General features: G+C 46.7%; 2 protein-coding genes across 5 annotated transcripts; one reads left to right on the forward strand and one right to left on the reverse strand.

The window, feature by feature from the left end:
* Positions 1-7,211: 7,211 nt before the first annotated feature.
* Positions 7,212-32,997, reverse strand: LOC140714156 (semaphorin-7A-like). 4 transcript variants are annotated; one of them, XM_073024998.1, is made up of 14 exons: positions 32,826-32,997; positions 29,371-29,507; positions 25,869-25,913; positions 24,973-25,071; positions 24,386-24,488; positions 24,193-24,300; positions 21,610-21,731; positions 20,737-20,915; positions 19,785-19,896; positions 16,459-16,654; positions 15,592-15,707; positions 15,124-15,284; positions 9,511-9,560; positions 7,212-8,957 (listed from the first exon to the last, which is right to left on the reverse strand). In XM_073024998.1, exons 1-14 carry the CDS (start codon positions 32,902-32,904, stop codon positions 8,593-8,595), a joined length of 1,872 nt encoding a protein of 623 aa, XP_072881099.1. In that variant the 5' UTR covers positions 32,905-32,997; the 3' UTR covers positions 7,212-8,592. The 4 variants fall into 4 exon arrangements, with proteins under 4 accessions (XP_072881099.1, XP_072881100.1, XP_072881101.1 ...); XM_073024999.1 differs by having other exon boundaries at positions 32,767-32,870; XM_073025000.1 differs by lacking the exon at positions 29,371-29,507 and having other exon boundaries at positions 32,826-32,929.
* A 3,349-nt stretch (positions 32,998-36,346) lies between these two features.
* On the forward strand, positions 36,347-57,695 carry LOC140714517 (NACHT, LRR and PYD domains-containing protein 12-like). Its single transcript, XM_073025809.1, has 11 exons — positions 36,347-36,503; positions 37,743-37,864; positions 38,000-38,151; positions 38,434-38,605; positions 38,812-38,877; positions 39,425-41,105; positions 42,161-42,247; positions 50,037-50,198; positions 54,795-54,959; positions 55,176-55,343; positions 57,605-57,695. The coding sequence occupies exons 2-11, from the start codon at positions 37,759-37,761 to the stop codon at positions 57,693-57,695; spliced, it is 2,850 nt and encodes a 949-aa protein (XP_072881910.1). The 5' UTR covers positions 36,347-36,503; positions 37,743-37,758.
* The last annotated feature ends 13,480 nt before the right edge of the window (positions 57,696-71,175 follow it).

A 71,175-nucleotide genomic window follows, 5' to 3' on the forward strand; every position in this document is an offset into this window, starting at 1 on the left:
TTCGCTGCAAGGACATTATGTTGCTCATTAACATTCCTCAGTGGACTGCAGAAGTGGCTTGATTTGATGGACACAGTCATCCAGAATTGATGGATAGCTGAGACCCCGTTAATAGGGATAAAAGACAGGTCTGGAGAGACACCCTTCAGACACACCAGTGGATACTGATTGAGTGTTGGAACCCACAAGAAAGGTGGGGGTTTTGGAGACCGAACCAGGAGATCGGTCAGTAATGCTCACAGTGATACAGTAGGGCCGGTGGGGACTTGTGTGTGTGTCCACTCATGCCAGAGTGACAAGTCCACCACAGAAGAACGGTCTGGCTGAAGACCAGCGGGGTCATAACTGAATGACTACAATGATACGATGGATTAAGAAAACAAAGGAAGGTTTGGCTGCTGTAGCTGTTACCTCTTGCTCGCTCTCTCTCTCTCCAACGATTACAACACAACAAGCATAACTACCTCAGCACTCATGAACTGAACTGAACTTTATACTTTTCTATGACAATTCATTTACCCCTAGACATCGATAGAGCTTGTTTATTATTGCTTATTATTATTCCTACACTTTTAGGTTTATTACTGCTAACTTGTGTTATATGTATATTTACATTATTGGTATTGTTTTGCTTATTTTACTAATAAACACTTTTGAATATAGTACCACCAGACTCCAACGGATACTTCTATCTTTGCTGGTCAGACACCCAGTTACGGGGTACGTAACACAGTAAAGTTAGGAAGCATTTCTATACAGAGAGGTGAGAAGCAGATTTGAAATTTCTACCACATAGGGTCTGAAGTCAATAGGCTTTTGTTAAGCAGTTAGTAAGTGATGAAGAGATATCATAGACTCATGAGCTATGGTACAGATTGACCATATTAAATGGCGGAATAGGCTCCTTGTCCTTCTTCACTCATCCTCCTACACTTCACCCTGTATACCAAAGATACTGGTGTTGCAAGGTGTAAAGTTCACCTGTAATGCTGATAACCCAGCATAGGCAGTGGCCGGTCTGGTATGGAACCCACCTGATTTGTGTTCTTCTGTGATCGCTGGCCAACTCCCTCTCCATGTGAATTCTCCATTAGTGAAATTTGAAGGGTCATATTATTGAATTCCTGGTATATTTCCATTGGCACCGGGTGCCAGCAGCACATCCACCTCAGTTAGTGCCCTGGCATAATAACCAGGTGGTCACTTGCAGGTGACCCTTCAAGCCTGCTATTGTCAGCATTCACTAATATTTGGTACTACTGACACATAGGAGTAGAATTAGGCCATTTGGCCCATCAAGTCTGCTCCATCATTCTATCGTAGCTGATCCTGTCTTTTTCCTCCTCAGCCCCACTCCTCGGCTTTCTCCTCATAACTTTTGATGGTGTGTCTAATCAAGGGCCTATCAAATTGTGCCTCAAATATACCCAATGACCTGGCTTCCACAGCTGCCTATGGTAACAAATTCCATAAATTCAACACCTTCTAGCTAAAGGAATTTTTCCGCATCTTTGTTTTAAATGGACTCCCCTCTATCCTGAGGCTATGCCCTTTTGTCCTAGACTTCCCCCCACCATAGGAAACATACTTTCTACATCTATTCTGTCTAGGCCTTTCAACATTCGAGAAGTTTCAATGAGATACCCCCTCAACCTTCTGAATTCCAGTGAGTACAGACCCAGAGCTATCAAATGTTCCTTGTATGATAAGCCTTTCCTTCCCAGAATCATCCTTCTGAACCTCCTCTGAACCCTCTCCAATGCCAGCACATCTTTTCTTAGATGAGGAGCCTAAAACTGTTCACAATACTGAAGGTGAGACATCAGCAGTGCTTCATAAAGCCTCAGCATCACATCCCTGCTCTTATATTCTGGACCTCTTGAAATGAATGCTAACATTGCATTTGGCTTCTTCATCACTGACTCAATCTGCAAGTTAACCTTTAGGGTGATCTGCACAAAGGCCCTGATTCCCTTCGCATCTCAGATTTTTGGATTTTCTCTCCATTAGAAAATAGTCTGCATATTTATTTCTTCTACCAAACTGCATGACCATACATTTTCCAACACTGTATTTCATTTGCCATTTTCTTACCCATTCTCTTAATCTGTCTAAGTCCTTTCCTCAACACTACCTGCCCTTCTTCCAATCTTCACATCATCTGCAAACTTGGCAACAAATCCATCTATTGCAACATCTAAATCATTGACATACAGCATAAAAAGAAGTTCCAACACTGACCCCTGCTGGACACTACTAGTCACAGGTGGCCAACCAGAAAAGGATTTTTTTATTCCCACTTGCTGCCTCCTACCAATCAGCAAATGCTCTAACCATGCCCGTAACTTTCCTGTAATACCATGGCTTCTTAATTTGGGAAGCAGCCTCATGTGTGGCACATTGTCAAAGGCCTTCTGAAAGTCCAAATATACAACATCTACTGCATATTCTCTATCTATTTATCTATCCTACCTGTAATCTCAAATTATTCCAACAGGTTTGACATGCAAGATTTTCCTTTAAGGATGGATGGTTTGGAGTTTGTAAAATGTGTGCAGGTTAGTTTTTTGCAGCAATACATAGAGGTACCAACTAGAGAAGGGGCGGTGTTGGATCTCCTGTTAGGGAATGAAATAGGTCGGGTGACGGAAGTATGTGTTGGGGAGCACTTCGGGTCCAGTGATAACAAATCCATTAGTTTCAATGTAATTATGGAGAAGAATAGGACTGGAACCCAGGGTTGAGACTTTTGATTGGAGAAAGACTAACTTTGAGGAGATGCGAAAGAATTTAGGAGTGGATTGGGACAATTGGTTTTATGGTAAGGATGTAATAGAGAAATGGAGGTCATTTAAAAGTGAAATTTTGAGGGTACAGAATCTTTATATTCCTGTTACTTTGAAAGAAAAGGTTAAAAGTTTGAGAGAGCCATGGCTTTTAAGGGATATTGGACACGGTTAGGAAAAAAAGAGAGATATCTACAATAAATATAGGCAGCATGGAGTAAATGAGGTGCTTGAGGAATATAAAGAATGTAATTAGAATCTTAAGAAATTAGAAAAGCTAAAAGAAGATATGAGGTTGCTTTGGCAAGTAAGGTGAAAATAAATCTGAAGGTTTTCTACAGTTATATTAATAGCAAAAGGATAGTAAGGGATAAAATTGGTCCCTTAGAGAATCAAGAGTGGACAGCTATGTGTGGAGCCGAAAGAGATGGGGGAGATTTTGAACAATTTCTTTTCTTCGGTATTCACTAAGGAGAAAGATATTGAATTGTGTAAGGAAAGGGAAACAAGTAGGGAAGTTATGGAAACTATGACAATTAAAGAGGAGGAAGTACTGGCGCTTTTAAGGAATATAAAAGTGGATAAATCTCCAGATCCTGACAGGATTTTCCCTAGGACCTTGAGGGAAGTTAGTGTAGAAATAGCAGGGGCTCTGACAAAAATATTTCAAATGTCATTAGAAATGGGGATGGTGCCAGAAGAATTGGTGTATTGCTCATGTGGTTCCATTGTTTAAAAAGGGTTCTAAGAGTAAACCTAGCAATTATAGGCCTGTCAGTTTGATGTCAGTGGTGGGTAAATTAATGGAAAGTATTCTTAGAGATGGTATATATAATTATCTGGATAGACAGGGTTTGATTAGTAAAAGTCAACATGGATTTGTGTGTGGAAGGTCATGTTTGACAAATCTTATTGAATTTTTTTTAAAGAGGTTACGATGAAGGTTGACAAGGGTAAAGCAGTGGATGTTGTCTATATGGACTTCAGTAAGGCCTTTGACAAGGTTCCGTACGGAAGGTTAGTTAGGAAGGTTCAATCGTTAGGTATTAATATTGAAGTAGTAAACTGGATTCAACAGTGGCTGGATGGGAGATGCCAGAGAGTAATGGTGGATAACTGTTTGTCAGGTTGGAGGCCGGTGACTAGTGGTGTGCCTCAGGGATCTGTACTGGGTCCAATGTTGTTTGTCATATACATTAATGATCTGGATGATGGGGTGGTAAATTGGATTAATAAGTATGCAGATGATACTAAGGTAGGTGGTGTTGTGGATAATGAAGTACGTAGGTTTTCAAAGCTTGCAGAGAGATTTAGGCCAGTTAGCAGAGTGGGCTGAACAATGGCAGATGGAGTTTAATGCTGATAAATGTGAGGTGCTACATTTTGGTAGGAATAATCCAAATAGGTCAATCATGGTAAATGGCAGGGCTTTGAAGAATGCAGTAGAACAGAATGATCTAGGAATAATGGTGCATAGTTCCCTAAAGGTGGAATCTCATGTGGATAGGTTGGTGAAGAAAGCTTTTGGTATGTTGGCCTTTATAAATCAGAGCATTGAGTATAGGAGTTGGGATGTAATGTTAAAATTGTACAACGCATTGGTAAGGCCGAATTTGGAGTATTGTGTACAGTTCTGGTCACCGAATTATAGGGAAGATGTCAACAAAATAGAGAGAGTACAGAGAAGATTTACTAGAATGTTACCTGGGTTTCAGCACCTAAGTTACAGGGAAAGGTTAAACAAGTTAGGTCTTTATTCTTTGGAGCGTAGAAGGTTGAGGGGGGGTACTTGATAGAGGTATTTAAAATTATGAGGGGGATAGATAGAGTTGACGTGGATAGGCTTTTTCCATTGAGAGTAGGGGAGATTCAAACAAGAGGACAGTTGAGAGTTAGGGGGCAAAAGTTTAAGGGTAACACAAGGGGGAATTTCTTTACTCAGAGAGTGGTAGCTGTGTGGAATGAGCTTCCAGTAGAAGTGGTAGAGGCAGGTTCGGTATTGTCATTTAAAGTAAAATTGGATAGGTATATGGACAGGAAAGGAATGGCGGGTTATGGGCTGAGTGCGGTTCAGTGGGACTAGGTGAGAGTAAACATTCGGCACGGACTAGAAGGGACATCTCGGGATGGCCTGTTTCCGTGCTGTAATTGTTATATGGTTATATGGAAGCCATGCTGACTTTGTCCTATCTGGTCCTGTGTCACCAAGTACTCCATAGCCTCATCCTTAGCAATTGACTCCAATAACTTCCCTACCACTGAGGTCAGACTAACAGGTCTATAATTTCCTTTCTGCTGCCTTCCTCCTTTTTACAGCATTGTGTTGTTTCATTTTCTCTATTTTTACAATGTACAATATCACCACTTTATTACGTACAATATTCATACTATCCTGTTTACTGAGCTTCATACAAGCAAGACAGATCATTGCACCCTGGTGTATGTGACAATAAACTAATCTGAACCTGAATCTTCAATCACAAATAGTCCCCATTCCACACACACACACACACACACACACACACACACACACACACACACACACACACACACACACACACACACACACACACACACACACACACACACACACACACACACACACACACACACACACACACACACACACTCACTCACTCACTCACTCACTCACTCACTCACTCACTCACTCACTCACTCACTCACTCACTCACTCACTCACTCACTCACTCACTCCTTATAGCAAAATGATTTATATTATAGTCCACCCATGGAACTCTTTGTTTAGTGTTGGCATTTCATACAACAGTCTTTTGTTGAATAATCTCACTGTTGGATTTCCATCTTATTGTGAGGTTGGAATTCCACAGAAGCCTTTCTCACAAGTTCCTTTACACTGATTGTATCAGCTTGAGTGCATCATGGAATCCTACACTTGGTTATGGACAGTACATACATGTATCTACACACCACCACACACACGTTAGATAGTTGACTATAATATTTTGAAATCAGCTATCACTTTCATTCTGTGAGCTCAGTATTTAACCTGTGGCTGCGATGTCCCTGATTTTCATTCCAATTGTAGCAGAATTTGACTTGGGTTTAGGGCTCTAATACGCAGTGGTTCATTTACTGGGTTACTGACCCAAGTGTGGAACTGCTGATGCAAGAGGCACACATTTGAATCCCACTATGATGGCTGGGGAATTTAAAATCAAGGCACGAAACAAAAACCAGTGTCAGTCATGCTGATGCTGAATCCATTAACATTTTGTAAAATCCCATCTGGTTCTCTAAAGCTCCTTTGGGAAAGGACGTCCATAAATGATTCGGTACTTACCAATATGGTGACTCTCAACTTGCTCCTCAGTTCAAGGAAAGCAGGGATGGGCAATAAATGCAGATATTGCCTATGATGCCCATCTTTTCCAAACAAAACTCAAGTGTAAACTGTTGATATACAATATCAATGGTTGTGGTTCTTGGTGTTCCTTTGGGAACAATAGCATTTTGTGTGTTTTTCAGGATTAATACAACTACAAATAGGTGAAGTACCACTGAATAGTTACGACATCAACTCGCTCAGCCAGCACTTGTGATGAGCTCTTGCTTCCTGAAGCATCTTATGGAGCTCTGATCATCTGGACATCAGAAACAATAAGAAACAGGAAGCTACAAGAACATCCCCACCATCGTTGGTTGAGTTCAGTATTTGACTAAGCAAACATTTGCGAACCATGTTCAGCTAGAAATGATGAATAGTTGAACAATTTTGCATCTGGTTGAGATCCTCATTGGCAAGTCTCCAGCCAATTCCCTTCATTCCACGTGAGGTCATAACCCAGAGTACAGGACTGGGTTATGATCTCACAAAGGCTGTGGGGTCAGATAAATCTGTGACTCTGGTGCTAAAGAACTGTGCTGGTGAACTTGGTTGAGCTCTGTCTAAATGGTTCTGGCATCGACCCAACAAATTGGGAAGTTGACCAGGCATATCCTATTCACTGAAACAGTATGAAGCCAATCCAACAAACTACCGACCATTCAGATTACACTCAGTCACCAGCCATGATGAAAGCCGTCAGTGGTGTCACTGAGTGTCACTAATCTACTCACTGATTTCCAGTCAGGACCCAGGACCATCCAACTCCAGATATCACAATGTTGATCTAAATATGGACCCAAGAACTAAATTTCAATGGTGAGATGAGTCACAGCAGTGGATATTAATTTAAATTTTGACCAATTGTGGCATCGATGGGTCCTGATAAAACTGAAGTCAGTGAGAATAGAGTGAAAACATAGCAATCAGAGTGGAAGTAACATTCAGAATGATAGGTCTCACTATCTGACTGACACCCATGCTGGTGATCACTGGAAGCTGTGACTTCTGCAAGGCACCCATTGTGCTTGAAGTGTAAACAACTGAAGCTTATTTCACAGTGGGAACAAATTGACTTTATTGGATAACTTTGCAAAGTGCAAATAACATGCATCCCTTCAATTCAGATGAATCAGTGTTGTACATAGGCTTTTTTGAGTCAAAATAAAGCTATTGCCAGCTGTCAGTCAGGACACAACATCCCCAATTGCAGTAAGGTCACTGTAGCCTTCATAGATTCGGCTTTACCCCTACACAATCTGGACAGCAGGGGTCAGAATGCACCCATGGGTGAAATTCTCTCAACAATACAACATGCCTTCACCCCAACCTCACAAGATCTTGCCTGGCTTCGATGTTACTATAGCAGGGCCACAGTAAACAAGAGGGGTGTTGCTATCTCCTGTTTCAGGCTGTTCATTGTCATGAGCCAAGCTTCTCCTCTCAGCTCCTACAAGCATCTGCTGAACAACACAGTAATGCAGCCCTGGGCAGGTAGAACAGAACTCAGTTCAGAGTGCAGGGAGTACAACACAAAGGTGAAAACATGAAAATCACAAATTTTTATATCAGTAGTAACAATTAGAAAAAAGTTTATCCTAGAAAAAACTTACCAATTACAATTTCTAATAAAGCATGGTAAAGACACAATTCCTGAGCTATAAAACTGCCCTAGAAATACAAATATCCAGAGCGTACTGGGTGTACATTTTTGTTTAATATTCCTGTGATGCACGTATATAATTAGCACAGATCTGACTGGGACTCACTGTACAACGTAGCATGAGCTGTTGCCGCCTTGACAGACGAAGCAACTAGGACATGAACCAGAGCCTTCCACAAGAGTGCACGGCTGTTAAAATACCAAGTGGCGACTGCTGCCTGATGGCTGTCTTAAACTGACAAGTCATTGTTGTGAAACATTAACTCTGGTTGTCTGTCCATTGGCACTGCGTGGCCTGCATTTCGATCACCATTTAGTTGGGTGTTTCAGTGATTAGGGATTTAGAGGACTAATCCTGATTCCCATGACAATAACGTGTTGTGCTATTCCGCAACCTTTCCAGTCTCCCACATAAAGAGCCAAGGTTCTTGGAATTCTATGAAGGACACCCAAACAAGCTGAATATTAAAATCCTAGATGTTCGGGTGTTAGCAGGCCAATTGAACCTGAAGCCTGAGGGAAGGAAGGAAGTTGTTGACCCATCAGTTTGTTGTCAGGAAATTTCACGAAGAAAAATTGGTCTTTATTGTCAGGCTGCGTGGAAATGGGCCCTTTCCCCTGACTTGTCCATGCCAACCAAAGTGCCTTCCTTAACCACTCCTGATTGTGTGCATTTGCCTCAAACCCCTCTGAAATTTTTCTCTCCATGTACCTGTTCAAATGTCTTTCAAACATTGCAAAATGATTTCCCAGTATTTTTTTGCCAGGGGAAACACAACTCAAAAATATTGCCAGATGACTACCACTGTCATAGAATACAACGCAGCACTGGACAGATATATTGAAGAGTCACCGGTGTTCTTAATCACGAAAGCAGCATGATGATGTTTCACTCCTCTTTCATTTGAAATACATGTGTAAGAGCCAACGTCACTCTTAGAAAGTTCACTTATGGACAACAGACAATTATTGTCACTTGAAGAACAGGGCAGCTCCTTGGAGCCATCTTTGAAACTCCAGTAGTAATCAGCATGATAGGAATGCTTTGGGCAGGACAGATACACAGGAACACGTTTCTTAAGGGGAAAAGTGAGCGCCAGCCATCCAGGGTGAGTTGTTTGCCACGAGGAGCAGGAAGATACAGCTAGGAGGAGGAAAACAGCATTCATTACTTTGCTGGTTTGTTACAGCTCTCTTCAGCTCACTTTGCTGCTAGACTTTCTGAGATTTTACATCTTTTAAGGGTCAACTGCTTTAACAATTATTTTAGTTCAGGCACCTGACCTCTGGGGTTTCTAAATCTTGTCAGCACAGAAGACCATTTGGCCAATTAAATCCATGCAAACTCTTTGCAAAAATTATTCCTGCCTTTCTGTGTTCTCCTCAAAGCTGTGCCTCTACTGTGACCACAGTGATCTTTGCTTAAACTGCTCTTTCACAGACCTACTATTGTTCCTGTTTTGCATGGTCTAAACAGAAAGAGGAAGAGAGTCATCATTTCCTAACTCAAAAAATCAGAAAGCCAAGCGATTTGCCTCTATTAAAGGGCATGCATTTTGTTTAGAAATGGTTCAGACCATGTTGTTCCAGTGGCCACAAATGGGCCTCATAAGAAACATTCCCTGAAATGAGAACTGAACCTGTGACCAGAGGTATGAAACAGTGCAACTTTGGATTTTTTGTCAAAACAATATCACCTTTAGTTGGAGGACAGCTGTCACCTCTTTTGAGATCTTGAAGGATATTCCTGCAAAAGGAAATGGAAAATGGACTTCAGCATCTGGTTATGGTTTATTATTGTCAAATGTCCCGAGATACAGTGAAAAGCTTCATTTCTGATGCCATCCATACAGATAATTTTTAAACAGAAGTATACTGAGGTAATTTGAAAGGAAAAAACAATTACAGAATGCAAAATATCGTGTTACAATTGCAGAGAAAGTAGTTCAGGTGGACAACTAAAGTGCAAGGGACATGTTGAAATAGAATGCGAAATCTCGAGTTCATATTTATCAAATGAGAGTGGATGCATGTGCTTTCAAGTTTTTGTATCTTGTGCCAGATGGGAGAGGAGAGAAAAGACAATGACTGGGGTATGATTGGTCCTTGGTTATACTGGCTGCATTCCTGAGCCAGAAGAATAGTCACTGGAGGGGAGATTAGTTTTCCTAATAGACAGGGCCATGTTCAAAACTCTCTGCAATCTCTTCCAGTCTTGGACAGAGCAATTGTTGCACCTAGCTGTGATGTCTCTGGATAGGATGCATTCAAATGTGCATCTGTACAAATTGGTCAGTCAATGGGACCATGATGAAGTAGAGGCATTGGTGTGCTTTCTTCATCGCAGTGTCTATGTGGCTGGACCAAGACAATCTATTAGTGTTGAAAGTGGTGAAGTTATTGCTGACCAGTTAGTGTTCGCAAAATAACGCTTCCTTATTAATGCTTTTTGAGACGGTGATTTAGATGCATATCATATTTTTTTACTGAGTTAAGTATTGTATGTAATTAGTTTTGCTACAACAAGTGTATGGGACATTGGAAAAAAAGTTGAATTTCCCCATGGGGATGAATAAAGTATCTATCTATCTATCTATCTATCTTGTACACCTCTCTTTCACAATATCATTACTTGGTCAGCAGTAGTGAACATAAATAATTGTTTCCTTTAGTTCATGCTCACCAGATCCTCTTTAGTGAACCAATTTGGCACAGGCTCTTGCCCCTCCATAACTCTGCAATGTTCTCAAGCCCTACAACCCTTCAAGGTCCCTGGCCACTTGGATTTGCCATGGGCTGCTGTACCTTCAGCTGCACCATTTCCACCCTTCTGGAGATGGGTGTCAAACACAGTGGCACATCTTGTTTGGTTACATTAGAAGTGCTAATTTAAGGAAATTTGTTCAAATGGTTTAGTATAATATCAGAGAATGTATCGAGCATACAACCTGGAATTCTTACTCTTTGCAGAGACATCCACAAAACAAACCCAGAAGAATAGTGGTAGTAATATCAGAACCCAAAGCCCCCTCTCATGCAGAAGCACAAGGCCCCACCACCACCACGCAAGGAATAGCAAAAGCCTTCAAAAGAGACCTTGATCTGACAGACAGATAAACAGATAGACAGACAAACTTTATTGATCCCAAGGGAAATTGGGTTTCGTTACAGCCGCACCAACCAAGATCTAGTCCATAACCTAGCACTACAGAATCTCAGAAAAGACAGAGACAGAGACATCCTACAACAACAAGTGCGTGAGACCAGTAGCTCACAGTTACAATGTTACAATCTTCTGTGTTGCTTCTGCAAGCTCCCCGACTCAGGCACTAACAGGCTCACAAGAGAGGGAGAACTGTAAGTGGAAATGGATTGGTCAATACTTTAATTTCCATTGGATGTGGGATACTGCACTGATAATGGGAGTTGAATTTGAATTGGGCTCTGAGCTGATAGTAGACATTGGTGAGGGTATTGTGAGCTGTACTAATTATAGAGCCATCATAAAAGCGTCTCCAGACAAATGAAGCATGTATTGCACATCTAATCCGCGGCTGCTTGTACACACGCACACACAAATTAATTACTTACAATCAAAATCAAGTAATTAATAGAAAGGCATGTTGTGTAATATATTATATATAAATAATTCATTACAGTTTATATGTAAAAGTATGTGTTTAGCACCGAATATCACACCGCCTGGTCGTAAGTGCATGCTTCAATTAAAGACATAATGAAGACCCACTCTCCTGAGCTCCAGCCTTTCTCTTGCATTGGAGTTATAAACAAAAGAGGTGACAAGGTATTTTTAAAACAAACCCAAGAAGACTGCCTACCTGTTGAAGCACAGTGAGTTGTCACGAGTTAAAGCAAAACAGTACAGCATGTGACTCTTCGGAAGGGAGAAAGATAACATGGTCAAGTTTAAAAGAAAACGGACAAATTCTTGGGTTCATAAACTGTGAGTATCGGAGATCAATCACAAATGGAAAAAAGGAGCAGAAATGGCTCATTACATTGGAATGACTTGGGCAGAAGTTTGAAACAAATGAAATGGCCAATGAGAAGCGAGTGCCAGCTTTGCTGTGTGGCAGAGCATGCAGTTTGCTTCAAAGTTTGACTGCTCCAACCACACCAGCCGAAACCAACTTTGCTGATATTGTAAAAGTAATGCAGGAACACTGAGAATTGAAATCATTGTTGATTGCACAATGCATTAGGTTTCATAAGCGGAATGAAAAGGAAGGGGAGTCCATTTCAGTGTACATGGCTGAATTGAAGAGATAGTCTGATCATTTAGTTCAGTGATAGGCTTAATGATGCATAGAGAGATTATTTAGTTTGTGTAATTTTAACAAGAAAGCACACAAGAACAGCTCCTAGCTGAAGCACAACTTACATTCAAAAGACCATTTGAAATAGCTGTATCAATGGAAAAACCAGACAGATGCAATCGTGTGAAACTCAGGAATGACAGTGAGCGTGAACAAAATTGCAGCATCTAGATAGAAACTTGCCTGGCTAAACAAATTGTATTAAGGTTGTGGCAGGGTCTCACATACACCAGTCCAAGGCAGGTTTGAAGGCAAAACTTGCAGAAAATGCATCAAAGTAGGACACATACAAAGACTTTGGACAGACAAAATTAAATGGACTGCACAGGGAACAGAAAAAAAAGTCAATTTTCAGTTTCAAAAAGAACACTAATCTGCATGCTGTCGATGAAAAATCTAATAATGATGAAAGTGATACAGGACTGGGTAGTCATGAGATTTACAATGTGAAAACAAGAGACATGCAAAATAGCTTATAGCAAGTTAATTAAAATATAATTGGACAATCGCTTGGCTGTTTCAGTCATTCCATGAAGTGAGTTTGAACAGCATTTCAAAGCTACTGAACTGAAGCTTGCAGATATCCAACCAAGAAATGTATTGCAGAAAAGATAACTCCTGTGAGAATGACGTTTGTAACAGTGAAATACAACAACCAATAAGCCACATTTGGGCTTGTTTGTGGTAAAAATATCTACCATTTGCATGTCACATCCCCTGAATAGAGTCAACTGCAACTGAATTAAGATAGATACTGGATGATGCCACAGCAGTGTTCAAGGATGGCATTGGAAAACTCAAACATATTAAGTGTGAAATAGTGTTAATGAAAATGCCACACTGAAGTTTTGCAAAGCCTTTGTGGTTCCTTATACCATCCACGATAAAGCAGCTGTGAGCTAGATCGCATGGAGACTAAAGGAATTCTTTCCAAGTTTGAGTAGAGCTCATGGGCATTGCCGATGATTCCAGTAGCCAAGAGGAATGGATCTGTCAGGATCCGTGGTGATTTTAAGGTCACCATCAACCCAGTACTAAAAGTAGATCAATACCATCTGCCCAGGATAGAGGATATCTTTGCAAATCTTGCTGGAGGAAAATACTTCAGCAAAATGAACTTAGTTGAGACTTTCCTGCTGATGGCATTGAAAGAAGAGTCCAAAGTGCTTCTCACCATAAACACTCACAAAGGGCTTTATCTCCATAATAGGCATATATTTGGAGTAGCATCCACACCTACACTCAGGCAGAAAGCTATGGACGATGTACCTCAAGGCTGTTCAGGTACACAGTGTTAGCTGGATGACATCATTGTTACTGATAAGGGTGACAAGGAACACCTCCAAAATCTCAAGACAGTGTTAAAAAGATTAGAAGATTATGGGCTCAGAGCAGCACACAACAAGTGTGAGTTCTTTCAATCAAGCATTGCTTACTGTGGTCACATTATCTATATATAACGATTACACAAGTGCACAGAGAAAATTCAAGCATCGACAGATGTCCCAAGGCCAAAGGACATGACACCCCTTGAACTCATTACTACAGAGCAGGAAGAAATGGTAATGGACAAAGCAGTGTGAGGTGGCTTTCCGAAAAGTAAAGGACATGGTGATGGCAGACACTGTGATCTACATTGCCCAGTGAAGCTTGTCTGTGATGCCCTGCCTTATACTGAAGGTGCAGCCATGTCACATTATGAGTGATGGAAGTGAATAACTTTGCATCACGTTCTCTTACCACTGCAGTGGTAAGCACAGATTGACAGAGAGGCCTCAAGGCTGGTTTGGGGTGTAAGATGTTTTCAACCAGTCCCTGTATGGGAGAAAGCTTACCCTCATTACTGAGCATCAACCACTAATGTCCATTTTCAATACACAGAAGAGTGTTCCACTAACAAATGCAGGGATGGGCTCTGTTTTTGGAGATCAGTATTACAAGATTGAATTCAAGAAGACAACTAATCATTTCAGGAGGAAGTAATGATTGAGCATCCAGAAAAAAGGTGTCCAGAGCTGTCAGAACCACTTCCTGCATCCCAGAGTCAACTCCTACAACCACCATGGAGGAGGCCCCAGAACCTGAGATTGTTACACAGCTGCAAGTCTCACCTGCCAAGCAGAGTGACCTCCCTTGTCAGGAAAGAATAAGAAATCCTCCACAGTGATTAAATCTTTAGGCCTGAATGGGACAATTTAAAAATTACTATGCTGTGGATGTCTATATAAATAGTTGTATTATATAGTATACTGAACACGTATACAAGTTGAGATGCATTCTATATTGAGTTAGAGTTTATTGCCAAGTAGGGAGAAGTGTTGAATTTTTAATATTCGGTAATATTTAAGTAATATTGTAAATATATTGTTCAATTAAGTATTTGTTGCTTAAATAATTCATTACAGGTTATATGCAAAAGTATGTGATGGACTTACATCATCGTGCCTCTGCGTCATAAGTGCGTGCTTTACATAAAGTAAAAACAAAATGAAGACTTGTTTTCCTGGGCTCCCGTAAGTGCCCCTTTACTGCCCATGAACTACTGTGCAAGGCCAGAAAATATTGAGGCTAGGGAACTCTATGGAGCTCAGGAATCATAATTTTCCTCCCACAAATCTGGCTTGACCAGAGTTCCTCTAGCAGACTGTTGCATTAGAATCCAGGTTCTGCAATCTCTTGCATCTCTAATACTAAAAATAATGTATACACAACAATCCTGGCTGTGTGTTTACTAGCTAATGTATTTTATGTTCAATGGATGACGGACAGTGACTGGATAACTTGGGGGATTCCCTTGTTACATGGACATGCTTAGTGAGATGGTTCCTGTCTAACTGACAGAACAGGTGGTGCCCTGGTTTAATGGGTCACTGGAGAGTTGATCCCTCTGAAGGTGTTGCTCTCTCTCAGTACTGCATAGACTTTCAGTCTGAATTTCATACAAAGGAAAAAAAAAACAATTAAAAGACTTACTTAGAATTGGGTGTGACATGAACACATTTCTTTTTCCAATGATTCCATCCACAGTAAGGATCTCTGGCCTGAACACATCCTTCACACGATCTACAGTATTCCTCACACTGCACCAGTGGGAATCGAAGCAGCTCCTTGGCGGATGTGACGTACAGGAATTTCTACAAAGTACATATTCAATAACTATTTTAATAATTATTTACAATGCTTGTATATGAATATTAAGTACTGGAAAATAACTCTGGTCATTTCCACCAGGGGTGATCATTGACACACTTTTTTAAAAGTTCCTTTTCCGGAAGAGATTTATTTAATGATTACAGAGCCACACATTACAATACTATAGTATCCCACAATTTATACTATTTCAGTTAATAAAGAGATCTCTATCCAGAATGTACTTAAACCCATGGTGCCCACCAGTCCCATTTTACCTATAGATATGCATACTCCTCCAGGGACACTTACCCTCACAGAGTCAAGGGACATTGATAAGATTAACGCAGGTTCCTTTAAAAGGGTTAGCTCTGTTATGATGAAGGCTGAGTGACCAGTCTCAAGAATCTTCTGGACTTTACCATCTCCTGTATAAACAAAAATCATTCCCACATTTCAGAAACTGGAGAACAACAGGAATTTGTGATGTGAGTGAGTGAGAGAGAGTGAGAGAAAGAAAATTAAAAAAAACAGGCCACTAAGTCACCAGAGTTTCAACCATCCCCATTTGCTGATAAGGCATATTGTCACTTGCCCATAGGGTCACTCAAAGACCCGACACACTAACCAATTCTCCCACACCACCACTGAAAAACAGCCAGAAGCAGGTTCAGTTGTAACAATGAGATTTAGATAAGAAATGAGGCGAGGAAGCTGGAGTGTAGCTTAAGTGCTGGCATGGACAGGTTGGGCCAAGTGGCCTGTTTCTATATTGCATACCTCATGTGAGTAGGATCTCATGCAAGTCATCTCAAGTGGGAGCCATTAACCCTTGTGTACCTTTCATTTATTGTAATCATATCATGAATTGCCATGTGAATATTTACAAAGGTAACTCTATGGAAACATGTTGCACTGTAACAAAACCCACCTACTGTGGGTGGAACTGTATCCCTACTGTTGGAGAGAAAAATAATGCCAATTCAATAAGGGAAAAAAAAAACTTCAAATAGTTAATTTGACTGCTCCAAAAAGCCAGGATTAGAATTATGAACAAAATGAATGTATATTATACAGTTTCATTGTACAATACGATTGACAGTCAATACATTGGACTACAACAGTCAGCAACAACAAAATTGGGCACCTTCCAAACCATTGCTGGTTATCAGCCCTTACCCATCGCCACATACAGGATACGGGACTCATTTCCATCGGGGTCAACAACAGAATCCACAACTATTTTCTTGAAGCGATTTTGATGATTGATAATAAGGGGTTTTTTTCCAATAGGATATATCCAAGAGTTCATCTCTGGGTTGTTCTCCACAACAGTAAGTACTTGATCCGGTAGTTCTTTTGTGTTAGTGACACACTGAAATAATGAGCAAACAATAATAGAAATCATGTTATTTACCAATTCAATGTGCATCAGTGTGAAAGGTGAGTAACAAAAGAGTCCTTCACCAATCTAAGATATTAAGTGAAGAGGTGGTGAGAAAAAAGATTTGAGACTGAGTCAAATGGTTTTAGTTGGAATGTGTTTTTTTTAAATGCACGATAAGTTACCAATCAAAAAATGCAATAGGAAGATAAGTGACCATGAAGAAGTTGACAGATGAACACCTGGTAAAGCAGAGAGAAACAAACATTAGGAAGATTGTTCTCTGGTCAGTGTTACGTACCCCGTAACTGGGTTTCTTACCAGCAAAGATAGGAGTATCCGTTGAAGTCTGGTGATACTATTTTTAACAGTATTTATTAGTAAAAATACACAAAAATAGTATCAATGCAAATATACAGATAATATACGTCATCAATACTAAACCTAAAAGTGCGGGTATAATAATAATCAATAAGAAATAAGCTCTATTGTTGTCTAGGGGATAATGAATTGTCTGATGGAAATATAAAGTTCAGTTCAGGTCATGCAGGCTGCAGTAGTTGCTAATCACTGTGTTGCAATTGTTGGAGAGAGAGAGGGAGAGAGAGAGAGAGTAACAGCTATTGACTTGCTGACTTTCCTTTTATGATCTTGATCCGTCGATGCGTTGTTGTTGTGGCCATTCACGTATGACCCCTCCGTCCTTGAGCTAGACCGTTCCGTGGAGGACTCGTCACCCAGGCAAGGGTGGACACACACACAAGCCCCCACCGGTCTTGTAGCATCTCTCCTGGTGCGTCTGAGGGGTGTTCCCCAGACCCTACTTTTATCCCCACTCATGGGGTCTCAGGTATCAATCAGGTTGGGATGATGCAATACATCAACCAGACCACTCTGGATGCCCCGAGGGATTTCATTGAATAGAACAGTACTCAATACACAATTCTTTCTCCAAGAGACAATTGCAGTAATCAGTGGTTCCGTTCCGCTTTTGTTAGGAGGAGACATTCCACCTTTGTGTATCCCTGCGTTGTCTCTCTCTCATTACTGACATGAGCTGTTTATCTCTCTCATTTCCTGGGTATCAGACCCGAAATAATAACGATTTTGCGATTCTCAAAAAGGGGGGGGGGGCGACTTTGCACCCTTCTGCCCATCAGAGTTGCTCCTCATTCGTAACAGGTCAGTTTGATTGCATGGAGACTGGATAACATTGCGATGATACACACTTTAACCTTTGAAATTTGGCATTTGCCAGAATGAATGAATTGAACATTTTGCCTGTAATATTTGGATATTTATCATAGATAACTTTACAGATTGGTCTTGATATCTACCTACATATTTGAATATTTAAGAGAGATCAGTCAGGCTTAAGAATTCAAATTTGCAGATATAGAAAGTATTATGGTTCATTGTCTTAACCTGTGAATCAGCTAATTTGGTTTGAGCTGCAAGTTTAATCAGTGACTGATATTCTGTGTAATGGACGAGTCTGATGTGTGAAAGGGAAGTGTGGAAGTCGTGAATAGCGCTTGATTTTAGATTAAAATAGATCTAAAATGAACAAAGTATTTTTTCCTCCAGGAAATGAAAGCCAAGGGTGGGGGGGGGGAAGAAGATCTGGTTTGAAGTCCTTTAATTGATTGCAGATTTCAACAGAGTGAGCAGAAAGAGCAGAGCCCATTTGTGGGGAAGAGTGCGACCATGACCAGACGCCTTCAAGCGAGACACCAGGAAACTTGAGGAGAATTCAGAAGAATCCCCTTTACCCAAAGGGCAGTAGGAAAGTGGAACTCACTCCCATAGAGGGACTGAGCTGGCACTGTCGATGCATTAAGTTCATAGTCAAACAGGATGGAAACAGGCCCTTTGGCCCAACTCATTCGTGCTGACCAAGATGCCAAGCTAAGCTAGTCCCATTTGGCTGCATTTGACCTGCATCTCTCTACTTCTTTCCTATTCATCTACCTAGCCAGACGTTTTCTTTAACTGCTTGAACTGGACCCACCTCCAGCAATTCCTCTGGCAGAACATTCCATATATCCACCACCCCGTGTGAAAAACCTGACCCTCAGGTTTGCTTTAGAACTTCCACTTTTCATCTTGAGCTTATGCCTTCTAGTTTCACACTTCCCTATCTGGGGAAAAAAAAGACTGATCATCTACCCTACAATGCCTGTTGTAATTTTATTAATCTCTGAATGGTCACTCTCAGCCTTCTTAACTCCAGAGAAAAAGTCCTGGCAAATTCAATCCCACCTCATAACTCAATGTATGGGGGAGAAAGAAATACAGAGTACCACTGGTAGATTTGCATGGGAAACTAGATGAGAAAATTGAGTAGGGCTTAAATGCTGGGATGGACTGGCTGTGCCAAATGGTCTGTTTCTGTACTGTACATCCATGTAATTCTGTGCAAGGAGGGATCCAGTCATCTCAAGGTGAAACCATTAAACCTTCTGTATCCTTCACTTACTTTAAATTGCCATCTAAACATGTATAATGATGATTCAATGCAGACATACTGCTCTGTCATTTCCCCCACCTACCATGAATAGAACTGTGTCCCTGCTGTTGTACCAGCTCCTCCCACTGTACTGTAGCCTTTCCCAGACACCATCCACCTCTAAATCCCTACTACGCAAACTTCTGCCAGTTTTCAGAAAGACAGACAGACATACTTTATTGATCCCGAGGGAAACTGGGTTTCGTTACAGCCGTGCCAACCAAGAATAGTGAAGAAATATAGCAATATAAAACCATAAATAATTAAATAATAATAAGTTAATCATGCCAAGTGGAAATAAGTCCAGGACCAGCCTATTGGCTCAGGGTGTCTGACACTCCAAGGGAGGAGTTGTAAAGTTTGATGGCCACAGGCAGGAATGACTTCCTATGATGCTCAATGTAACATCTCGGTGGAATGATTCATCCTGAATCACAAATGCTGACATTAAATCAGTGGCCCACATCCACATGCACTGGTCCAATTTTTCCCCTCACTATACTCCTCACGTGTAACACCACAAGACTGTAATAAAGATTGTTCAAGTCCTGCTCTCATGAGATAATTACCCTGCATTCATAAAAGTCAAACATCCAATTGGCAGTTCCTCACCTGGCCCGGTCTGGGGTTGGAGGGAATACTGCCCCCGTAACCCTTAAAGCCAGATTGTCCAAACACGTCACTGATCTCCTTCGTGGAGTACACACACACGGCTGTTCCGTTCCTGAAAGAGGCACGATATTAGAAAAGTGTCCAGTGAAGGACAGAAATAGAACAAACTGAGTCATTTTTCATGCACAGCAGTGAAATCCAAAAGCAGCTCTCCTATTGGCCTTGGGTGAATTGTCTTCTGCCCTAAATGAACAATTTAACTTACTTTTTACCTTTTATCTCCTCAACGGATTAATTTTACAGCACAAATTTCAATATTACAGTGTTGGATCAGATCTGATGAATGTTACACTACAGGATATTGATCTTACTGATATTACAGTATACTGTATAGAAATAATTAGATTGATAATAGTGAATCAGAGATCCTTACATATTGTGAGCCCTTCTAGCCTGTTATTCAGACTTTTCTCAGTGTAAGGATGCCTCTGCACACCCTGTCCTGTCCTCTCTCCATGTCCAAAAGAACACATTAGTACAAAGGTATTTAACGACAAGGTACTGAGCAGTACCCTCCCATCCTGGGACAGTTTGTTCCTTTGTTTCCAGGGATGAAGTGCCCCATGATCCTTGGATGGCTTCAAAGTGAGTCTCTGCAGAGTGAACTTCAGGTCAGGGATTTTAACATCGGCTGGCTTACCTTTCACAAATGCCTTCTGCTCAAGGGCTTCTGAAGACAATTGGCCAAAGAGGGCTTTTTGTAACACAAAAATTTTTCCTAACCCTCAATGTTGAGAAAAGTGAAGCAATTCCAAGTTTGTTTAGGAAAAAAAAAATGACTGGCTGGAAGAATGTGGGGATAGTGGTGCCTTTTATCAGGGTAGCTCAGGCTCACATGGAACAGCATTAAATTTGATAAGTTTGATTTGTTCAGCTATTCTTATAAACTCACCAATTGCTGCTAAAAACTCCATACACTCTCTGTTCACCATCATAAGGTGACTCATAAATAAAAGCATCTTCAATTCTGTTGAAATGGACGTTCTCAGCAGGGTTGCTACAGAGCAGACGGGCTTTGAGAAAGGTTGCCCACTTACTCAGCAGTCGTTGTCTGGATCCACCTCGGTCATTCTGTGAACAAAACAGATCCGAACCTGTGACAACCCATCACATCGGCAGCTGACCCAGGAAAGGTGGAGTGGGAAGACGCCTCCCGTCAGGTGATCAGAACATGCGGTCAAAATGACTGCATGCTTTGAAGCACCTTAAATCCTGGTGTAATCTCACTGAGTGGCACAAGGTATTGCTAGAAGCTGTGGGCAAGTTTTATGATGAGGCACAGTGTCCAGAATAACGTGTGGAGAGAAGATCACAGATGACTAACTTACAGCAGAAATGACCAGTTCACAGCAGATAGTACACTTTAGACTTCTAACATGTGCAGTGATCAGCAACAATGATTTAGTTCCAACCATACCTTTTAATGGCATAAAGTTTCATAACAAAATCATCAAGGTTCTCATTGAGGACAAAGAGGTGGCAGCAACAGATTTAAATAGACTCAACCTTTATATAAATTATCTGCGTGGACTGTCAGTGATTTCAGCAGTGTCCCATGGCAGGGCTAGACCCTTTCCAACATTGGGCTTTGACCTGGAGCTCGCACTAACGGGGGGGAGGGGATAGAACTTTGGTTACCGACTGCACTGTCCGATTTCCTTGAGGGAAATATGGCAAGAGGCCAGAGGGAAGCTTTTCAGTGATGGAGTAACGATCCAACTCAAGGTGACAGAAAATCCAGTCACAGCCCATGGGGCACACTCACCTTACACACTCGGCCAATCCGTGAAATCCATGGGTCAACATCTGGGTTTTCCTGTGCAATCCTTTCTCTGAAGAACACATAAACCAAATTGCCCAGTGGTGACATTCCCACAAACTTGGGATCTGAAGGGAAGGAAGTGAGATTACAGTTTATTTGATGAAGTGAAGGCTGTGGAAGGATGAGAGAGCTCATGGTAACCAGGAAATTGAAGGGTTGGGAAATGGAGAATCCCAAAATTCTTCATAACTGGGTGTCTTTGCTGTGGTAACATAGGAAACATGACAACCAGTTTGTACACAACAAGCTCCCACAAACAGTAACTTGGTTAATAAGTGGATGACTCATTTTGGAGATTTCAAAGCAATCTTACCTCATTCAAAATGGAAAATTGGACTTTGTCTCTACATAAGGTATTAGACTGAAGATGAGACTGCTCATACTACAGCGTCACCAGTTTCCCACTGACATCACACCACTGATAGAGGGCTGAAGACATCCCACACATTATAAATGTTTCAAGCTCCAGATGCTCTGATGTTCTGTTGTCACACATCCCATTTAAACACAGGAAGATCTTCACCCTTCCCCCAAGTGAGATGGCACTCTCTCCAGTGGTGAAAATCTCCCGTGACCTTTTACCAAACCACAAACGAAGAATTGATTTTGCAATGGTCTCCCATGTGGAAGTTAAGTTCGGTGCCAAACCCCATGGCTCACAGGTCCCTACAAAGACACTGACACACAGCACTGAACCATCTGAAGCCTTCTGATATTGAGTCTTTATTGGCTCTGGTTTGGTACCACAACCCAGGCAGGCTGGGAAAATAAAATTCCGTTGTCCATAAATGTGGATTAACAGAAAGTCAGCTTTTTCTTAGTGGGAGAAACTGAAGCAAAACAATTTGTTGTCAGAGCATCAGCCATGGCAGACAAAGTGCTTCAATTCCTGCCGAAGAGACAGGGAACATCCCAGGTACGCAGTCATAGTCACCATTTCCAGCAGGCAGCTGCAGTTGATCTGACTCCGGCAAAGGGGTGGAATCACTCAAATTCCCTCCATTCCTCCCCCACACCATCATGCAAAATTCAGCAATACTTACAAGATCTCAATATAGTATCTAATGGTGCAGTGATAATAGATAGATACTTATTGATCCTAAAGGAAAGTACAGTGTCATAGTAGCATTACAATTGCACAGAATAAAAAAATTTTTAAAGTTACTACAAATAGTCTAATAGGAGGGGGCCATTACTTCCCTGGCTATAGGTTGACTCAATATAGACCCTAATGGTCGAGGGTAAGAACGACCTCATACTTGAGCAGCGCAGTTGCCTTTGTCTGTAACTAAAAGTGCTCCTCTGGTCAGCCAAGGTGGTATAGGGAGGGTGAGAAACATTGTCCAGAATTCCCAGGAATTTCCGTAGGGTCCTTTGTTCTACCACAGCCACCAGTGTGTCCAGTTTGACTCCGATAACAGAGCCAGCCTTTCGAATCAGTTTATTAAGTCTGTTGGCATCACCCGTGTTGATACCAGGAAGTGGAGGAGACTCCGGCCCTTCTGGCACACAGCCTCTGTATTGGTGCTCCACTCAAGTCTGTCATCAAGATGCAACCCCCAGATACTTGTAGGTACTATTGGAGTATAAAAGTATAAACTTTAACTATGAAGTCAGTTATTTGCATATATTGGAGTATAAAAGTATAAACTTTAACTATGAAGTCAGTTATTTGCTATGCATGTACTCAATTTAGTAGAATGAAATCTTGGGAATGTTGAGGTAGCTAAAGGGCTAAAGAAATGTAGATTAGAACATTGCTCAGTTCTGAGTTTCCTATTTGCTATGCATGTACCCAATTTGGTAGGAGACTGCAGTCTTAAGATGACAATGGTGTGTTAATGAGAGGTAGCTAAAGAACTAAAGAAATGTAGATTAGAACATTGCTCAGTTCTGAGTTTATTATTTGCTATGCACAATGTACGTGCAGCACGTGTAAAATGCAACTAGAGATTGCTATAAAAGCTGCTGTGTCCAAGGATCGGTGGACAATCAGCGACTAGCTCAATGACTGTGTCAGCTTTGATTTGCAAATTAAAGTTTAACCCTTCTTGAAGAATCTTCTGCGTCTCCTGGTCACTTGTAAGGCACGAAAAACCACGACAGTACTCACCATTAATAGTAACAGGGAGCAGTGCAGGCTTAGTCTATCACCATCTCCTTTGTCTGAATGAACTTGAGCTGCAGATGACTCAGCTTGCACCACTTGACAAAGTCCTCCAGCAGGGCCCTGTATTCATCCTCCTTTCTTCCCTTTATATACCCAACTATTGCTGAATCATCAGAGTATTTCTGCAGATGACATGACTCAGTGTTGTATCTAAAGTTTGATGTATACAGTGTTTCAGACCCATTCACTGGACCAAAGCTGGTGACACTTGTGGAAATGGTCATGGTCCTTTCTGAGAGAAGGGGACATGGAAGAACTATAGAGACAGAAAAATAAATACTTCCACTCACAGGGTGAGGAATTTGAAGGAAAGAAATCTATGCAGGAGAAGCGAGAGAATGGAATGTCACACTTACCTTTAATCCATTCATCATGAGACTTTAATCGTAAGGGTTTATCACCTTTCTTGTAAACAGTAAGGACCTCTTTGTGTCCATCAGATGCTGAAGAATAGATTCTTTCCTCTGTAAAAGTACACACACACACACTCTGAGTGTACTAGTTCTGGATCTCCAAATTAATGTGAATTGAAACTGCAAGAGGACCTACCAACAACCAGTGAAGCAAAACCTCGTTGTGCAATTTCAGGGCAGATACCTGGTCCCACAGTAAAGTTCCTTTCATTGAGAAATTCCTTTAATTCATTATTGAACTGTTAAAAAAAGAAAAAAAAATTGGTAAGAGATATACCTTTTAAAATTAATGCTTTTTTCTCTTGTAGTGAAGATAAGGAGGAAAAGATTATTCCTGACATGCACAGGGAAGCGTTAGACTCATGAGCCTAATGGCCTCTTTCCATGATGCAACCTCGAATAAGAGGTTATGCTGATAAGATTAGGGAATGGCCACATTATCCTGAGGAGAGTAGGAATTACTTCTTGCAGACGGTGGTAAGTCTCTGGAATTATTGACTCCGGAGGGTTTGTCACTAGGCAGGTTCATTCTGACTCCAGGAGACTGCGCACAATGAACTATATTTGGGTGGTGGCCAAGGAGATGCAGACAGCAGGCAGGAGGTCTAGCCACTTCACACCATCACATAGGTTAAAATTGCTCCAAATCTGTTTTTCTAAACTTTTAAGGTGAAAGGCACAATTCAAATGAATATGTTAAAATATTAATCACCAGTTACTTACAAGCAGCCAACACTTTGGTGTCATCCAATTAGTTCCACACAAAATGAAGTTAGCTTCATTGAATTTGTGAAAGATCATGATATAATTTCCACAGGTACCCTATAAAATAAAGGGATTCAATATTTAAACAGCCAATCAGTCAAAGAAACCAGGTTCCTGATACCCAGTTGAAGAGACATTGTTCACAACGTATTCTGATACATGAAATGGCTAAATATTACTAACGTCAAGAAGTGCAAGGGCTGGAATGGACTGAGGCTCGAGGAGAGTTTGTTTGATCTGGAGACAAGGTCCCTGTTAAATGCTGACACCATTTCCATAGCCATCAAATCTCAGAGGCATCGGGCTGAAAGGAAAGAGTTGGAGGACCACCCATTAAGGGTTTGAGAGGGTTGATGAAGATGATCTCAGGAATTTCAGAGGGACTTGGGTGGGAACAGATGAGACATCCTTTACAAACCAATGTTGGAGAGTCCCTGGGCAATCAGAAAGCTCTACAGACACATATGGCCACCAGTCCGACACAAAGGAAGGGTCTTCAACCAAGATCAGAATCTACAGAGGCAGGAAGTCTTGCCCTCAGCACTCAGATTGCAGCTCACATAACTCAATGCACATGGATCTCTGGATTAGAGTTATAATTAAAACAGACTATCAGTAACTGACTTGCAACATGACATCACTGGAAGAGCAGATTCTAGGAGTCACGTCACAGTTCATCAACATTTAAAAACCATTGACTCCTTTTGGAAGCTGGGTCAGTGCTAAAAAGATTTAACAACAAATGAACACTCAAAACAGTTCTACAAGAGCTGTGTAAACAAATCAGGAGATTGCATTCCTGAAGAACTTAAGATAAGTGAATGGACTGGAAACAATTCTGAAGCAGAACTCACCGATTTGTCCCCTGAGCATTCTTTAGAATCACCAGGCACTTTGATCTGTAAGGTGAAGAGACAGGATCCGTGACCACTGCTGGACAATTCCCATCAATATAGCTGGTGACAGAGCTTATTTTACCTCGTTCTTCTATAATTGCAAATTGTTCTGTGCTGTACGGGTCTATTATTGAGACAGAGAACTATCCTGCACTTGTTACTACATCAGTCAGGATTTGAAACACGTTAAAGCATCTTGCAAAAAAATAACTGTCGCAGCGCCTCACTCCGCTGGACCTCACGGTTAATTGTTTTATATTGACACATGCACCAAGTTAGTGAAAAAACTAGTTTTGCAAATTATCCACACTGACCATTTCAAAACATAAGTACTTTGAGAAAAACTGGAAAAGCAGTACAGAATGCAAAATCTAGCATTAGAGTTACAGTAACTGCCTCAACCACTTCCTCTGGCAGCTCATTCCACTTGAGAACCAGCTGCAGTTGAAAATGTTTCCCTCATGTTCTTATTAAATCTCACCTCCAACCCTAATCCTGCAATTCCACAGGATTCTTGATTCTTGATTCCACAATCCTGGGAAAAAGACTATTTACTTTAGCTATGTTTTTGATCATTTGTACCTCTATGAGATTACTACTCATTCTCCTACACTCCAAAGAAAAATGTCAGAACTTGCTAAACCTCTCCATAACTCAGTCCCTCAAGTGCTGACAGCATTGTCTGTGCTCTTTCAAGCTTATTGACATCTTTCTTATAGCAGGGTGAACACAGTATTCCAGCCTTACCAACATCTTGAACAACTGCAGCATATAAAGGGGATTATCTGTAGGAGGCAAGCATTTGTTTTCTATCTACATTGTATTCTGTATTACACGTTTATTAGGGTAGCTAGTCACATAGGGTGGGGTGGGTGGTGAAAGTGAAGGGAATAAGTTATGTATTTGTGCTTTGTTCTGGGCAGCATGGAGCTGGGACCAATGCATGTCATATCTTTTGTTAACCACTTAGTTACGCTTAACTTTGAAATCGCTTAATCCTACTTAACTTCGATTAAGTCTGCTTAAGTACATTTAATTACATTAGTCTAATTTCATTGTTTTAATACTGTATGTTTTGCTAGATGCTAATAAAGGATCAAATACAGTCCTTTGATTTTTGGAACATTATTACTGATCTGATTGATCGGAGGCATGTCATACAAGGATAACAATCTGTGGGAATCACCAGTAGTGGCATTCATTTGTTAGAATTGGCCAGTATATTCTGTCAGGAAAAGATTTTGACAGTTATACCAAACGAATGTCAACACTTGGATGTGACTGTGAAATCAGAAACACTGTAGCCTGTGTGCTTGGGTGTTAAACAGTTTGGAATGGTCACAACTGACTGTAAGCTCCATAGGATGGTGTTTGGCAAGGAGCTCAGCACTTGGTTCTATTGAAACGCTAAAATATTTTGATTGCCAATATCTGAGTAGAATGTCGTTGTTTTGTCCAGTTTGCACACTTAGAAAACAACATGAGTCAAGCTGGACACAGTAACCTTCAAGTCAGGACTAAAAGGAAATTAAACTTACTGGGAAAGCTTTGGAGACCAGAATTGACAATGTTCAGGACTACAATAAAATTGTTAAGAGGACTGATGGTTTAATACCATTCATTATAAGTGTCCTGGTATCAGAAGGGCAACAAGATGTTTCAAGAGTGCATTCCCATTTATGTGAAGATGTGACAGACAAACTGAAAGCTATGCAAGTATTAATACGCTTATTAATACAGTCACAGTGGAGGCTGAACAATGGTTGGAACAACATTGCAATGTTGAAGGTCAAATTGCTGGAGGAAATGAAAATTTATAAAGCCACAGAGCATACTATGACTACACCCTCCTAAGCTCATCAATTTCACTGGCTTTGCCTCCCTGTTTTTAAATTCACTTGGTCTATTTCTGATACCTCCCTCCCGTTTCTCACTCTCTGGAGACAAATTGTCAACCTAAGAGATTCCAATGGTTATCTTGAATATATCTCTTCCCGCCGTCTCCTGTAAAAATGCTATTCCCATTTCTCACTTCCTTCATCTCTACCAGATCTGTCCTGATCGAAAAGCTACAGAACTTAGGGTCTGTACCTCCCTCTGCAACTAGATCCTCAACTTCCTAACCAGAAGGCAACCACCTGTGCAGATCGGAAATAACATCTACACCTCACTGGCAATTAATGCTTGCACTCCATGTGGGTGTGTGCTTAGCCCACTGCTTTACTCTCTCTACACCCATGACTATGTAGCTAGGCATAGCTCAAACAGTATCTCTAAATTTGTTGATGATAAACCATTGTTGACAGAATTTCATGGTGATGAAAGGGCGTACAGGAGCAAAATATATCTGCTAGTTAAGTGGTGGTCGCAGCAACAGCCTTGCGATCCACATCAGCAAGACCAAAGAGCTTCAGGAAGGGCAAGGCGAGGGAACACAAACCAATCCTCAGAGGGATCAGAAGTACAGACAGTGAGCAATTTCAAGTTCCTGGGTGTGAATATCTCTGAGGACCTAACCTGGACTCAACATATCAATGCAGCTATAAAGACAAGACAGCAGATATATTTCGTTAGGAGTTTGAGGAGATTTGGTTTATCATTTAAGACACTCAAAAACTTCTACAAATGAACCTTGGAGAGCATTCTGACTGGTTACATCACCATCTGCTATGGGGCAATTTGCAAAAATTAGTCAGCTCCATTATGGGTACTAGCCTTCGTAGTATCCAAGTCACCTTCAAGGAGCGGTGTCTTCGGAAGGCAGTGTCCATCATTAAGGATCTTCACCACACAGGACATTCCCCTCTTCACACTGTTACCATCGGGAAGAAGGTACAGAAGTCTAAAAGCACACACTCAGCGATTCAGGAACAGCTTCCTCCCCTCCGTCATTTGATTGAACCCATGAACACTACCTCACTACTCTTTTTTAAACTGTTATTTTTGCACTACTTATTTTAACTTAACTAATGTATACTTAATGTAACTCAGCTTTTTTCGATACATTTATCATGTATATCATTGTACTGCTGTCGTAAAGTTAACAAATTTCACAAGATATGTCGATGATATTAAATCAGATTCTGGTGTGTTCCCAGGATGCGGTTTTCCTTTCCAGGACTTCATAGATGTCTTCCATTTCAAAGAAAGGGGTTTATCTTCCTCCACCATTGATGCTGCCCTCACATGCATCTCCTCCACTTCCCAAATATCTGCACTCAGCCCATCTTCCTGCCACCTTAACAGTGATAGCGTTCCTCTTGTCCTTACCTACCACCCCATGAGCTTTCGCCTCCAATACATCATTCTTCGAACACATTCTCTGCAACTTCCTCCTGCATCTTCAAAGGAGACCTATGACCAAACGTTATCTTTACTTTCCCCCCACCCCTCCCTTAGGTATCACTCCTTTGTGATTCCCTTGTCCATATATTCCAGAAACAAGTTGATTCTACTGTACCATTACAGGTGTTGGTGATTTATCAAAGTTTATTTGATAAAGTACTCCATTTCCACCAACATAAACAGTTTTTCCGACACGAAGAGTGGTGGCAAATTCTTCAGCTCGCTCAAACACAGTCCGATTTCCAGCTTCACCTGTCAGGAATCAGAGAACCATTTTTATGACCAACTAACATGGAAGAAGTCTGCCCTAACATAGAAGAGTACAACACAGGAATGGGACATTCAGTCTACGCCTGCTCTCAGCATGATTCCAATCCGTATCTCTCTATTCCCTGTCTGCTTATGTACCTGATGAAATACTCCTTACATGTCGCCATCGTATCTGCATCCATCCCCTTTCCTGGCAGGATATTTCAGACACCTACAACATTCCATGCCCCGCATATCTCCTTTAAAGTTTACCCCTCTCAATTTAATTGTATGCCTCTAGTATTTTCCATTTCGACACTGGGGGAAAAAAAGGATCATACACTCCATCTATGCCTCTCACAATTTTATATACCATCAGATTGACCCTCAGTCTCCAATGCTTCAGAGTAAACAATTCAAATTTGTCCAACAGTTCCTTATAGCTGATACTCTCAAATTCAAGCAACATCCTGGTGATGCTCTTCTGCACCCTCCCCAATGCCTCCTCATCCTTCCTGTGATGTAGCGTACAAAACAGTACACAATTCTTCAGATACAACCTAACTGAAGTTTTATACAATTGCAACATGATTTCACCACTTTTTATACTCAATACCCTGAGCAACTAAGGCCAACATGCCGTATGTCTTGCTTTGCATCCTATCCATCTTGGTCAGTGAGCAATAAACTTGTACCTAAGATCCCTCTATACAAGGGTGCTCCATTCACTCTATAATTTCTCTTATTATGAGACCTCCTAGAATAAAACACCTCACATTTGCTCAGATTAAATTCCATCTGCTATTTCCCCACCCAAATTTCCAACTGATGTATGACCCATTGTACCTTTCACAACCTGTCTCAATATCCACAGTTCCACCATTTGAACAGACATTGAATCCATGAACACTACACTCCTTTCTTTTATTACTCTTTTCCCCCACATTAAACTTTTAAAAATATATACTTTCTGTAATTTACAGGTTTTATTGTATTGCAATGTACTGCTACTGTACATGACATACTACTGTGATATTAAACCCAATTCATATTTTCAAGCCACCTGCAAACCAGACCGCCTACATTTTCATCCAAATCATTTATAATTTTATATATTACAACAGAGACTGCAGCACTGATCCATATGAAACATTACTAGCCACAGACCACCAGTCAGAGAAGCATCCCATACCACTATCTTCTGTCTTCACTGATCACACTCACACATGCAGACATCCCACCTCTCCCGGAGGTTCTGGGAGTCTCCTGCATATTGATAGTGGCTCGCTGACTCCCGCAAATTAAATACAATATCCTGGAAAGCGATTTTTTGAGAGAGAGAGAAACAGACAGACAGAGAGCACACGTGCGAGATAAAAAGAGAGAGAGAAACAGAGAGCATGCGTGTGAGATAAAGAGAGAGAGAGAGGGAGAGACAGAAAGAGACAGAGTGCGCGCAAAAGAGAGAGAGTGAGCACGCAATAGAGAGTGAGTGCGACAGGGAGAGACAGAGAGAGAGCGCGACAGGGAGAGAGAGAGAGAGCGCGACAGGGAGGGGGAGAGAGGGAGAGCGCGCGCGACAGGGAGGGGGAGAGAGGGAGAGCGCGCGCGACAGGGAGGGGGAGAGAGGGAGAGCGCGCGCGACAGGGAGGGGGAGAGAGGGAGAGAGCGCGACAGGGAGGGGGAGAGAGAGAGAGAGCGCGACAGGGAGGGGGAGAGAGAGAGAGAGCGCGACAGGGAGGGGGAGAGAGAGAGAGAGCGCGACAGGGAGGGGGAGAGAGAGCGCGCGCGCGACAGGGAGAGAGAGAGAGCGCGCGCGACAGGGAGAGAGAGAGAGCGCGCGCGACAGGGAGAGAGAGAGAGCGCGCGCGACAGGGAGAGAGAGAGAGAGCGCGCGCGACAGGGAGAGAGAGAGAGAGCGCGCGCGACAGGGAGAGAGAGAGAGAGCGCGCGCGACAGGGAGAGAGAGAGAGAGCGCGCGCGACAGGGAGAGAGAGAGAGAGAGCGCGCGCGACAGGGAGAGAGAGAGAGAGCGCGCGCGACAGGGAGAGAGAGAGAGAGCGCGCGCGACAGGGAGAGAGAGAGAGAGCGCGCGCGACAGGGAGAGAGAGAGAGAGCGCGCGCGACAGGGAGAGAGAGAGAGAGCGCGCGCGACAGGGAGAGAGAGAGAGCGCGCGCGACAGGGAGAGAGAGAGAGCGCGCGCGACAGGGAGAGAGAGAGAGCGCGCGCGACAGGGAGAGAGAGAGAGCGCGCGCGACAGGGAGAGAGAGAGCGCGCGCGCGACAGGGAGAGAGAGAGAGCGCGCGCGACAGGGAGAGAGAGAGAGCGCGCGCGACAGGGAGAGAGAGAGAGAGCGCGCGCGACAGGGAGAGAGCGAGAGCGCGCGCGACAGGGAGAGAGAGAGAGAGCGCGCGCGACAGGGAGAGAGAGAGAGCGCGCGCGACAGGGAGAGAGAGAGAGCGCGCGCGACAGGGAGAGAGAGAGAGCGCGCGCGACAGGGAGAGAGAGAGAGCGCGCGACAGGGAGAGAGAGAGAGCGCGCGACAGGGAGAGAGAGAGAGCGCGCGACAGGGAGAGAGAGAGAGCGCGCGACAGGGAGAGAGAGAGCGCGCGCGACAGGGAGAGAGAGAGCGCGCGCGACAGGGAGAGAGAGCGCGCGCGACAGGGAGAGAGAGAGAGCGACAGAGGGGGACAGAATGTTCCAGAAAAATAAAATATAAAACGTACTTCACCCCAAACTACACTAAAGTGTACCCTTGCCTAATAGGGGTCAAAAATAATCACAGTGTTGCTCGCTGCGCTGTTCGCAACAGTAACTTTTCTATTGCCCATGGAGGGTTAAATGACTGTAAAAGACATGTTGAGTTGAGTTTAACAGGTGTCGTTCGTTCATTAGCATAGCTAACGTTATTTAAACTAGCTGAAAACACAAAAATACAACTGCAGATGCTGTGGATCAAAGAATACGAACACAACGCTGGAAGAACTCAGCAGGTCAGGCAGCATCCGTGAGAAAAGAATAGCCAACGTTTCGGGCCGAGACCTTTTCTGCCTGACCTGCTGAGTTCGTATTCTTTAAACTAGCTGGCTAGCTGCTAAGGAGTTACTCTGTTGCAGACATCCCACCTCTCCCGGGACTTTCCCGCAAATTGATGGTGCTACCTCCCCGAAATGAGTTTTTGCAGGGTGGGATGTCTGCATGTGCATTAATCTTCTGGCTCAGCCTTACCAAAGTCCACGTAGTCAACATCCACTACCCTACCTTCGCCGATCACCTTCGTCACTCGAGACCCCGCTCCCACTCAAGGCCCCTTCACTCACCGCTGAAGTCCAGTTTGAGTCGGGGAGAATTAACTGCCACAAGGCTAGGCAACAGGAGAATAGGCAGCAGAGTAACCATATTTACAGCAGTAACACCACTCGCCAGGGACTAGAGCTGTGATACCCGTGGCCGTATGGTAACTGCTGATAAAGGGCAGGACCTGGGCTTCTGGAGTCGGGGCGGGGCCGTGTCTTGGTGGAGTATGTGACGGGGGTTTGGGGCCCGTTGCTAACGGCAGGGCCGGGCGTCAGGGTGGAGCATGTGACGGGGGCGTGTTGCTAAGGGCGGGGCCAAGGCTGCGTTGGACAGTGAGGAGGGGCGTGGCTGGTGCCCTGGAGCTGGAGCCAGGACGGTAACTCCAATTGGTCAGTAGCCGTTGGGGCGTGGCCCCATGTCCGTTCCGTCCCGCCCACTCCCCCGTTCCTTGTAGCCACCACCCGTTCTTCCGAGCCACCTACTCTCACGGGTCGTGGGATCAGACACCCATGTGGGGCTGGATGGCAGGCTCTGGGACGGAGGTGTCAAGTTTTGATTCTAACTACCCGCTGCTATCATTGTAGTTTTATTGAACAATAAAGTGCATTCGGGCTTTCACGACCAGACTATGTAACAGTTTCTTCCCCCAAACTATCAGACTCCTCAATACCCAGAGCCTGGACTGACACCTTATTGCCTTATTGTCCTGTTTATTATTTATTGTAATGCCTGCACTGTTTTGTGCACTTTATGCAGTCCTGGGTAGGTCTGTAGTCTAGAGTAGTTGTTTTTTCTCTCTCTCTCTCTCTCTGTTGTTTTTTACGTAGTTCAGTCTAGTTTTTGTACTGTGTCATGTAACACCATGGACCTGAAAAACGTTATCTCATTTTTACGATGTACTGTACATACCAGTTATGGTCGAAATGACAATAAAAGTGACGACTTGAAGTGAAGCACAATAAGTTATTCGAAATATTACAGGAAACTCTAGATCTAGATTCGAAGGACCTCCGCCTGATCAGAAACCTGTACTGGGAACAAACTGCCGCTGTAAGAATAGATGGAGAAGTGAGTCAGTTTACGAAAACCAAGAGAGGCGTTAGACAAGGGTGTGTTTTCTCCCCTGATTTGTTTAATGTGTACAGTTAAACAATATTACAAAAAATAAGAGACATCTTTGGAATCAAAGTTGGCGGTGAAAACATCAATAATTTTAGAATGACACGGTGTTAATTGCAAGTACAGAGGAAGAACTACAACACTTAATTGATACAGTTGTTGAAGAAAGTGAAAAAATGGTTCTATCAATTACAAAATGACAGAATGTACTGTGATATCCAGATAGAAGGAGAATCCTACCTGCAGGCTGAAAATAAACGGGGAAGACATAAAACAAGTACAGAACTTTTGCTACTTAGGAAGCTGGGTGACATCAGATGACTGGTGCGACACGGACATCAAAAGAAGAATAAGGATGGCAAAAGACACCTTTACGAGAATGAAGACTATACTAACCAACACTAAACTAGGCATGACAACCCGCCTCAGAGCACTGAAATGTTACGTTTATCCAGTTATGTTATATGGCTCAGAATGTTGAACAATATGTAGTAACACGAGGAAACGAATTGAAGCAGCAGAGATGTGGTTTTTGAGGAGAATGCAGAGAATATCATGGACGAAACGAATATCTAACGAGGATGTCATGAACAGAGCAAGCACAAAAAGAGAAATAATGTATGAGATCATGAAAAGGCAACGTGACTTCATTGGACCTGTGATTAGGAAAGAGGAGTTAGAATGCACGATAATTATGGGAAAGATTGAAGGGAAGAAAGCAAGAGGAAGGCAAAGACAAATGATGATGGAGACAGCAGCCACTTGACCCGAAACAGGAGTGTGTGGGCCATGGCTGTCAAAGCTCAAACTGGGCGCGGCACCTGATGATGACGATGATGATGATGAAAGTATCTCTAAGTATATAAATGCATAAAGGAAGGCAGAGTGCGCTGAGAGTTATAACTCCAGGTGAAATACATCAAGTTACTTCTGTTTTATCTGCTTTCCCGTGATCTGGGCATCGCCGGTAAGATCAGCATTTATTATCCGGCTCCAGTTAGACCCATTTGAAATTGTGCTCCCTACATTTCAGACCTTCCTAGGGTTACAGACATGCACTAAAATCTAGCGTCTCTCGAGGCATCCCTAGACTCACACTCAATGCCTTCTGTCGGGAATATTCATACCCTGAATCTCTCTCTGCGACGTCGACTCATTCAACCTCAAAGTTATCCGCAGTTCCACTTTATTTTTTGCTGTATTCGGTGCTGCGTTAGGGGACTTTTATCTTCCCTGTACGATTGGACTCTAGCATTTCCCGAGTCTCCTATGATCTTACTTCCCTTTCTTTCCTCAGATCACGTCTCCCACTCCAGCCACAACCCAGTGTTTTACCACCCTTTTTGATCTTCCGCTCTCTGATCCTAAACAGCCAGTCTTCAGTTTCAACTCCTACATCCCGATTTGATGACTACTTAGGTTCACTCCAAACCCCGAAGTACTTTATTTGCTGCGAAAGTGGCATTGTGGTCTGAGACACGCTAAGTCTACAATTTCATTACTCATGCTGTCAACAACTTCTTCCCCCCCCCCCCCCCACTTTCACGTGGTCAGACTTCGGCTTTTTGCGGGTTTTTTTATTTATCTGTCTCAGACTCAAGAGACAGGCCGGCTAAGACGACCCAAGACAAGTTGATAGACACCTCATAAACCTCTGTCTGGTCTTCAGTCAGCCTCCAGCGAAAGCCGGGTTTATCCAACCTGGCCTTACAGAATGTGCCTCTATAATCCAGGCAAATCTTGGTAAAGCTCTCTACGGCCTCCACATCCTTCCCCTAACACAGACAGGGTAGGGTGGGAAACAGACTGGAGAGATGGCACAACCCACTGGTACACATTCCTTCCGACCGACCCAAATTGCGCTAGTAGAATTCAGCAAGTCAGCCAGCATTTATGAAGGAAATAAACAGTCGACGTTTCAGGCCGATGAACTTTCCGCAGGAAGAACATTTCATCGACGCCTCGACTCGAATACTATTTATTCCCTTCCAGAGATACTGCCCGACCTGCTGGTGAAGGTTTGCAGCATCTGTAAACTGGACGTTCCGCAACCCCACGCCAATCCCCAATCTGCGCATGCGCTCTGCGGCCGGCCAGCCGGCGGGCGGGCCGCACTGCGCACGCGCGCCGACCGCCCAATTGCATCCAAACCCAGTGGGCGGCTTGGCGAAAGCCAGGCCGTGGCCCTTCCAGATCCTCGTTGGATGCTCGCAAGTCTAATGGAGGCCCCATTGGATCAATAAGTAACCCAGCAGATCCCCATGGAAACCCCACAAATCGACCCACAGTAATCCTTTAGATGTCATGGACACTTCTCTCCAAATCCATCAGAAACTCCGTGGATCCCGTTAGAAACCCCATAGGCCCAATGGATCCCTGCAGATGGTCGTGGGATCCTTATGGAAACCCCCTGAGCCCCCATAGAACCACTAGAAACACCATAGATATGTCGAGACACCAAGAGAAATTAAAAGAAACCCTTTGACTCCTATAGATCCTAGAGCACCATATAATCCCATGGAAAACCCATAGAATCAATAAAAAACCAGTGGGTTATCCATATTAGGGAGAGAGAACTTGTGGTATGTCAAATTCCTGGATGAACAAGTAGTCTTTGGGGTACTGCAAGTCAGAGTCTATTAATGCATGCTTGAGTGCTGAGTGGAGGGCGCTGATGCTTTTTTTGCTGGTGGGGTGGGGGGGATCGTTGCCTTCCTGCTGCTTGTGTGGGGTGGGGGGGAGCTGGCAGGGCATTGGGGTTCTAACATTTAACTGCCATTCATTCGTTGGGGCACTCCTCTGTTTTTGTGGATGTTTGCGAAGAAATAGAATTTCAGGATGGATATTGCATAGATTTCTCTGACATTAAACGTACCTATTGATCATACAGGTACCACATAGAAAGACTTTAAATCCTATAGAACCACCAGGAGCCCTTCAAAATAATAACCCCTTAGAAAACCTGATAGGTCCTCATAGGTTATGAGGACTCCATAGATTCCTGTAGGTTTACTTAGAAACCTAAAAACCCTTCTAGGTATATTTGAAACTACAGTATAGACCGCACAGAATGTCTATAGACAATATAGGTTCCATGGCTCTTCATATGGAATGATCCTTTCATCTGTGGGTGGGGATAGAGTCTGAAGTCCTATTGAGATATTTTCAGTTCTAACAGTGAGAATGTACTCATAAATTCCACAAGTTTTTCTGAATTTAAGTTGCTATTTTTTCTGAATTCCCAACAATTAATTAGTTTTGTGTTGAATTATTAGTCACAGATATTTACTTTTAGTGTTCATTCCTACAGTGATACAGGTGCATGTATTAATGTGAAAGAGAAAAGGAGGGGTGCAAGGGGTTCCGGAGATCAAGAGGAGTTTGTGAAGGGAGTTGCAGAGGCTGGGAGGAGATGTAGAGCACGTAGGGAAGGATGTAGGAAAAACAGACAGTACAAAGAAAGGGAGAATTGTGGAGGTCAGAGGCTGGAGTGGAACTACTGATGGGGAGGGGTGTAAGGCCAGAGGAGGTAACAGAGTTGGGCAGACATGAAGGGGTCGAAGGAGATAACAACAGTGAAGAGAAGGGTTGGTTATCAGGACCAGTCTTGATGAAGGATCTCGGCCTGAAACGTTGACTGTGCACTCTTTCCCATAGATGCTGCCTGGCCTGCTGAGTTCCTCCAGCATTTTGTGTGTATTGCTTTCCAGCATCTGCAGAGTTTCTCTTGTTTGGTGTTTGGGGTTGAGGGGTGGTCACAGAGATAAGGAGAGGAGTGTGAGTTACCCGACATTAAATCTGGTTTCTGGTCTGGATTCCAGACTCTGAGAGGTGGGAATGGGCAGCATTCCGAGTAAGAGAGTCCGTACTTCAGGGAGGAGGAGCCGATACCCACATGTGACCTCAGGCGAGGGACTAGAGGAGGGACCGTCAGAAGTTGGAGGTGAGTGGAACATGAACAATCTTCCCCAGCTATTTCCTTCAAACATCTCCAGATGTGCAGTGAGACTATCTTCCTCTCTTGAAACTTGTCCACTTCTGTCTCACCATGACCCCTGACCCTCGCCCACCTCCCCAGGTATCTCCAACGTGCTGCTACGTCTGACAGATGCTGAGCTCTACCGGGTCACAACCTTCTACCAGAGTCGCCTGGAGGAGGTCATGACCTCCAGCACCCAGGACCTTATTGCCACCCTCTCCGAAGCCCCCGCCTTCAAGGAGGAGCTGAAGGTTAGAGGCCTGAGACCTTGGGACTAGGTCAGGGATGAAGGTGGTTAGTGAGGTTGTGGGCTGAGGGCTTGCTGGAGTGGGGGGATCTCTGGCTATCTTAGATAGAAGTTAGTATTAGCAGGCAAGGGGCAGGCTGAGAGGGAGGAGGTAGAGGCCATGAGTCATGGTTAAAGATAAAGAGTCTGGGCTATGGGTTGAAGACTGACTCAAAGCAGGTTTGTTAACCCTCTGATCTGATCAACCTTCCTTCCCTCCCCCCCCCCCCCCACCACCTCGAACCAGGTTGTGAAGAAGCGGCTGCTGATGGGCCAGAAGAGGGTCCGGCTCGAGGGGCTGCTGAAGGTGGCAATGGAGGCGGGTGGGAACAATATGAGGGAGCTGTGGAAGGCCCTGGGACAGGTCTCTGTCCGAAACCCAGCCCTCCAGGATGTCCTGCAGGAGGTGCAAACGAGAGGTAAGGAAGCCCCTCTTTCATGCCTCTTCTCCCCCCACCCCCACCTTGCTGTCTTTCTGTCCCAGCTCCCTCCCCCTCTCCTCACCATCCATCCCCTAATGCTCTCTTTCCTTTTCCTGGGTTGGGTGTGAGTCGGTAGCAGATAGGCGGGAGGGGCTGGAATCCTTAATACTGAGTCTCATTGCTCTGCTATCCCCCCTTCTCAGGTCCTGGCCTCCTGTTTTACATCACCTGGAACTCACTGAGTGAGAAACTCCCAAACTACATGGAAGGTGAGTCCTCCCCCCTACCTCCTCTCCCTCTCCCTCCAGTCCCCTCTCTCCATTTCCCTCTTAATCTCACATCTTCCCCACTCGCCATCTCTCAACCTCCCTGCCCTGATCTCTCTTCCATCTGCTCCCATTCCCATTCCCATCCCCATCACCTCTAACCTCTTCTCCACCCCTACTTGCCCATCGCCACCACCTCTTCTAACTCTGCTCTCCCCCCACTCTGCCTCCCTACCATTGTCTCTAACCTTTCTCTCCCCAAACCTCCCCTCCCCTCTCCCCTGCCACTTTCCTCTTCTCCCCCACCCCCTTGTCCCCCTTCCACTACCCCACTGTGTAAATCCTCTATCCCCTACCCCTTCCCCCATTGACTCAGCCCTCTCCCCCACTATCTATTGCCTCTAATCCTCTCTCCCCCTCCCACCTGCTCTCTAATTCTCTCTATCCCAATGCCTGCCTGCACTATCCCTCTGCCCCAACTCAATTCCCACACAACCCCATTCGCACTCATTTTTTTTAACCCTCTCTCTCTCTCTCTCTCCCCCTGCAGTGATCCAACAAGCCAGCCTCCGCCACCGCAGGGATGTCCTGCGCCAGCTCGAGCTGCTCTGGGCCGTTGGGTCTCATGACCCATGGCCCACCCCTCGCCCTGAGGACTACCCTGACTTGCTGGCCATCTCCCAGTACATCGAGCCCAGCTTCAGTCCCGGGATGGAGGAGGGCTCTGCCACCATAAGAGTGCACCCCCTTGACCCCCGTCTCCACCTCTTCCCCACATTCTCCAGCCCCGGGAGCCCTGGGCGTCTGACTTTGCTGACTGGAGCTCCAGGGATTGGCAAGACTGCCTGCCTGCGGCGCCTGGTGTCTGAGTGGGCCTCCAGCCCCTCTGTCTACCCCGAACTCCACTTCATCTTCTACATCGAGCTCTTAGCGCCTGGCCCAGAGCTCAGCCTGACGGCGATGTTGCTGGAACTCTACCCTGGCCTCGCCCCCCTGCTCACCACCCTCTACTCTTGCCCCCAGGCTCTGGCCTTTGTCTTTGATGGTCTGGAGAGACTGGATGCTTTGCCGCTTTCCCCCGAGAGGCCCGAGGCCGAGCCCGAGGTCACGCCTGAACATGCCATGCCTGCCTGGCAAATGGTCCTCTCGTTAGCCCGCGGGCACCTGCTGCCCGGCTGCCAGGTGCTGCTCTCCGCCCGGCCCCACACCGCGGAGCCCCTCCTCCTGCTTCAGCCTCGGCTCTGGGCTGAAGTGCGGGGTCTGCGCCCCGAGGCCTGGCAAGCCCACCTATTGCGCTCCTTCTCGCAAGAACCCGAGGCCGGGCAGTGGCTCCTAGCTCGCTTGTTAGCTAGCCCGCTGTTGAAGAATCTTTGCTCCAACCCAGCCTACTGTTGGCTGGCCTCCCACTGCCTGGCTCCCAGAGCCAACGGGCAGGGAAAGGAGGAGAAGTGTGAGGAAATGCCAGCCACCACCACCGAGCTCTTGGCTTGTTACCTGCGCTGGGCTCTGAGCCAGGAGGGCCGTCCGCTTCTGCCGGCCCAGGGTCTAAAGAGCCTCCTCTGCCGCATTAGTGTTGTGGCCTTGCATTGTCTGGCTGATGGAGGACGGCCCTTTCAGCCAGCTGAATGGGCCCTGCAACCTGCTGAGCTACCACCAGGCCTAGCCCATCCTGCCGCCACCAGCAATGGCGCCTACTCCTTCCGGCAGCCCCCTGTGGCCGAATTCCTGGCAGCCCTGGCTCAGTTCCTGGGCCCCCACTCTTGGGAGGCAGTGAGGGAGACCCGGGAGGCCACAGTCAGGGACAGGCGGTACGCGGGCTTCCTGTATTTCACTGCTGGTCTGAGCCGCAAGGTGGCCACCCAGCTCCTTTTGCCCCTGCTGGGGCCCCTGACCCGTCGCTCGGTCCGCGGTGCCCTGCGATGGCTGAGCCAGGAGGGGGCAGGCTGGGTTACTGAAGGTGACCAACGCGGTCTGCTGCAGTTCGCCCGCTGCCTCTACGAGGCCCGGCGGCGGCAGCTGGCCCTGCAGGCTGTGACTGGCTTGCCTGGCAAAATGGTGGTGCGGTCAGGAGAACTGTCAAAGGCTAGGATGGACGCCCAGGACTGTGCTGCCCTTGCCTATCTCATGGGCCTGTCTGGGAGCACTGAGATCTATGACTTCACTGGCTGCTGGCTTGGTGCTGTGGGGCTCCATATGCTGATGCCTACCCTGCTCCACTGCAAGAAGCTCAGGTAAGGCTCCTGACTTCCCTACTTCTTGATCTCTCAGGTCTTCCTTGAACCCTACACCGGTCTCTTCCCCCCTCCCACTGTCTTTTCACACCTTTCTTGATCTTGTCCCCAACCCAACGCTACCCCAATCTTCTCAAATCCCTCCATCTTTCCCAACACCCTCCGTCTTTTCCAACACCCTCCATCTTTTCCAACACCCACACCTGTCTTTTCTAACACCTTGCTGTCTTTTCCCAACACCCTCCATTTTTCTAACACCCACACCCGTCTTTTCCAACACTCCCATCTTTTCCAACAATCCCGCCTTTCCCAACACCCCCCCACCTTTCCCAACACCCTCCGTCTTTTCCAACAATCCTGTCTTTTCCAACACCCACACCCGTCTTTTCTAACACCCTGCTGTCTTTTCCCAACACCCTCCGCCTTTCCCCAACACCTCCCTTCTTTCCCAACATCCGCCGTCTTTCCCAACAATCCTGTCTTTTCCAACAATCCCGTCTTTTCCAACACCCACACCTGTCTTTTCTAACACCCCCTGTCTTTTCCCAACAACCTCCATTTTTCTAACACCCACACCTGTCTTTTCCAATATCACCCTCTCGTCTTTTCCAACACCCCCACCCTTCTTTTCTAGCATCCCCCAACTTTTCCAACAATCCCACCTTTCCCAACACCCTCCGTCTTCCCTAAACCTCCCTCATTTTCTCTTCCATCGTCTTCTCTTCCTCCATCTTCTCTTCCCGTCTCCTGGTTTTACCCCGACTTCTTTCACCTATTTTCTCTTTGCCACATCGCCACAGCTACCATCTCCTCTCATTCCCCTGACCCCATCTCTTCCCCCCACTGTCTATCCCTTATCTCTCCCACACCTCTACCCCACACTCTCCTTCCCATCTCTCTCTCCCCATGCCAAACCCTTCTCCCCACGCCCCATCCCTCCACCTGCCCCACCCTCTGCGCTCCTCCCAACCCTATACTCCTCTCCCCATCTTCCATCCCTCTGTTCCTGCCACACCTGACTGAGGGCATCAAACTGTCTGTTTTTGTCTCCCCAGCCTCACCTGTAACAACCTGGGTGATGAGGGAGTGAGAATCCTCGCCATTCTCCTTCGTGACCCCGAATGTCAAATCACCCATTTGGAGTGAGTAGTGCTGCCCCATCATCCCACCTCTGGGGAGTCATGGAGAGGTGGAGGAGTGTGGACATCAGGGGGTTTGTGGAAGGGAGCGAGAGGGATGATGGAATGAGGGGAAGAGGAGGACGTAGAGGAGAGTGGGGAGAGATGATGGGATGGAAGATGGAGGAAAGGTGGGGAGGGTGAGGTAGGGGAGGGAGAGGTGCATAGGCATGGGAAGGAGAGCTGCAGAGGGGTTGTGGAGGAGAACAGGGGGGAGCTCGAGAGGGAGTTAGAGGAGAGGGAGACGGAGTGAGAAAACTGGAGAGGGAACATGGAGGAGTGAAATCTGGAGACAGAGGAAGGAAGCGACAGAGCTGGGGAGGGCGGAGTAGAGTGGAGGAGAGACCTGGGGATGGCGGAGTAGAGTGGAGGAGAGAGCTGGGGATGGCGGATTAGGGTGGGGGAGAGGGCTGAGGATGGTGGAGTAAGGTGGGGAGAGAGCTGGGAAGGGTGTTGGAGTAGGGTGGGGGAGAGAGCTGGGGAGGGCGTTGGAGTAGGGTGGGGAGAGAGCTGGGGAGGGTGTTGGAGTAGGGTGGGGGAGAGAGCTGGGGATGGTGTAGGGTGGGGGAGAGAGCTGGGGATGGCGGAGTAGGGTGGGGAAAGAGCTGGGGAGGGTGTTGGAGTAAGGTAGGGGGAGAGAGCTGGGGATGGTGTAGGGTGGGGGAGAGAGCTGGGGATGGCGGAGTAGGGTGGGGGAGAGAGCTGGGGAGGGCGTTGCAGTAGGGTAGGGGAGAGTGCTGGGGATAGTGTAGGGTGGGGAGAGAGCTGGGAAGGGCAGAGTAGGGTGGGGAGAGCTGGGGAGGGCGGAGTAGGGTGGGGAGAGAGATGGGGAGGCCATTGTAGGGTAGAGGGAGAGAGCTGGGGAAGGTGTTGGAGTAGGGTGGGGAGAGTGATGGGGATGGCAGAGAAGGGTAGAGGGGAGTGCTGGGGATGGCGTTGTAGGGTGGTGGAAATAGCTGGGGATGGCGGACTAGGGTGGGGGAGAGAGCTGGGGAGGGCGTTGTAGGGTGGGGGAGAGAGCTGGGGAGGGTGTTGTAGGGTGGAGAGAGCTGGAAAGGGTGTTGGAGTAGGGTGGGGAATAGAGCTGGGGATGGCAGAGTAGGGTGGGGGAGAGAGCTAGGAATGGTGTTGGAGTAGGGTGGGGGAGAGAGTTGGGAAGGGTGTTGTAGGGTGGAGAGAGCTGGAAAGGGTGTTGGAGTAGGGTGGGGAATAGAGCTGGGGATGGCAGAGTAGGGTGGGGGAGAGAGCTAGGAATGGTGTTGGAGTAGGGTGGGGGAGAGAGCTGGAAAGGGTGTTGGAGTAGGGTGGGGAATAGAGCTGGGGATGGCAGAGTAGGGTGGGGGAGAGAGCTGGGAATGGTGTTGGAGTAGGGTGGGGGAGAGAGCTGGGGATGGCAGAGTAGGGTGGGGAATAGAGCTGGGGATGGCAGAGTAGGGTGGGGGAGAGAGCTGGGAATGGTGTTGGAGTAGGGTGGGGGAGAGAGCTGGGGATGGCAGAGTAGGGTGGGGAATAGAGCTGGGGATGGCAGAGTAGGGTAGGGGGAGAGAGCTGGGGATGGCGGAGTAGGGTGGGGGAGAGAGCTGGGAATGGCAGAGTAGGGTGGGGAGAGTGCTGGGGATGGCAGAGAAGGGTAGGGAATAGAGCTGGGAATGGCAGAGTAGGGTGGGGGAGAGAGCTGGGAATGGTGTTGGAGTAGGGTGGGGGAGAGAGCTCGGAAGGGCTTTGGAGTAGGGTGGGGGAGAGAGCTGGGAAGGGCTTTGGAGTAGGGTAGGGGGAGAGAGCTGGGAATGGTGGAGTAGGGTGGGGAGAGTGCTGGGGATGGCGGAGTAGGGTAGGGGAGAGTGCTGGGGATGGCATTGTAGGGTGGGGGAGAGAGCTGGGGATGGCAGAGTAGGGTGGGGGAGTGAGCTGGGAAGGGCAGAGTAGGGTGGGAGAGTGAGCTGGGGAGGTTGTTGGAGTAGGGTGGGGAGAGAGCTGGGGATGGTGGAGTAGGGTGGGGGAGAGAGCTGTGGAGTGCTTTGTAGGGTGGGGGAGAGAGCTGGGAAGGGCGGAGTAGGGTGGGGGAGAGAGCTGGGAAGGGCGGAGTAGGGTGGGGGAGAGAGCTGGGGATGGCAGAGTAGGGTAGGGGAGACTGCTGGGGATGGTGGAGTAGGGTGGGGGAGAGAGCTGGGGAGGGTGTTGTAGGGTGGGGAATAGAGCTGGGGATGGCAGAGTAGGGTAGGGGTAGAGAGCTGGGAAAGGTGTTGGAGTAGGGTAGGGGGAGAGAGCTGGGGATGGTGGAGTAGGGTGGGGGAGAGAGCTGGGAATGGCAGAGTAGGGTGGGGAGAGTGCTGGGGATGGCAGAGAAGGGTAGGGAATAGAGCTGGGAATGGCAGAGTAGGGTGGGGGAGAGAGCTGGGAATGGTGTTGGAGTAGGGTGGGGGAGAGAGCTGGGAAGGGCTTTGGAGTAGGGTGGGGGAGAGAGCTGGGAAGGGCTTTGGAGTAGGGTAGGGGGAGAGAGCTGGGAATGGTGGAGTAGGGTGGGGAGAGAGCTGTGGATGGCGGAGTAGGGTAGGGGAGAGTGCTGGGGATGGCGGAGTAGGGTAGGGGAGAGTGCTGGGGATGGCATTGTAGGGTGGGGGAGAGAGCTGGGGATGGCAGAGTAGGGTCGGGGAGTGAGCTGGGAAGGGCAGAGTAGGGTGGGAGAGTGAGCTGGGGAGGTTGTTGGAGTAGGGTGGGGAGAGAGCTGGGGATGGTGGAGTAGGGTGGGGGAGAGAGCTGTGGAGTGCTTTGTAGGGTGGGGGAGAGAGCTGGGAAGGGCAGAGTAGGGTAGGGGAGACTGCTGGGGATGGTGGAGTAGGGTGGGGGAGAGAGCTGGGGAGGGTGTTGTAGGGTGGAGGAGAGAGCTGGAAAGGGTGTTGGAGTAGGGTGGGGAATAGAGCTGGGAATGGCAGAGTAGGGTGGGGGAGAGAGCTGGTGAGGGTGTTGTAGGGTGGAGGAGAGAGCTGGAAAGGGTGTTGGAGTAGGGTGGGGGAGAGAGCTGGGAGGGTGTTGTAGGGTGGGGGAGAGAGCTGGAAAGGGTGTTGGAGTAGGGTAGGGAATAGAGCTGGGGATGGCAGAGTAGGGTGGGGGAGAGAGCTGGTGAGGGTGTTGTAGGGTGGAGGAGAGAGCTGGAAAGGGTGTTGGAGTAGGGTAGGGAATAGTGCTGGGGATGGCAGAGTAGGGTGGGGGAGAGAGCTGGGAAAGGTGTTGGAGTAGGGTAGGGGGTGAGAGCTGGGAATGGTGTTGGAGTAGGGTGGGGGAGAGTGCTGGGAAGGGCTTTGGAGTAGGGTGGGGAGAGAGTTGGGGATGGTGGAGTAGGGTGGGGGAGAGAGCTGTGGAGGGCTTTGTAGGGTGGAGGAGAGAGCTGGGAAGGGCAGAGTAGGGTGGAGGAGAGAGCTGGGAGGGTGTTGTAGGGTGGGGGAGAGAGCTGGGAAGGGCAGAGTAGGGTGGAGGAGAGAGCTGGGAGGGTGTTGTAGGGTGGGGGAGAGAGCTGGAAAGGGTGTTGGAGTAGGGTGGGGAATAGAGCTGGGGATGGCAGAGAGGGTGGGGGAGAGAGCTGGGAATGGTGTAGGAGTAGGGTGGGGGAGAGAGCTGGAAAGGGTGTTGGAGTAGGGTGGGGGAGAGAGCTGGGAGGGTGTTGTAGGGTGGGGGAGAGAGCTGGAAAGGGTGTTGGAGTAGGGTGGGGAATAGAGCTGGGGATGGCAGAGAGGGTGGGGGAGAGAGCTGGGAATGGTGTAGGAGTAGGGTGGGGGAGAGAGCTGGGAAGGGCTTTGGAGTAGGGTGGGGAGAGAGTTGGGGATGGTGGAGTAGGGTGGGGGAGAGAGCTGTGGAGGGCTTTGTAGGGTGGGGGAGAGAGCTGGGAAGGGCAGAGTAGGGTGGGGGAGAGAGCTGAGGGGGTGTTGGAGTAGCGTGGGGGAGAGAGCTGGGGAGGACATTGTAGGGTAGAGGGAGAGAGCTGGGGAGGGTGTTGTAGTAGGGTAGGGGAGAGTGCTGGGGATGGCAAGGGTAGGGGAAAGTTCTGGGGATGGCATTATAGGGTGGGGGAGAGAGCTGTGGATGGCGGAGTAGGGTGGGGGAGAGAGCTGGGGTGGGTGTTGTAGTAGGGTGGGGAATAGAGCTGGGAATGGCAGAGTAGAATGGGGGGGAGAGCTGGGAAGGGCTTTGGAGTAGGGTGGGGGCAGAGAGCTGGGGATGGTGGAGTAGGGTGGGGGAGAGAGCTGGGAATGGCAGAGTAGGGTGGGGAGAGTGCTGGGGATGGCAGAGAAGGGTAGGGAATAGAGCTGGGAATGGCAGAGTAGGGTGGGGGAGAGAGCTGGGAATGGTGTTGGAGTAGGGTGGGGGAGAGAGCTGGGAAGGGCTTTGGAGTAGGGTGGGGGAGAGAGCTGGGAAGGGCTTTGGAGTAGGGTAGGGGGAGAGAGCTGGGAATGGTGGAGTAGGGTGGGGAGAGAGCTGTGGATGGCGGAGTAGGGTAGGGGAGAGTGCTGGGGATGGCGGAGTAGGGTAGGGGAGAGTGCTGGGGATGGCATTGTAGGGTGGGGGAGAGAGCTGGGGATGGCAGAGTAGGGTCGGGGAGTGAGCTGGGAAGGGCAGAGTAGGGTGGGAGAGTGAGCTGGGGAGGTTGTTGGAGTAGGGTGGGGAGAGAGCTGGGGATGGTGGAGTAGGGTGGGGGAGAGAGCTGTGGAGTGCTTTGTAGGGTGGGGGAGAGAGCTGGGAAGGGCAGAGTAGGGTAGGGGAGACTGCTGGGGATGGTGGAGTAGGGTGGGGGAGAGAGCTGGGGAGGGTGTTGTAGGGTGGAGGAGAGAGCTGGAAAGGGTGTTGGAGTAGGGTGGGGAATAGAGCTGGGAATGGCAGAGTAGGGTGGGGGAGAGAGCTGGTGAGGGTGTTGTAGGGTGGAGGAGAGAGCTGGAAAGGGTGTTGGAGTAGGGTGGGGGAGAGAGCTGGGAGGGTGTTGTAGGGTGGGGGAGAGAGCTGGAAAGGGTGTTGGAGTAGGGTAGGGAATAGAGCTGGGGATGGCAGAGTAGGGTGGGGGAGAGAGCTGGTGAGGGTGTTGTAGGGTGGAGGAGAGAGCTGGAAAGGGTGTTGGAGTAGGGTAGGGAATAGTGCTGGGGATGGCAGAGTAGGGTGGGGGAGAGAGCTGGGAAAGGTGTTGGAGTAGGGTAGGGGGTGAGAGCTGGGAATGGTGTTGGAGTAGGGTGGGGGAGAGTGCTGGGAAGGGCTTTGGAGTAGGGTGGGGAGAGAGTTGGGGATGGTGGAGTAGGGTGGGGGAGAGAGCTGTGGAGGGCTTTGTAGGGTGGAGGAGAGAGCTGGGAAGGGCAGAGTAGGGTGGAGGAGAGAGCTGGGAGGGTGTTGTAGGGTGGGGGAGAGAGCTGGGAAGGGCAGAGTAGGGTGGAGGAGAGAGCTGGGAGGGTGTTGTAGGGTGGGGGAGAGAGCTGGAAAGGGTGTTGGAGTAGGGTGGGGAATAGAGCTGGGGATGGCAGAGAGGGTGGGGGAGAGAGCTGGGAATGGTGTAGGAGTAGGGTGGGGGAGAGAGCTGGAAAGGGTGTTGGAGTAGGGTGGAGGAGAGAGCTGGAAAGGGTGTTGGAGTAGGGTAGGGAATAGAGCTGGGGATGGCAGAGTAGGGTGGGGGAGAGAGCTGGGAGGGTGTTGTAGGGTGGGGGAGAGAGCTGGAAAGGGTGTTGGAGTAGGGTGGGGAATAGAGCTGGGGATGGCAGAGAGGGTGGGGGAGAGAGCTGGGAATGGTGTAGGAGTAGGGTGGGGGAGAGAGCTGGGAAGGGCTTTGGAGTAGGGTGGGGAGAGAGTTGGGGATGGTGGAGTAGGGTGGGGGAGAGAGCTGTGGAGGGCTTTGTAGGGTGGGGGAGAGAGCTGAGGGGGTGTTGGAGTAGCGTGGGGGAGAGAGCTGGGGAGGGCATTGTAGGGTAGAGGGAGAGAGCTGGGGAGGGTGTTGTAGTAGGGTAGGGGAGAGTGCTGGGGATGGCAAGGGTAGGGGAAAGTTCTGGGGATGGCATTATAGGGTGGGGGAGAGAGCTGTGGATGGCGGAGTAGGGTGGGGGAGAGAGCTGGGGTGGGTGTTGTAGTAGGGTGGGGAATAGAGCTGGGAATGGCAGAGTAGAATGGGGGGGAGAGCTGGGAAGGGCTTTGGAGTAGGGTGGGGGCAGAGAGCTGGGGAGGGCGTTCGAGTAGGGTGGGGGGGAGAGAGCTGGAGAGTGCGGTTTAGGGTGGGCGAGAGAGCTGGGGAAGGTATTTTAGTGTGGGGAAGAGAGCTGGGGATGGTGTAGGGTAGGGGGAGAGAGCTGGGAAGCGTGTTAGAGTAGGGTAGGGGGAGAGAGCTGGGGATCACCAGGTAGGGTGGGGGAGAGAGCTGGGGACGGTGGAGTACGGTAGGGGGAGAGAGCTGGGGATGGCGGAGTAGGTTGGGGTGAGAGCTGGGGATGGTGGAGTAGGGTGGGGGAGAGAGCTGGGGAGGGTGTTGGAGTAGGGTAGAGGAGAGAGCTGAGGTGGGCGGAGTAGGGTGGGGGAGAGAGCTGGGGAGGGCTGAGTAGGGTGGGGAGAGAACTGGGAAGGTGTATTGGAGTAGGGTAGGGGGAGACAGCTGGGGAGGGTGTTGGAGTAGGGTGGGGGAGAGAGCTGGGGATGGCAGAGTAGGGTGGGGGAGTGAGCTGGGAAGGGCAGAGTAGGGTGGGGGAGTGAGCTGGGAAGGGCAGAGTAGGGTGGGGGTGTGAGCTGGGGAGGGTGTTGGAGTAGGGTGGGGGAGAGAGCTGTGGAGGGCTTTGTAGGGTGGGGGAGAGAGCTGGGAAGGGCTTTGTAGGGTGGGGAGAGAGCTGGGAAGGGTGGAGTAGGGTGGAGGAGAGAGCTGGGAGGGTGTTGTAGGGTGGGGGAGAGAGCTGGAAAGGGTGTTGGAGTAGGGTGGGGAATAGAGCTGGGGATGGCAGAGAGGGTGGGGGAGAGAGCTGGGAATGGTGTTGGAGTAGGGTGGGGGAGAGAGCTGGGAACGGCTTTGGAGTAGGGTGGGGAGAGAGTTGGGGATGGTGGAGTAGGGTGGGGGAGAGAGCTGTGGAGGGCTTTGTAGGGTGGAGAAGAGAGCTGGGAAGGGCAGAGTAGGGTGGGGCAGAGAGCTGGGGAGGGCGTTCGAGTAGGGTGGGGGGAGAGAGCTGGGGAGGGCGTTTTCGGGTGGGCGAGAGAGCTGGGGAAGGTATTTTAGGGTGGGGAAGAGAGCTGGGGAGGATGTTGGAGTAGAATGGGGAGGGCTTTGAAGTACAGTGAGGGTGTGAGAGCTAGGAAGGGTATTGGAGGGGTTGTGAGCTCAGGAGAGAGGAGGGGAGAGTGTGGGAGAGTGTCTGGGAGAGGTGGAGAGTGAAAGCTAGGGAGGTAGTGGGGAGAGGGGACTGGTAATGATGTGGAGAGCTAGGGAGGGGGAGTGGGGAGAGGGTAGGGTGAGGATTGGGAGGAGTAATGAGTGTGGTTTGAGGAAGGGAGGGAGTTTAAAGTCGAGATGGGGACAAGTGAGTGATGGGTGGGAAGGTAGGTGAAAGGGGAGGGAGGGAAATGAGGCTCTCAGGTAGCATCCATGAGGAGGATAAAATATTGATGTTTCGGGCTGAGTCACTTTATCAGTACCAGTGAGTAACTCTCTCCTCTCATTTCTCAACCCCATCTCCCCCGTTTCTCTGTCCTCCTTTCTCCCTCGCTCCCTCTCCCCCTCCCCCTTTCTTTCTTCTGCCACCACACCTTACAGTCTGACCCAGAACGAGCTCACCCCATCCTGTGTCCCAGACCTGGCATCAGGAATCTTTTCCCTCCGAGGACTCAGCCTCAATGATAACTACTTGGGTGATGATGCTGTCCAAGAGCTCTGTGAAGCCCTCACTGGACCCTCATGTCGTATAGAGGTGTTACAGTGAGTACAGAACCTTCCAGAATGGTTGAGTGGCCTCGTTTTAGATCCTGCCATTAACCTGTCAACAATTATTAAGTCCCACTGCGCTGAAACATGCCCGCTGACCTGCCTTCAATTTGCTTTTGCCTATATCCCACTAAACCTTAACCATGGATAGCATTGTGATTAGCATAACTCTTGACATCACCAGTGATGGGGGTTCAATTCCTGCCACTGTCTGTAAGTAGTTAGTATGTTCTCTCCATGACTGTGTAGATCTCCTCCAGGCGCTTTGTTTTCAACCCACATGCCAAAGACATAGGTTAGGACTGTTAAATTGTGGGCATGTGATGTTGGTGACAGAAGCAGAGTGACAGTTGTGGGCTGACTCCACACATGCTCAGACGTAAGTGATGCATTTCACTGTATATTTTGATGTACATGTGGCAAGTAAGGTTAATCTTTATCTTTAAAATCTCTCCAATTTATGACCTGTCATTTTAAATACGGTATTATTAATGTGCCTACTGTATCAGAATCAGGATATATATCATAAAATTTGTTTTGTGGCAGCAGTACATTGCGATACATAACAATAAAAAAATCATAAAAACTATAGGTTACAAAAAATAATACATACAAATCGAACGTTCGTTTTACGGCAGCTCGCTGTTACGAAAGACCTACATTAGTACCTATTTTCGCTAACCAAAGAGGTTTTTTGCTTTTACAAAAAAAGATGCCCGCTTAATACGTGTTTACCCCGAGAAAGACTACTGTGACCGTGAAGCCTTGTGCGGGCAGTTGTGTGCACATGCGTATACGTGCACATGCGTGTACATGCTAATTTTTTCTTCTCCAAATCGATTTTGGCTCGCTGTCTTCCTGATTTTGATAAGTGAAACTACACTGTTCATACAATATTTCTACTTTATATAGGCTGTATATTTATCATATCATTCCTGCTTTTACTATATGTTAGTGTTATTTTGGGTTTTATGTGTTATTTGGTTTGATTTGGTAGGTTATTTTTTGGGTCTGGGAATGCTCAAAAATTTTCCCATGTAAATTAGTGCTAATTGCTTCTTTGCTTTACAACATTTTGGCTGACAAACGGTTTCATAGGAATGCTCTACCTTCAGATAGCAGAGGAAACCTGTATAAGAAGTTAACTTACCATGTAATGGAAAAAAGAGCAAAAATAGTGAGTTTATGGGTTCATTGTCCATTTATAAATCTGATGGCTGTTACATGAGCAAGGCAGTGGATGAACCCAAGTGCAGAACACGGGTGCAGAGGCAGAGTTGGGAGGCTTTCTTGATGTAGCGAGCATGGAATCGGTATCTAGGAGCAATGCTAGACTTAGAACTGGCAGTCCTAAGAACCATGAAATGAGGTTACTCACACTGGAGTCGACCAACGAACTGGCAGCTCCTTGTTGTGATCACAGGGTCTTTATCCTGCATTTCCTGATGGAAAGCAGTTGTTTGCAGTTAGTGGAACCTGGGAATGATTGGAACTAAACGAGGGGATTGAGGCCCAATTCCTGAGGTAAATAGCAAGGTGGGGGATTGCCAGAAGGGACCATGACATTGGCGGAGGGGAAGAACCTGCTCATGAAATGTTATCTGTGTGTCTTCAGGTTCCTGTACCTCTTCCTTGATGGTAACAACAAGAAGAGGGCCTGTCTTGGATAGATGGAGGTCCTTAATGATGGACACTGCCTCTTTGAGGCACTGCCTTTTCAGGGTGACCTTGGTGTTGGGGAGGCCAGTACTGGCTGAGTTTACAACTTTCTGTAGCTTTTTCTGATCCTATGCATTGTTCCCTCCATACTAGATGGTGTTGCAATCAGTACAGTTCTCTCCACGGTACACCTGTAAAAATTTGTGAGAGTGAGGCTACCTATTTATATAAATGTGTGTGTGTGTGTGTGTGTGTGTGTGCGCGCGTGTGTGTCTTTGTGTGTCTGTCTATGTAGATCACAAACAACAAAGGTTCCAGCATTGATTCTTGGGATTCTTGGTCACAAACCCCCAGCCAAAGTAACAGCCTTCTACCCCTCTGTTTTACCTTCTGCAAACCAGTTCCAAACAAATCCAAACTTGCAATTCACCTTGGATCCCATGCACCTTTATGTTCTAAATCAACCTACCATGAGGGATCTTATTAAATGTCTTACTAAAAGTCTATATAGATAATGTTCACTGCCTTACCTTCTTCATTAAGCACCTTTGTTGCCTCAAAAATCTCAATCAAGTTTATAAAGCATGACCTGTCCTCCGCACTGCCATGCTGACTGTGTTAAACAGGCCATGCCTTTCCAAATGCATATTAATCTTATCTCTCAGTATTCTCTCCAGTAACTTCCTTACCACAGATGTGAAACTCACTGACCTATAATTACCTGGATTATTCCTTTTTCCCTTCTTGAACAAAAGCACAATATTACTCTCCAGTCCACCATGCCCTCGCCTGGAGCTAGCGAGGACACAAAGATCTTTGTCAAATGTCCCAGCAATTTCCTCACTTGCTTCTTTCATATGCAATCGGGCCCTGAGGATTTATCTACCTTAATACTTTTCAGAAACCCAGCACCACAACTTCCTTAATCTTAAAATGCCGCAACAAATTAGTATGCACCACCATGTTTTTTTGATCCTTCAAATTCTTCTTGTTAAATACTGTTACAAGGTAGTACATTTAGTACTTCAGCCAATGTCCCTGACTGCAAGCACAAATTTCCTCCTTTATCCTTGAATAGACCTACTGTCTCCTCAGTTATCTTATTTTTCTGCAAATAGTACTGCCTGTTACACCACTGGCACTTAGGGCAGCAACAAAGGTGATGCACCATCAATAACTCTCCGAGACGTGAGGCGAGATAAAGGCTTTTATTGGCTGGAAGAAAGAACAAGCGGCAATTGACCACCACACTACATCCTGGAGACTGAGACCAGGGCTCAGGCTCCAATCGCCTTTATGCCGGGGTCCGTGGGAGGAGCCACAGGAGCAGTCGGCGGGGGGGGGGGGGGGGGGGGCGTGTCCAGACAAGTATATGTAGTTCACCACAGAAGGTCCTCTGTCTCTGATGGTGTTCAGGGCTTCCTTCAATGTGTCAGTAGCTTACTCTCGGTTTTCACAACTCTCAGGCATTGAAGCCCTGGGTGGAGACTCAGCAATACCATCATGCTCAGATGTAGAAGGATTCTTCACTGCTGTTTCTTTAACAATATTATTTTACCAGTCAGGGTTGTAAGTCCTGAGCTGAACCCCCACTGTGGAGGACTGGTAGACCACTCTTAGTTTGTCCTCTACCCTTTGACCTATTTGGCATGGGTGACCCTACCAAGAACCAAAGCATAAAGCCCAGCCAACATAGCTCTCTGAGTCATTGAGGCACACAAGACTCCAAACCACAACAAGGTGGTTTCTCTTCAGATCGTATAAATTTTTTGCCTTTTTATCTTAATATAAGATTCTTCTCAATCCCTCAATCCCCTCGTTTAGTTCCAATCATTCCCAGGTTCCACTGACTACAAACACCTGCTTTCCATCAGAAAATGCAGGATAAAGACCCTGTGATCACAACAATGTGGGATTCTTCTTGATCTACTTGCCAAGAACATTTCATGTCTCCCTTTAACCTTCCTATTGTCTGGTTGAGTTGTGGTGATAATGTTAGTTCCCCTCCAGTTCAGATGAAAACCATGGTGTTTGTACAGATACCAGCTCTCCTTGAAGGAGCCCAAGAATCAATAAATCTGAAGCCCTCTTTTTTGCACTAGCTGCTTAAACACATATTGAATTTCACTGTGTATCTATTTCTCACCTCACCCGTATGCGGCGTGAGTTGTAATCTTGAGATTACAACCCTGGAAGCTCTGTTTTTTTAAAATTTTCTTCTTTACTCCCTAAAATCACTTTACAGAACTTCACCCCTGCTCCAGCCAATGCCATTAGTACCAGCTTGAACCACGACATCTGGCTGCTCACCCTCTCCTCCGAGACTGCCCTTTATAAGACATGCTTGACCCTGGCACCAGGGAATGATAGCCATATTGAAGCAGGTGCAGGTCACCTTTGAGGCAGGTGTTGATTTGCAACATAACAAACTTGAAAGCCCTGCAGTATGCTTGCTGTAAGCACCACTGGGTGGTAATCATTCAGGTAGGTCACCACGCTCTCCTTGGGCAGCGGTACAATTGATAGTTTCTTGAAGGAGATGGGACCCTATAAAGCACAGAAAAGAGAGATTGAAGATTCCATAAATATTCCAGCCAGTTGGAATATCTGCACAGATCTTTAGCACTCAGCCAGGTATACGATGTGGACCAGGGACTTTCTGTGGGTTCGCCCTCGTCAAGGGGGTGAGGGTCAGAGACTGAGATTGCAGGGTCATTTGGAGATGTTGGGGCTCGCGTGGATATGACATTGTTCTCCCTCTCAAAATAAACTAACACTAAACTGAAAAACTCGACGCTCAGTGAGTGGTTATTGTTGCAGCACCACTCAGCCAGGCATCCTAGCTCACTCCAGTACTCTGCCTCGTCACCACCCGTGTTTTGTCCTATAGCAAGTGGTGTGGTGCCTGGATTGTGACCCTCTGTCCCACAGGTTGATGAGGAACAGGCTGACCAGCGCCATTGTCCCCATCCTCTGTAAACTACTGAGTGTTTGGGACCGAATCTACTATCTCAGCCTGGATGGGAACAGTTTGGGGGACGAGGGGGTGAAGGATCTTTCTGCCAGTCTCAGCACATCAAGACTCCGTATGCTAGGGTGAGAGAAACTCTTGCTTTTTCTTTCTTTTTTTCTCTCTCACTCACCCACTTCTCTCTTTATCCTTTCTTCCCACCCCCTCTTTCCTACCCTCTCTCTCCCCACCACTCCTTCCCAACATGTCTCTCCCATCCACAAACCCTCCCCACACCACAAACCCTCTCCCCAACAACCCCTACCCCCAGCATGCACTGACGCATCCCCTCTCTTTCCTAGACTTTCCTCCAATGGTCTCACAGATGCCTCTGTCCCAGAACTGGTCAGCGCACTTGGGAACCAAATGTCCATCCGCCGCCTGAAGCTGTCAAACAACTTGATGACCGACATCTCCCTGCCTCACATCTCCAATCTTGTCAAAACCTGTCATCGGCTGCAGAAGCTTTGGTGAGTTTCCATCTCCCACTCTGCCTGATCCTCACCGCCTTTCTCTCTTCACTATTCCTGTCCTACACCGCTCCCTCCCACCCCCCACCACCCCTCTCCCACACAGCTCCTTCCTCACCACTCCTTCCAAACTCCTCCCCCTCTTACCTCTCTTACACTGCTTCCTCCCCTGCGCCTCTCCCACACTCCTCCACCCTCACCACCCCTCTGCCACACGGCTCCCTCCTCACCAAGCCTCTCCCCTACCACTGCCTCCGAACCGCCCCTCTCCCACATGGCTCACCACTCCTTCCAAACTCCTCCCCCCTCTTACCTCTCTTACACTGCTTCCTCCCCGCGCCTCTCCCACACTCCTCCACCCTCACCACCCCTCTGCCACACGGCTCCCTCCTCATCACGCCTTCCCCTACCACTCCCTCCTCAATGCCCCACCCCACATGGCTCCCTCTTCACTATCCCTCTCCCCACCACTCCCTCCTCACTGCCACTCTCCCACACTTCCCTGCCCTCATCACCCCTCTCGCCCACTCCTCCACCCCCACCATTCCTCTCCCAAACGGCTCCCTCCTCACCACTCCTTCCACACCCCTCTCTCACACTGTTCCCTCCCACCATCCCTCTGCTTCACCCCTCGCTCCTCACCATTCCTCCCATACCATTCCCTGCTCACTGTCCCCTCCTGCATTACTTCGACTTGCCACTCCTCAATCCTCACCGTCCCTCGTCTCTGCCCCTCCTATGTTGCTTCCTCCTCGTTGCCCCTTGAACATCGAATTTAAAACGTAGTGTATGGGATCATGCTCTTTGTCCACCCTCACCGGTAGACAAGGTGGTGAAAAGGGCTTTTAGCAGACTGGCCTTCATCAGTCAGGGCTCTGAGTACCAGAGTAATGACATCACGTTGCATTTGTATGTCACTGGTGAGGCCACACCTGGAGTACTGTGTACAGCTTTGGTCACCCTGTTTTGGGAAAGATGTGGCGAGAAAGGAACCCTAGGTTTTCACCAAGAGGATGGTGAGCATAAGGAACGAGCTTTCAGAGGAAGTGGTTGAGGCAGGTACAGTAGTATCTTTAAAGAAACACTTAGAGGGTCTGGGAAAAATGCAGGAAATTGGGACTAGCTGGGTGGGCACCATGGTCAGCATGTATTCATTGGGCAGAAGGGCCTGTATCTGTGCTGTATTGCTCTATGACTCTCTAAGTCTGTGTGTAACATGATGCTGAACTAAATCACATCTACTTCCAAGTGATCCATACCCCTCCACTCTCCGAACATTCATGTGTCTAAGATCCTCTTAAACACCACTATTATATCTTCTTCCAACACCCCCTCCTCCCCGCCAGCAGGGCATTCCACGATTCCAGGCACCTGCCAGTCCCTGTTTGAAAGAAACTTGCCTTACACATCTCCTTTAAACCTCTGCCCTCTAGTACTTGGCTTTTCCACCCTGGGAAAAAGATTCTGCCAGTCTTCCATATTTAGATCTCTTATCATTTTATTAACCTGGGTTAGGTCTTCCCTCACCCTCTGACACTCTGGTGAAAACTAGGTGTACAGGTGCATAGTTCCCTGAACATGACATCACAGGTAGACAGGGTGGTGCAGAAGGTGTTTGGCATGTTGACCTTCATCAGAGTAGAGAATCTGAGATTTCACGTTGCAGTTGACAACTCTTGGAGTATTGTGTTTACTTTTGATTACCCCGCTGTAGGAGAGAAACCATTAAGATGGAAAGAGTGCAGAAGTGATTTATGAGGAACTTGCTGGGACTCAAGGAACTAAGTTATGGAGATTGGTTAGGACTTTATTCCTTGAAGTAAAGGGGACTGAGAGGTGACCTTAAGAGAAGTATATAAAATCATGAGGGTCATAGATAAAGTGAATGCACACAGTCTTTTCCCTATGGTCGTGGAATCAAAAAGTAGAAAGCAAAGGTTTAAACTGAGAGAAGAGAGATTAAATAGGAATCAGAGGAGCATTTTTTTCACCCAAAGGGTGGTCCACAAATAGAAGGAGCTGCGAGAAGAAGTGCTTGAAGCATGTACATTAACAACATCTAAAAGGTACTTGGATAGATAATTTGATGGAAAGGTTTAGAGGGATATGGGCCAAACCCAGGACGGACCAGTTGGGTTGAAGGCTCTCTTTCCATAGTGGATGACCCTGCCACTCTTAAATAATTTCACCACGGTTAGGAAATCCTGCTGAAGGAACTGAATTTGACTCTGTCCTCCCTTTTTGATCCTCACTGCACACAGTGTGATAAACAACCTCTTCAGCGAGAACGGACTGCAGTTTCTAAGTTCCCTCACTCAAGGCCAGGAGTCGCTGAATTTGGTCATGTACTGAGGGGTGAGACTTCTCCTTGGGAACAAGACCGCAGCTCCATAACCCAACTCCACGAAGGTCGCCTTTTCTAATAAATCACCCCTTTAAAGATTTATCTGTCGATTTGTTTCAGTCCCATTCTGTGACCTACTCCAGCCCCTCTGCCCCTCCCTTCCCTGTCCCTGTAAACCTTCTGGCTGTGCCCCCTCCCTGTCTCTGTGAATCCCTGTGGCCAAGTTCCCCACCCTGTCTCCGTGAACCCCTCTGGCTGTGCCCCTCCCTATCTCTATGAACCCCTCTGGTCGTGTTCCCCTCCTTGTCTCTGCGAAACCCTCTAGCCATTTGCCTCTCCCTGCCTCTGTGATCCCCTCTGTTTGTGTGTTGCTCCCTGTCTCTGTGAATCCCTCTGGAGGTGCACCCCTCCCTGTCTCAACACTTCTGCAATCCACTGCATCGACTGTACAGGGATTGACCTGTATAGCTTCTCCAGAGCCCTGTTGACCGGCCTTACCCATTTCCACCTCTCACAACAGCGACGTAGGGCTGGACTTTGGGAAGCCAAACACCCACTTACCCTCTATTTTGTCTCCCTGCATTCCTATAGTTCCCAGAGTCTACCTCTTACCTACACGGGAGGGGAAATTGACATGCTAGCTTCCTGCACGACATGGGTGGAAATGAGCAGCCGGAGGAAAGGCAGTTGGTCACGAGGAGAAAGTGTGGGAGAAATGCCGCTCAGACAGCGGCAGAGATCAGGATCACTGGGACCTGTGAAGCAGCCACCCTACCAGCTGTGCCATTACTTCTTCCCTGTCGTCAGTACTTCCTTGGACACTACTGTCCATTGTTTGTACACAATAAGTTCTGCTCCTATCTTATTATTAATGTGTCAAAATGCAGCACCTCATTCCTCAGGATTCAGATTCATTTATTTGGTTATCACAGGTGCTTCAAAGGAAACAGTGAAATGTGCTGCTTGCATTAACAACGAAGGATGTGCTGGGGCAGGTTACCACACGTTCCAGTGCCAATATAACACACCCACAATATTCAACACAAACAACAACAACAACAAACAAAACATTAGCAAAACAAGCCACTTCTCTTCCCCAGCTCCCACCACTCACTCAACTCTGTTCAAGTTCTACAGTATCTATAGTTCATCCAAGGGATTTTCAGGAGTTTGCTCCCTGAGGAGCACCTTGTGCAGGACAGTTTACAGGAAATTCCTGGGCTCGCCACCCACTGCATGGGCTGAGGCTACACTACTGGCAGATGTACGTCCGTGCTTCCAGGGTAAACCCATCAATCCGGTACATCAGAACTATTTATTGACAAAATTTATCTCCCAATTATTGCCAAGTGCTAGACTGGATTATAATCATGAAGTTGACCCCCAGAGGGGTGGGAGCTGCTGCTGGTTTAAAGGATGATGTGTGGGGTGGAGGGAGTGAAGAATTGGGCCATTGCTGAATAAAGGTAACAACAGCCTCACTGGCAGCCCGGAGCCATGCTCTGCCCTTTCTTATTGAATGCCTGGTGATCCTGTCCCCTGTCCTGTGCAGTGACTGTCACTTGCCCCTGCTGCGTGGAAAGAGGGTGGCACTGCTGTTAAGTGTCGGCCTGGGTTCCAGAAGCAGCGAGGAGCCTTGTCAGTGGATGTGTCACAGGCAGCGAGAACCACGGTAATAAACAGAATGAAATCAATGGCTGTAACCTGCTGATCTGATAAAGACTCCCATGCCCTTTCATTAAGAGCCACTTTTGTCATTTTTGTCCCTCCGCTCCTGGATAAATTACTGACCAATCATTTCATTATTGTGAAAACAGTCAAATTTTCTACGCTGCAGTTTTAACCAACTTCTTTTCATTTTGAAACAAAGTGGAGTGAGAGTATTGTACAGTTTTTGAGTTACACATAAATGAATAGTTACCTTAACTCCTGGCATTTGTACAGCTGGGGCCCAGCCACCAGAGTTCTTCACACTGAATGTGGCAGCAATCCAGATCAAAGCGATTTATTGTATCATTGGCCCCAAGGACATGAAGCAGGGCTATGCAGTCAATCGGGATCAGTCCCAATCCACTGAATGGAAGGTTTTCCATAGGTCCCAGTGTGGCCTGAGCCAGTCACTGTTCTGAGATTCACACAAGTAGTTCAGAAGTTTTCTTTTGGTCCTGTCTCTAATTTAACATCTAACTCTTCCTTCACCCAGTCACTTACCAGGTTGTTTGATGAGAAAATGGACCCAGAAACTCCTCCGGGTGCCAAGCTAACACTGGGGACGAGAGCTCAGCAACCAAATGGAAAATAATTTATTAAATCACCCATGTGGACTTCAGTGAGGAATTTCAGGCTACCCCTGGGATCTGGAGTCAGGAATTGCATGAGTGTGGCTACAAACTTTTGGGTGGTGAGGTGTGTGAATGCATACACCTGGTTCTTGTGGAATCCCTTCCAAAAGCTCCATTAGGAACCTGCACAGAAGCTGGAAAGGCTGTAGTAATTCCAAGTTTCAAGGTGCATTTATTATCAAAGAATGTTTAAATTATACAACCCTGAGATATGTTTGCTTACAGGCAGTTGCAAAACAAGGAACCCAAATTGAAAAAATAAGACCACCCTTTTCACGGTGCCCACAGAGAAAGAGAAAAAAGATCATATAAACAATAGAAGCCATCAACTTCAGCATTCCGAACCAAATTGAGTCCTGAAATCCAAATTCCTGGAGTAGGCCCAGCACCTTAGTATTCAGTTCATCACATTAGCGGGACAAATTGCCACAAAGTTCGCAGACACGAAGCACAGCAGCCGGGGCAGACTCACAGCCTTAGCTTTGTGGAAAGAGAAACTTGCAGACTATCTGGGCCGGCATTTAAATTGCCTGAGCCTCACACTAGGATCCGGGCCCGGCCGTTGGCAAATTGCTCTAGGCCTCGAACATGTCACTCCATTGATTTGTTTTGGACCTGGATTTCGGTGCTGAAGAACCCATTCTTGACCACTCCAATCTGGCCTGGCATTTAAGGTGATCCACCCTCGTACCTGGGTTAGCTAGACGGGCATCAGAACTCCTCCAAATCTTCTCCCCTCTGAATCATTCACTCTAACCAACACGGCTCCAACTCTAAGTGCATTGCTTTTGCAGCGCACCAGCAGGGCACATCTTGCAAATTCGCTTTCCCTTCACTCACTTTTTCATTGCTTGAGGTGATAGTTTACCACAATTTTCTTTAAAAAGCGTTAATAATGGTTTTATTGAATTCCTTTGCTTTTGAAATACCAGTAAGTACGTCTTTGGTTGCATCATCTTAAAGCGGATTTTTTTCACAATCCGTAAGTACATTTCATTGCTTGCACCTAGGCCAGCATGCAGATGCAGAGAACAATTTGGATGACGCATGGTATTTAAGAAGTTTAGTTACAAAACCAATGTGTCATTAGAATAAAGAAGTTTAATACAACTGTACAGGGCCAAGATCAGTCTGCATTTGAGTATCATGGGGGGATTAGTTACTTGTCGGTTGAAAAACGCTTCTACTATGTCGATCATCAATTGGCCTGTTTGAAGAATGCAGCAGCTCTTTCCCTTTGGTTGCCTTGTGTGCCATGGCACGGGTGTCTTGTTTCGGGCATCCCTGGGGTCATAAAATAGCACATGCTGGAGGCTTGGCCTCTTTTCTCTCATCCCCGAGGCCTGCTTCACACTGAGATGGCACCCAGTGCTGAAGAACCATTGGGAAAGGATGCTGCAGACAGGAGGGCACTCGCACATTCTTAGCAAAGTATTTGTCTGTTGAATGTTTAGTTTTGTAGTTTGTGTAATTTTTGGGGGGGCTTTGATGTTTGGTAGAATGTTTTACTATTTGTGAACAAATTATTAATATAATTATTCATGATCAGTGCCTTCCGTCTCACTTATCAAACCCGTGAACCAGCTTTCTCGCGACATTGAGTTACTGCTACCTTTCCATGAAAGAGATCGAGGAAGTACAGGGAATATGATGCCAGGCTGGCAGGTTTTATTTATGAGAGGCTGAGCAGACTGGGAGAGGATTCCTTACAGTTTAGAATGGGTGGTAACGTAGAGTTCTGAAAGTGCTTGGTATGAAGGCACAGACCAGACCGGGACTCCAGTGGGTCCCAGCACCCGGTGTTGGGCGGAATAGCGAATGGGTGAGTGGCAGGCTGCAGGGGTGGGGAGTTGTTAAGTTTTGATTCTGACCTCACAGGGCTCCTGTTGTGGCTTAACTGAAGGATTTAGATGAAGGAAGCTGTGAGCACAGGAGATACTGTGCTGAGAGTTGCAACTCTAGATGAAGTATAACAAATTAGTTCTTTTTAATCTTCACTCCCATGGTCTGGGTGTCACCTGTAAGACCAGCATTTATTGCTGGGTCCATTCTGTCTGTACTGCTCTCCTCGTGTATGAAGTAGGAAGTAAACAATTCAGCAGTAAGCTAAACACCACTTAATCGACAGGGGAGCCAGGATTTAGTGTCAAACCTATTGGTGCATTATCGGGCAGCACTCATATATATAATTGAACTGAAGTAAAACTGAGAGAGAACCAGAAAAAGTATCATAAGTACTTAATGCAGCAAAACTTATGATGATTAAGTGACACATTCATAAGAAATTAGGCATATATGAAGCTTGACTTGTATACAAAATAACCAAAAATTCTACACAACATGAGTAAACAGAGTTTTTAATGTTTGCGAGAAAATTAATATGTGGTGGTGGTTGTCTCTCGGGGTCCGAGGAAGACTAAATACTGTGGATATGCATGTGGCTTTGGAGGCCGAAGGCCAAAGCACACGTGCGGTTGCAGGTTGGGTGTGGAATGGCGGTTGTTGGAACAGGTGCATGCACAGCTTTGTGGCGTTGGTCTCATGCTGCTGCAAGGCGCTGATTTCAGTCATCCTCAAAGTCAGATGCAGCTTTTCGGTTCAGGGCGCGCCACGCAGCCCTGTTGGCTGTGGACTCCTCAAGTTGTTAAGGCTAGAGATCTGCCCATTTGCCGTACGACTACAGATTGTCTTTGAATCTCTTTTTGGGGCAGCCCTGATTGCGACTGCCATGCTCAAGCTCACCGTAGAGCAGCTGCCTGGGGATTCTTGTTTCACCCATGTGGATAACATGGCCAGTCCAGCATAGCTGGGCCGGAGGATCCTTGCCTCAATGCTTGTGTTGTTGTCTCTGTCAGGGTCTTCCTGGATGGTGATTTGGTCCTGCCATCGAATCCTCATGATTGACCACAGAGAGCGCATGTGAAACTGCTCCAGCTGTTTGATGTGCCTGCGGTACAAGGTCCAGATTTCGCAGCCGTACAGGAGAGAGGTGAGGACCACAGCCTTGTACACCTTGAGCTTGGTTGAAAGCTGAATGTCCTTGTGCTCCAGAACTTTGACATGGAGTTTCCCGAGTGCCTGGCTGGCTTTCTGGATCCTTGCTATGATCTCTTTGTCAAGGGATCCGTCACTGGAGATGGTGCTTCCTCGATACTTGAAGCTCTCCACATTCTTCAGGACAATGCCATCGATGGTGATGCATGGCTCAGGAGGGTGACTGTTTGGTGCAGCTTGTAGAAGAACTTCTGTCTTACCGAGGCTGATTGTCAGGTCGAACAGCTTTGAGGCTGCGGAGAAATTGTTGACAATTATCTGCAGGTGGTTCTCCTGGTGGGCCATGAGGGCACAGTCATCAGCAAACAGGGCTTCAGTGATGAGCCTCCTCATCATTTTGGTCTTTGCAGCAAGGTGTCTCAGGTCAAACATTGATCCGTCTAGGTGATATCATATGTAAATACCCAGGTCTAGGTCCTTAACAGCATGCTTCAGCATTTGGGTGAAGAAGAGGTTGAATAGCACTGGTGCTAGAATGCACCCTTGCTTCACGCCATTTGAGATGTAGAAAGTCTCAGATGGGGAACCACCTGAGAACACTTCTCCTGTCATGCCATCGTGGAGCCAGTGGATGAGTGGAGTGAATCTCTGCGGGCAGCCAAGCTTTCTAAGGATGATCCACTGTTGACCGTGTCAAACACCTTTGTCTGATCAATGAAGACAGAGTATAATGTCATGTTCTGTTCCAGGCACTTCTCCTGTATCTGTCTCACTGCGAAGATCATGTTGACAATGCTGCATTCGGGACAAAAGCTGCATCGCGACTGGGGATGGTTCTCTTCAGACACTGTTGGAATCAGTCTGTTGAGGATGATGCGGGTGAGGATTTTTCCAGCAATAGAAAGTAGTGAGATGCCTCTAGTTCCCACAGTCAGTCCTTGAACCTTTATTTTTGTAGAGGGCAATTATCGTTGCGTCTCTGAGGTCAGGGGGCATCTCTTCTTCCCAAATGCTAGTCAGGGTGCTGTGGAAAGCCTCAAGTGATTCCTTGCTGAGTGCTTTGTACTGTTCAGCAGGTATTCCAGCCTTGCCACTGCTCATCTGCGTGATAGCCTTCTTGACTTCATCTATCGAGGAAGCATCATCTAGTTCCACGTGAATAGGCTGTTGGGGGATTTGGTCCAGAGCAAACTGGTCGACTGATGAAGGGCAGTTCAGGAGCTGGCTGAGGTGCTCTTTCCATCTGTGTTGGATGCTGTCTTTGTCCTTTAGCAGCGTGGTTCCATCAGCTGACAACAGTGGAGATGAGCCAGATCTTGAGGGGCCGAAGATCATCTTGATGGAGTTGAAGAGCAGCTTTGAGTTGTTGATGTCGGCGAAGAGTTGTACCTCTTCAGCTTTCCTATCCCATCACAGATTGTGAATCTTGCGACTTTCCCGTTGGGCATGGGCCTGAAGGGACTTGAACCGCTCTTCTACGGGAATGGAGCTTGGGTTGTTTTGCCATTACATGAATGCTTTGTTCTTCCTGGCCAGGAGATCTGTGATGGCAACATCATTCTCATCGAACCAATCCTGGTGATTCTGGTCCTTGGAGCCAAAGACTGATTTTGCTGTCTCTGTCACCATCTTTTTAAACTGATTCCACTTCTGGGTTGGCCCACTAGTTACTGGCCCATTGCCAGACAACTTCTCATCAACGGCGGTCTGGAACTTGCGTAGATACAGCGGCTCTTGGAGTCTGGCGGTGTTTAAAGCTGTTCTGATGAACTTAGGGCACTAGGGATGGTGGTGAGCAATACGTAGCTTCAGTGTGGTGCGAACAAGCCTGTGGTCAGTCCAGCACTCTGCTCCTTGCTTGGCTATGGTGATGTTTACATCCCGGATGTCTTGGTGACATACTATAATGTAGTCGATCTTGTACCAATGTTTGGATCTTGGGTGCATCCATGTTGTCTTGTACTTGTTTGCCATCCTGAACACTGCGTTTGTGATGAGGAAGTCATATTCTGCACATTTACTAAGGAGCAAGAGGCTGTTGCTGTTCATATTGCCAATGCCATGTTTGCCTAGAACCCCTTCCCAGTGACTGTGATCGCAACCTACTTGGGCATTGAAGTCACCAAGCAGGATTAGTTTGTCGTTGGTAGGGACTGAGCACAGAACAGAGCTAAGGTCGGTGTAGAACTGTTCACTGGTCTTGTATTTGCTGCTCATGGTGGGGCATAAACGCTGATGGCTGTTGCATGACGTTTGTGGCTGAGGGGCAGACATAGCCATATAGGCCTTCCGTTGATTCCCACGGGCAGGTCAGAGAGTTGTTTCAGGAAGCTGGACTTGACTGCAAATCTAACTCCGTGAATCCTCTCTTCATCTTGCACTTTTCCTTTCCAAAAGAAAGTGTAGCCGTTGGTGGTTTCAGTCAGGGATCCTTCCTCCACAAGCCTGGTTTCACTTAGGACTGCGATGTCAATGTTGTAGCATGGAAGTTCCTTGGCAACAAGGGCTGTTCTTCTTTGGGGTCTTGCTGCGTTCTCTCTGTCCATGAGTGTGTGGATATTCCATGATCCTAACAGAAGTTTCTTTCTTCTCCTTTGAGTGTATCCACATTGGAGGATGAACTGCCAGCCACAGCAAGCTGGCCAGTTATCTGTCTGTAGGGCAGGCAACGTTTAGGCCACCTTTTCTAGGCCCCTCCCTATCAAAGGGTGAGCAGTGCTGTCCTGAAAAGGACTGCTCAGTAGCCATTGGTGCTGCCGGACTCCTCTGCTGTCCTGGTTACAGAGAAGTACGACCACTTGTCCAAAGGCACCTATGTGCAGGTCTGTGAGTACAACTCCCAGTGGTCACCTCCACCTGTTGCTTCACCACGCCCCCATTGCTGTAGGACTTGTAGAAGACTGGTAGGAATTTGAAGTTGGGAGATGAATGTTGCACAACGTGACCAGTGTGTGAAAGATATTAAAGCCTTGCACAGAGACAATCCCACTCTCTTGGCCTCAGAAGTCAGGATCCAGTGGCATGAAGAATCATTACGTCTGGCAACTTCCTCGGCTGCATTGGATGGCCCCATCTTCTTAAGTGCTCTGCAGCGCCCTACACACTCATCAATTTGCTGCTGCAATGCCTTCTCAGCCATTGAACCCCCGGGGTTTCCTCCACCTGAAGCAGTCTCACCATGCTGGGATGAGCAAATTCCTATCTCACCAAAGGTTTCAGACCCGTTGACTACCCTCACCAGATTTAGCCGGCCTGTCGAAGCCATTGCCCGGGGTGTGGCCGCTGTGGCATGTAAACAGCTATGAGAGGCCACAGGTGAGAGCTGGGCATTGGTGGGGACCAATAGATGATGAGCCACTCCAAAGAGTGCGACAAGCCCCTCATCTAGAGGTGCTTCCCCTCCCATGCACATAAGCATGTAAGCGTTCCTTAAATTATCAAGGCCAGTTAAACACTACATTGATAATCAGGAATAAACTTTTCCACAATATTAAGTAAAATATTGCTCAGATATTGTGCTCCTTTATGAACTAAAACAACACTTACAGATGATGATTTTGATTGAACAAATTAAAGAAAGGCCACAAAGAATTTTGTATATGTGCTTCAGTCCAACTGAAAATAAAACCGATACTGAAGACAAAATGATTGTCCTGATGTGGTTCAATTGAACTTCAAAATTAAAGTCATCATGGCGAAATTTCAAAATAAGAGACTGAGCACTCCTGCTTGGCATCTATAAAAATGCCACAAGTATTTAATGGAACAGGTTACAAAGTTCAAAGCTGTGCCGAGCATGTCCTTACCTTAGAAATTACCAAGGGTTACCCATAGCCCTCAGTCCTGCTTTTTCAGAAAGAACAATCTCAGACGCAGGCCTGAAAAATTTCTTGCTTGACCCTTGCTTTATCACTTTGAACTCTACTTTGCAAACTCCACCATCTTCAGTTGAAAAGGTGTGTGTTATTAATGCCATTGACCAGTCATTTTGGGTTACTCTGCTGCCTTTCAGAAGCACGACATTACTGTCTTCAATGTTAGAGCATGACTTGCTATTTGTGACGAACTTGCAGTGTCTGCAGATGTTTTTGTTCCCATCACCCCCAGAATTGGTTAGCTAAATTCTGCACTTGAAGCCATTGCTGTTTATAGAGGTCATTTTCTGTAAAGCTTCCAGTTGGGGCTGGAGCAATATGTTGCTGTGTGAGAAGTATCATAGAAGTAAGAATTTAAGGTGAGTCTGCATCTGCAGAGACTGGAACCAATGGCCTCAAGTTGATAATTGCCATTTCTTCTGGCATGAGAGTACATCAAACTTCTTGACTCAAACTGGAAGACCTTGTGCCTGTAGGCCTAGAGTCCAAGATTCTCCTCGACACTCCAATTGTACTCCCTTGTGCTGCCTGTTTGTGTGGTGTGTGGCGGATTAAATTCCCAAGTGCAGCCTTGGTTGGTGGTGTACCTCTGCACCTTAGAGGCCTTTGATGCCTTCTGCAACTCAGGTTCATGGCAAGCACCATCAAAATTCATACCACAGTCAGAGTATTGTCCTTTAGAGGGATCCCAGATGGCAAAGAACATCCCAGTCCATTAGTGCAGCTAGATGTATCCATGGACTCAATCATTTCTACATGAGCAGCTTGAGTACTCGGGCAAGCAAAGAGCACTGCCCATCCCTTGCTGTGAGCTTGACCTCGTCGCGTACGTCTACTAACCACAGTCCGAGGACCGAAGACATACAGACCAGTGGATGTGAAGGGTGCAGAGGTGCTTAGTCACTCCTCTAGCAAGTCTGGCATCATTTGCCTTTTCACTTACCCCACAACTTACGACAAGTGGCACAGTCATGCAAAATGTTACTTGTGCGTCTCCTGTGCAACACACTCAAGATGCTGGAGGAACTCAGCTGGTCAGGCAGTATCTATAGAAATGAATGAATGGTCGATGTTTCAAGCCAAGACGCTTCTTTGGGTTGGGAAATGAAGGGGGCCAATGCCAGAATAAAAAGGTGGGGTGAGGGGAAGGAGACTAGGTGAAGCCAGGTTGGTGGGAAAGGTAAAGGGTTGGGGAGGCAGGAATCTGACAGGATGCTTGCCACCAGTCAAATACCAGCAGCTGTATTGTCTCCTTCTGTGAGTGTGTATCCTTGTTGCCCCAATTGTTCATCATAATGTCATAGGAATAACATGGAGGTGTGATGCTTGCAAAGCAAAATAATGGGGTTCCCTTCCAAGCTGCTCAAATCTCCATGTTTTAATCTTCCTGTAACTCTGAGCAGGCCGCCTTTGCCTATGATTGGATTCAATTTAGTGAGTGGGTTGTTCTTGTTGAGATTTCTAATTCATCAGAGAAGGTGGTTGAATGCACAAATCGGATTGTTATGTTCATTGCCTTGGAAAGTACTCTAGTGGTGTGGGGTCTCAAACTAATCTCATGCCAACTTCTGCACTTGATAGGAAGCTAAGTGGTAGGCTTTAAAGAGTGAACAATGTGAACGAGAGTTGCAAGTACTCTTTGCAAGGAGTTCCAGAAAGAGAATTTTTCAAACCTCCCTGAGGTCAGCAGCCTATTTGTTGTGCCAGTGGCCTAGCTTGTCACTTGTGGTTGGATGTCTCTATCAGCATCAGGATCAATTAGCTGATATAGATTTGGTTGTGTGCAGCAAGTGGACTGTGGTTTGTACAGGAACAGCAGCCATGTGAACCAGTTGATGTCACCCGGTTCGGATATGACCCAAGTGTCGAGTGAGAGACACTGAAGCGGGTCGATAGTTCACAGAATTTAATGTGAAAAGAGTTAAAGGGGAAAGACAATAAATGCAAGGCTAAACAAGGCCATTAACTAAAACTCTTAAATGGAAAACGAAGCCTACACTTCACAAAGGAATAACTAAATATAAAATGAATATCGCTAGTCTTCAGGGTCAGTTGATCCGAGAGTCCAATCTCTCAGGCAAGGCCAAATGCAAACAGGAAGTGAAGCATTACTGTGCTGCTTTCAAGTTTAGACAAACGCTACAATGGAATGAATGGAGTTAAATACTTCCACAATGAAATAATAATTAGCTGACACATGCTTATTCACGAGTGCAATTGCCGTATCTACAGTGCTGCTGAATCCACAGTTGTGACAGTTGATTGGTGTTGGTGAACTGTGAGGCTTGGACAGGCCATCACACAGGAAGTGTGATCTGTGGGATTATGCTTTGTGGGTCCATACTCCACTGATCTGGCCGTGTGAACACTCAACTTCATTGGACCCTGTTATGGTTGATATTCAAGTCTGGTGCAATGAGCAGCATGTTATTCAGATTGAACCACCTTGTTGCACACTGAAGTTGAAAACTATCTTTTGAAGATTGTGAGCCCAAAGCAGTCTTCATCTGTTCTGCTGATACTGATGCTTTGGGAGAGACCATGCTGAGGCTGTGAACTTGAGTTTACCTTTTTTTTTAGGGTTAACATGACTGGTGCAAGAGCTAAACAGTGAATGTTGTTGCATTCATCCCACTTTAATGTGGCGTTGCAGTTACGTGATGATGAAGAACAGCATTTGAAGCAAATCCCTTGCTTTTACAGATAAGTTTTTCATTTCTAAATGGTTTTTGGCCTAGAGCCATGGAACTTCTGAAACTGGTGAGGTTCATTATGCGTTGGGCAATGTTTTGCTGGGTCATCTTTAAGTACAGTTTCATTCTGAGCTGTAGGTTGGGAGACAGACGTCTTGTGGACTGACACTGGAGTCCTAATGTTTGTGTGCTTTAGAGGAGGTTTCTTGCTCTGAGATGAGCTATGGTTGGGAAGAGCAAAGCTGGAACATTTTTTCATTTTAGCTTGACGGCAGATAAAATAAATGAAAAACGAAAAGGCGGGACATGTGACTCAATACTCTTCTTTATACTTTGAACCTTGACCAACCCATTCCTCTTGCAAAGTATGTGACAGCTTTTCAGTGATAGAACTAATGCCATGACAATGTCTAAGCAAGCTAAGCCAGGCAGATACCAATTTTGCTTTGCTGCAAGAAGCTCCATTAACAGATCCCAAAATTCTCCTAACTTATAGTTATCTTTATTTGCAATCTTTGGAAAGCTGCCCAGTTTCTTGAAAAGTGCACTTTCTATTACCTCCAGAGCACTGTAACATTCGACAGGCCAGTCCCAGATCATTCTTAAAACAGCAGCTGGGTGGATTATATGAACTGCTCTAAAGATCATGAGACCATAAGACACAAGAGCAGAACTGTACCACTTGGCCCATCGAATCTGCCCTGCTATTCCATCATGGCTGATTTATTATCCCTCTCAACCCCATTTTCCTGCCTTCTACACATAACCTTTGCCACACTGACTAACCAAGAAACTATCAACCTTTGCTTTAAATATACTCAATGGGTTGGCCTCAACAGCCATCCGGAGCAATGAATTCCACAGATTCACCACTCTCTGTCTAAAGAAATTCCTTCTCATTTCCGTTCTAAACAGATGTCCCTCTATTCTGAGACTGTGTCCTCTGGTCTTAGACTCACCCACGATAGGAAGCATCTTTTCACATCCACTCTGTCTTAGCCTTTCAATATTCAATAGGTTTCAATGAGATCCCCCTCTTTCTTCTAAACTCCAGTGAGTACAGGCCCAGAGCCATCAAACAGTCCTCATATAGTAACCCTTTCATTCCTGGAATAATTCTCATGAAGTCTCCAATGTCAGCACATCTTTTCTTAGATACATGGCCCAAAATTGCTCACAATACTCTGTTTGGTCTGAAAACTGTTCCATAAAGCTTGCTCTTATATTCTAGTCAGTTTGAAATGAATGCTAACATTGCATTTGCCTTCCTTACCACTGGCTCAACGTGCAAGTTAACCTTTAGGGAATCTTGCATGAAGATCATAAATCCCTTTGCACCTCAGATTTTTGAATTTTCTCTCTGTTTAAAAACTAGTCTATGCCTTTATTCTTTCTACCAAAGTAACTGCTGTCATGACCCCAGCCCCCTCCTTTGTGAGAATCGCAAGAGAGAGAGAGAGAGAGAGAGCCTTACGGTTTGGAATGTGGGCTGGCCGCTCAGCCAGACAAAAGCCTTGGACATAGCCATTGTCTTGGGAGACACCTTTGTGGAATAAGGGACTGGACTACGTGCAAACCCTCAGG

This window comes from Hemitrygon akajei, chromosome 21, assembly GCF_048418815.1.
Source record: "Hemitrygon akajei chromosome 21, sHemAka1.3, whole genome shotgun sequence".
NCBI lineage: Eukaryota > Metazoa > Chordata > Chondrichthyes > Myliobatiformes > Dasyatidae > Hemitrygon > Hemitrygon akajei.

Coding starts and splice junctions, on each gene's coding strand:
- LOC140714156 (XM_073024998.1), bottom strand. CDS start 32,904: ATGGTTACTCTGCTGCCTATTCTCCTGTTGCCTAGCCTTGTGGCAGTT. Junction 21,732..24,192: donor TCATGATGAATGGATTAAAG/GTAAGTGTGACA, acceptor CCTTCCCTTCAG/ATCCCAAGTTTGTGGGAATG. Junction 15,708..16,458: donor TATCCTGTATGTGGCGATGG/GTAAGGGCTGAT, acceptor TTGTTTATACAG/GAGATGGTAAAGTCCAGAAG.
- LOC140714517 (XM_073025809.1), top strand. CDS start 37,759: ATGGGCAGCATTCCGAGTAAGAGAGTCCGTACTTCAGGGAGGAGGAGC. Junction 42,248..50,036: donor TGTCAAATCACCCATTTGGA/GTGAGTAGTGCT, acceptor CACACCTTACAG/TCTGACCCAGAACGAGCTCA. Junction 55,344..57,604: donor CATCGGCTGCAGAAGCTTTG/GTGAGTTTCCAT, acceptor CACTGCACACAG/TGTGATAAACAACCTCTTCA.